The sequence below is a fragment of the Argentina anserina genome, chromosome 1 (genome assembly GCF_933775445.1).
Source record: "Argentina anserina chromosome 1, drPotAnse1.1, whole genome shotgun sequence".
In the NCBI taxonomy this organism is placed as follows: domain Eukaryota; kingdom Viridiplantae; phylum Streptophyta; class Magnoliopsida; order Rosales; family Rosaceae; genus Argentina; species Argentina anserina.
In genome coordinates, this window is record NC_065872.1 from 17,525,962 (window position 1) to 17,597,620 (window position 71,659).

Here is a 71,659-nt window from a genome sequence, read left to right on the forward strand (position 1 = left end):
TTTTTCGAAAGATGATTTCCAACCTATAAAGTCTTACAAGAGATCTTCAGTGTGGTTGGGTCTCAAAATAGTTGGCCAATGTTTTTAAATTCTTTGCATTGGAGTGTTGGTGATGGTAAGATGATATCTTTTTGGCAAGATATATGGTTGGGTGAGCCTCTTGCTACTAGTGTTGGAATAAATGGCTCTATTCCACTTCATGCTAAGGTGAATGATGTTATTGTTGATTCTCATTGGGTTCTCCCATCAAATTTTATTTATTCATTCTCTCAAGCAGCAGAAAAAATTGAGCGCATTGCTCTGCCTGATGCAAACACATCTGACTCTCTTTTATGGCTGCACTCCTCCTCAAGAATTCTGATAGCAAAAGAAGCTTTTGTTTTCTTCTCAAATCATGGTGAGCATAAAGACTGGGGTAAAGTGATCTGGAGTAAAGTAATTCAACTCCGCAAAACTCTTATTGTTTGGAAGGCTCTTCATGGGTATTTACTAACTGATGATGTTTTACAACGGCGAGGTTTTTCACTTCCATCTCATTGCTCCTTTTGTGGAAGTCATGCGAAATCGGGTACATATCTTCTTTTGCATTGTTCAGAAATTGTGGCTTTATGGAAATGAGTTTGCCTTCTATTTTCTCATTCATTCTCGCCTTGGGGTACCCATGATGAAGTGTTTAATGGTGCTGGTATTTCAGCGTTCCCAAAACCTAAACGTAGACTTTGGTTTCTAGTCTCCTGTAATCTAATTTGGTTTATTTGGATCATTAGGAATCTGGTGCGTTTCGAATGTAAGATTTTTAATGTGTTGGAAGCCCAACGTCATCTTTTAGAAATATTCAGAGAGTCTGCTCTGCATTCTTTTCATCCTTACAAGAAGCATCACGATATGTCTATTGTTCTATTCTTGGTATCTCACAACTATCTGTCAATGTTACCAGCTTCATCTCGTTCTTTAATTAAGGGTTTCTTGGTTGAGAGTTTGCTATTTGCTAAGAGTTTTTTATACCTATGGTTTTGCATGGGTGGGTGTACACATGACAGATACAAATCCTCTTTGTTATAGTTTATCAAACATATGAGGTCAAGTTATTTTGTCTCTCTCCTTTGTTAGTTTAAAAAAAAAAAAATATATATATATATATATATATATATATATATATTCATGGCCCGATTTTGGGCCTCTTGATACAAACTAAAACAATGTGGTTTGTAACAGTTGTAAGATTATGCAATATGCAACATCTCTTGTTCCCATTTATTTGCTTATTCAACAATTCTCAATGAATCGGATGCAGATATTCACAATTGTAACTTTTAAATCGGAGTACATACGCACATAAGAATGTCGATAAAAGTTGCAACATGTAAGTTCTGAAACAAAGGTCATTTGAGGTGAAAAGCTTTATATAGCCCCATCATTTTCGTCATGTTATCTATGAAGTTTTGGCGATGGATCTCCTCCACGCACCAGGTGACTAGACGGATACCTTTCTCTGGCAAAGGAGGATTCCCTACAATGGCAGCCGGCATGATTGCAGAGGCTTGTATAGGGATGACATGATCTGGTGACCCCCAACCGAAATCGACCTTGTTGAATCCAAGTTTGCCCCATTCGGATATAAACAACGTTTCATAACTCAGAGCTGGCGTAAACGGGTCCTCATCAATCTGATAACACTCTTTAATGTAGCTGGAAAACTCATCTGGAAGTTTAGCCTTGGCTTCTTGGATGATTTCCACCACATCAGCGAGTGACGAATGTGCCAGTCTTTCACAAGAAGCTGTTACCTTGACGGGGAAGAAACAGTTGCCGTAGAAGCCTTCTGGCAATGGAGGGTCTAAAAGGTGACGGCAATTAGCAAAGAAAACCAGCTTGACTTGTTTGTTTTGCTTCCAGTAGTCCGATACCATCACAGCCCTTGTTCGGCAAAGCCATAAAGCGGCAGCCACAACTTCGAAAGCAGAGCAACTCCGTCCGCCGGTAGATTCCTGAATATGTCGCTTCAAGTGATTGATTTGGTCAATGTATATGTCAATGTTAGCATGCTGTAGCTGGTAGTTTGGCATTATAGTAGTAGTGGTGGTAGTGTTTAGGTTTAGCTGTTGTTGGGGTAGAGATTCTGTGAAGAATTCGAATTCTCTTTTTGCAAAGTCTCTTCTCCATACTACTGGCATAGTGCTTGGGTGCTTGTGGCCTCTTGCCATCTCGCCAACAGCATTGAGAAATTGTGCAGATCCTAAGCCGTCACAGATGCTGTGGCTGAACTTGATCCCAACTACGAATCCGCCACATTCAAATTCAGTCACCTGTTAGTAGTGATCGTATTCTATGTAAGGTTGATCATAAAATCATCTCAAGGACGGAAGAATATTTACTCTAACTAATTGCGTTGTGTCCGAGAGATTGCTTGGACTTGCATGTTGATTAGTAATGAAAACATGCATGCATGTAAAAGGAATTTACACACATGCAATACGATTTACCTTAGGCATGCAGAATTTCGACATGAAGCCTATCAGGATTAAAGACACTTTGGATAGGAATATGAGAGCATGTATGACTTCTTAGTTATTTTCTTATTGCAATGAGAAATATGATTCACGTACCTGCATTTGTATAAGGAGTTCAAGTTCTTCAGCTCCTGGAAATTGAGTGGGAAGAAGATCATCGTATTTGTTGGAGAGGGAGGCAACAGTATCATCAAAGTAATTGACAGCATCAAGTCGGCAATTAGCACATGCCTCAACAAACCACACACCTTGTCCACTGCATTCAACTTGAAGCTGACCTCCACCAACGCTACTAGACTCTTTCAGTCGTCCTGCAAGAGGGTAATATAGAACCAATGCTTTCGACAAACCTTCTTTTAAAACTTTGGCTACTTGATGATATTCGCCATGTCTATAAACATGCAGTGTTTGAGCATTGCTTCTTAGGACCGGCAAGCTGTCGATTTTCGATAAATCAAGGGTGGTGATCGGAGTCTGTTCGCATGGTCTAACTAGGCTTTGGCTTGATCGGATAACAGAGAAAGCCATGCGGTGCATGCAATGTTGTAGTGAAAGGTTAAGAAGCTAAGAATTATTTAGAGAGATGACAAACTATACATTCAGTTACAAGGTCATACACTCATGCATATATATTATGGGTGGAGTCTAGCTATGAGATCGATTGCCTTTACTTCAAACTAATCCTTGTTCGATCGCTTTGAAGTCTAATTACATGGCTGTCAGGTACTCTAATTTATTATATAATATACACTACGTGCAGTGGAAGACATTTTATAGCACAATTTTTAGGAGTAGATTAGTGGAGTTATATATCTTAAATGAAATTCGATTATTTTTTTTAGCAATAAGGTGAAAGTCATACATCATCTTAGAAGTATGAGAAATATAATCTGGAGACATGAGTTATTGGCTACTTATCATACAAGTCAAATGAACAAATATGAACAATTGAAGATTCTTTAATAGAGCTGCATAATGTTCAATACATCACCAGGCCAAAAAGATAGTCACATGACTATGTGACCATGAAGATATCATGTCAGATAAGTGAATTATACTTGCATATATAATGTTCGTACTTTGTCGGGAAAATACTTGTGGTGTTTGTACGTAGTAGAACTTGTGTAACTGTGCTAATCGAGGTGTTCATCAATGGTGAGAGAAACAAGTGGTACTTGAGTGGTATATGTATGTATGTATGTTAAGACTTAAGACACTTCCACAAACCCTTTCTGTTTCCGGCGGTATTCAGTTCCTTAATATTTCTATATGTTTTTATTAAGATGTCAATACTTTTGTAAAAAGAATAATTTGACCGACAACGTCTCGTATGATAAGCCACTTCAAATTCACTCAAACTAAAATTTTATTATTTTTTTGTTTGCTAAAATACAGATTTCTATCAAAATGTAGGTATGCGCATTTCTATATTAGGGCACTGGAACAAAAGTCTTATATGATTAGCCACTTCAAACTGATTCAAACTGATTCAAACTGAAGAGAACTTCTTTCTCGAAACAAAGATCCCTGAAGTTGCAAATACTAATTGCAAAGATCCATTCCAACAATTTATCAGTTAGTGTCACCCAAAATTCAAGACCGGATCTGAACAAAATTCAAGGCTCCAACGACGAGTAGAGAGGAGAGGCGAAGGCATTGTAGATGAGGCTATAGAGATCTTTGCCGGGGGTGTTGTAGAATGAGGAGTAAGAGAGATAGGAGGCAAATCAGAGAAATGTATGAAGGTAATTTAGATTAGGCCTCATCATTTAGCTGGCAGATCTGAAAAGTCCGTGGAGGCCCGTAAATCCGATGAGCTTTTACCCGGTCCGGCCCGCGAAAAAAACTGCTTCCATGGGTAGAGGACCAGGCTTAGTTTAGAGGTGTGAAACCCGGTCCGGCCCATGGGCCCGGCCCGCCAAAACCCGCAAGGGCCGGCCCGTAAAAGCCCGCCAAATAAAAAAATATTATAGATACATATTCTATTAATTTTATAATAAAACTATGGCATTATGAAGCAACTATATGAAAGAAATTTCTTGGATTGATCGACACCAACCGATATGATCGGTGTATATATTTAGTGACCATGTAAAAATTTCATCCAATTCGGACCTCGTCTGACCATCGAAATTTCCGGTAAACCGAAAACAACACTAATATGCTCTAAGGGATGACATATTAGAAAGATACGAACGCCAAAAGCCGTTTACATATTTAAAATTACTTAATTTTTGTCACCAATCGTGCGTGGTCGCACCGAGGAAACCCATTTGGTGAAGCACAGGTCAATGGGGGATTTTAATATGTCAAAACGCATCTTTTTTAAGTAACCGTAGGTACGGACGGTCAAACCATGTTCAAAATGGACAAAATTTTTACGAGTTACCTAAATATATATATACCGATCATATATGCTGGTGTCGATCAACCATATTTCGAATTAGAGTTGTCGATTGCCGAAGTGTCTACTAATGTATCATAACTTTTATATTATGTTTATAATAAAACCATCGCATTATGAAGCGATATGATGGAAACTTCCTGGAATCGATTGACACCATCTGATGTGATCGGTATATATATTTAGTGATCATATAAAAATTTCATCCAATTCGGACCTCGTTTGACCGTCAGAATTTTCGATAAACCAAAAACACCACTAATATGCCATAAGGGAAGACCCATTACTAAGATGCGAACACCGAAATCCGTTCGCATATCTGAAATCAATTAATTTTTATAACCGGTCGTTCGTTGTTGCACCACGAAAACCCATTTGGCAAAACCCCGGTCAATGAGGATTTTAATATGTCAAAACGCCTCTTATTTAGTTGACCGTAGGTACGAACGGTCAAATCATATCCAAAACGGACAAAATTTTTACTGGTTCCCGAAATATATATACCGATCACATCTACTAGTATCGATCGGCCATATTTTGAAACTAGAATTTATTTGTGACTTTTTTTTAGAATGTTTTCTAATAATTCTTTTATTATTCTAAATCCTTAAATAAGAGTGTTATGTTTTTTTTAATACAAGTCTGCAAGGCTCGTTCCGCAAAAGCTCGTAAGACCCACTTTAGGTGGGCGGACTTGGATCTTCATATTTATGAAAATACCCGACCTGGCCCGGCCCGTCATTTATTTTAAATTTATTAAGGCTCAATTCGGCCCGTTGAAAAGCCCTAATTCTGACAGTCGATCAATAATTCATTTAACCTTATGTCCTATTGACTCCTATGTTTTGTTGAGATCAAATGTTAGGAGTTATAACTTCTCCAAATCTGCAGTTGGGAGAAGCGCTTCGAAGCAGAAATGATTTTTACTTAGTGTACCAAATACCCCGAAACAATTTCAATAGCGCTCGTATGTATATATGTATGTATGTATGATGACATTACATTCTATTGGGTAATCACAACATCTATTCATATTCTCTCTTAGTCTCTTTTAGGGGTGGCACTTAAGACCGAAAAACCGAAAACCGAACCGAAACCGAAAAAAACCGAACCAAACACAAACCGAACCGAACACAAGAAAAATCGAACCGAACCGAATTAATCGGTTTGGTTTCAGTTTGGGCACATAAGAAACCGAACCGAACCGAAAAACCGAATTATTTATAAAATAATGTCGTTTTACGTTTATCTTACCGAATATTTGTTTTGACTAATGTGATTTTAGGTTTATATTATATATAATTATATGTTTCTCTTTTGTAGTGTTATATATGTATATATAATCATCTATGTTTATATGTATGCCCATATATGTATGTTTCAAATAAGTTTGCTAAAACAAACACATATATATATACAAGCGGATGTGTAATTACTAAATCCGCCTCAATATGAAGCAACTATATGAAGGAAACTTCTCAAGATCGATCGACACCAGTCGATATGATTGATATGTATATATAGTCACCTTGTAAAAATTTCATCCAATTCGGACCTCGTTTAACCGTCGGAATTTCCGGTAAACCGAAAACAACACTAATATACCCTAAGGGAGGACCCATTACCAAGATGCGAATGAGAAACGTTGTTTACATATTTGAAGTCACATAATTTTTGTCATCGATCGTGCGTGGTCGAAACAAGGAAACTCATTTGGCAAAGTCTCGGTCAATTGGGGTTTTATTATGTGAAAACGCATGTTTTTTGGTTGACTGTTGGTACGGACGGTCAAACCATGTTCAAAACGGACGAAATTTTTACAGGTTCCCTAAATATATATACCGATCACATCTACTAGTGTCGATCGACCATATTTCAAACTGGAGTTGTCGATCGCAGAAGTGTCCACTAATGTACCATAACCTTTATATTAGGGTTATAATAAAACTATCACATTATGAAGCGACTATATGAAGGAAACTTATCGGAATTGATCGACACCATCTGATGTGATCAGTATATATATTTAGTGACCATTTTAAAATTTCATCCAATTCGGACCTCGTTTGACCGTCGGAATTTCCGGTAAACCAAAAACAACACTAATATACCCTAAGGGAGGACCCATTACCAAGATGCGAATGAGAAAAGTTGTTACATATTTGAAGTCACATAATTTTTTTCATCGATCGTGCGTGGTCGAAACAAGGAAACTCATTTGGCAAAGTCCCGGTCAATGAGGGTTTTATTATGTGAAAACGCATGTTTTTTGGTTGACCGTTGGTACGGACGGTTAAACCATGTTCAAAACGGACGAAATTTTTACGGGTTCCCTAAATATATATACCGATCACATCTACTGGTGTCGATCGACCATATTTCAAACTGGAGTTGTCAATCGCCGAAGTGTCCATTAATGTACCATAACCTTTATATTAGGGTTATAATAAAACTATCACATTATGAAGCGACTATATGAAGGAAACTTATCGGAATTGATCGACACCATCCGATGTGATCAGTATATATATTTAGTGACCATTTTAAAATTTCATCCAATTCGGACCTCGTTTGACCGTCGGAATTTTCGGTAAACCAAAAACAACACTAATATACCCTAAGGGAGGACCCATTACCAAGATGCAAATGAGAAAAGTTGTTTACATATTTGAAATCACAGAATTTTTGTCATCGATCGTGCGTGGTCGAAACAAGGAAACTCATTTGGCAAAGCCCCGATCAATGGGGTTTTATTATGTGAAAACACATCTTTTTTGGTTAATCGTTAGTATGGACGATCAAACTATGTTCAAAATGGATGAAATTTTTACATGGTCCGTAAATATATATGTTTATCACATCTATTGGTGTCGATTGACAATATTTTGAAACTATAATTTTTAAAAAATAAAAATAAAAAAATTAAAAAAAAAACCGAAAAAAACCGAACCGAACCGTTCGGTTTTTAGTTTACCTTATTGAAAAACCGAACAGTGAACCGAACTAAACCGAACTGAAGTTCAATTTCAGTTTAATTTACGATTTGACCCCAAAACCGAACCGTTTAAACCGAATGTCACTCCTATTCTCTTTTGTGAAAAGCTACTCAATACTCATCTTCTCAATAAGAACTTGTGACTAGGTCTTAGCTTGTGTGACCCACAAAATTACGACTGGATTTTTCAATGGCTGTATTATTTGGGAAATTCTGGCAAAATTATCCCCCTAAAAATGGGTGAAATACAGTGATCGGTGACGGCCGGCAGTTGGAAACTTTGACAAAAGTACTTGTCTAAACCCCAAAAGCTCAAGCACACCCCACCACGCCCTCCCTGCAGCATCAAACTGCCATTTTCTATCACTCCCGTCCAACCCAAATAATCTAAAAAACCTCTCTTTACTTTCTCCCATGGAAAACGAACCCTTTCTCTCCTCCCTGCAACAACAACCCCCACTCGAACCCATCATTGAGCTCCACCATGATTTCTCTTTCAACAACCTTCCCCCTCCCCTCACCGACCCAATCACCCTCCTCTTCCAACAAAACGAAATACACCAAGACCCACAACCCTCCTCCTCCTCTTCCTCCGGACCCAGAAACGCCCCGACCCGAAAACCCAGCATTCTGACCCGATGCAAGACCGCCCCGGCCATGGCAGTCATGCGGGACCTCAAACCCAAGACGGCCCAGGTCCCGAAACCTCAGTCCGAGACCAGCTCCATCATCAAGCAAGCTGCTTTGTTACTCGTCATGTACCTCTCTCTCGGCGTTGTGATATACTCTTTCAACAGGGACAAGTTCTCCGGAACTGAGACTCACCCGGTTGTGGATGCTCTCTACTTTTGTATAGTCACTATGTGCACTATCGGGTATGGCGACATTGCTCCGCAAACGCCGCTGACCAAGGTGTTCTCGTGTGTCTTTGTGTTGGTGGGTTTTGGGTTTATCGACATCTTGCTTAGTGGGGTGGTTAACTATGTGCTCGACTTGCAAGAGAATATAATCTTGACGGGGATTCAAATGAGTCATCATCATGGCCACGGCGGCAGAAGCCACCGTGGGTTTTCGGACTACATTGTCGATGTGGCCAAGGGGAGGATGAGGATCAGGCTCAAGGTGGGTCTGGCGCTTGGTGTGGTGGTCATGTGCATTGGCGTTGGGGCTTTGGTTCTGTGTTTTATGGAGGATTTGGATTGGATTGATTCTGTTTACTTGTCTGTTATGTCGGTTACGACCGTTGGGTATGGGGACAAGGCCTTCAAGACGCTGCCGGGGCGGCTGTTCGCGGCGGTTTGGCTTTTGTTTTCGACGCTGGCAGTGGCCAGAGCGTTTTTGTATTTGGCGGAGGCGAGGGTGGATAAGAGACATAGGAAAATTGTGAATTGGGTTTTGCATAGGGAGATCACTGTCCAGGATTTGCTTGCTGCTGACATCAACAACCATGGCTTCATTAGGTGATTTCTCAATTCATTATTCTATGTCGTTTTTCTAATTGTTATGTTTCAATGATATGAGAAGTAATAGATTAATGTGTTGGTATGGTTGGGTAATCAAGCATATCATGTGAAATATATAGGAGCTTGTAAACAGAACCATCTAATATGCTGCAAAATCACTTTGTGTTAGACTTCTAGCTAGGTTAAATTGAGTGGCAATTGAATACTCAACCTGATCATATTAGTAGCCATTGCAGTTTGTTATTCTGATATGAATCCTAAGTCATAATGAAGCCGTAAGGATCTAATGTGTTAGACTTATGATGGACGAAAATTAGTCATGAACATTACGACAATAGTTATAAATGCTTCATAGGCTGTTGTAGTCTTTGGATGCATGTGTTGATCAGGTGAAGGGAAGATTCTTCATTGTTTAAGTGCTTCTTCATTGTTTAAGTGCTTGAAACATAAAAATGAAATTAGGAATATGGCTACTAGTTCTGAGCTAAAATGCTGTTGTAAATGCGTTAGCTAAAGTTAAACTGCAGGAATCAGGAAAACTGCATAATTAAGTATGCAACTTTCAGTCGGTGATCTTAGGATCAGAAATGTTTTCACATTGATGAAATTTCGGCTCCATTGTTCAGTTTGACTGCAAATATTGTGGAATTGCCAACCTTATTTTGTCAAATGCTTTCTCAGCAAATCAGAGTACATTGTGTACAAGCTCAAAGAGATGGGAAAGATAGATGAGAAAGATATAATGCAAATCTGTGATCAGTTCAGTAAGCTTGACACAAACCACTCTGGGAAGATAACACTGCCCGATTTGTTGGAGACGCGCTTCTAACTAGAAAAAAATGTAGGCTGGTTTATGTGAAGGCCAGGAGTACAGATGCATTCTGGCGAAAGAATGGAGATGTCGATGAGGAAAGCCTGTATATTTGTATTTTTGACAAATCTTTGGATGAATGAATAACCTGGTGCCATGCCTTGCTAAAGATGAATTGCTGTATATATAGACATTATTCAATTCCGAAGGAGGAACACTATTCATGAAGAACCTGGCTACCGGCTGAGTTGGATTTTCGCCGGGTCTTCATCCTGTTTCCCTTTTTAAAACTGTAACATATGAAATGAAAAGGGGATAAAAACTTATGTGCATTCTTTAATTTGATGGGCATTATTCTCATGAAGGCTTTGAATTGCCTTATACGGTGTTCAGTATATCTCACTGCCATTATTTCAATACTAAATTTGTCAAACAGACTTTTTGTGAAGTTGGAGCAAGTTGGAGTTGCTTCAAAATCTGCTCTGTAGCACCCTGTATCGTGGATTCCAGCATGTATGGCTAGTCATGGATTCCGGCTGTGCTTCCTTTGTGTTGTTCTTTCATTTGTGTTCTGTTTTCTTTGTAGTGTCAATGATGAATTCTCTTGTGAGGGCTAACAAGTCTTGGTTCTTTCTTTCCCTCCCTGTTCGGAGTAAATGATCCAAATCCAACCTTACTCCTCAATCCTTTGAATCCTTCATTTTCTAATGAAGTTCCTTTTAAAAAAAAGACTTATTGTTTTTTAATTTGCTAAATGCCAAACAAAAAACAAAATGGATATATCTGCTGTTCTAGAGAGAGGTATTATAATGAAGTTGGCGGGGAATAAAGAAGATTATTGCTCAACAACAAGAACAGACAACTGCTATCAACCTCCACTAGCTAATCTTGTTCGGTTGAAGTTGTGAAAAAAGAAAAAAAAATCTAATAAACCTTCCCAAGTATCGTTCAATTATAAATGTTAATAGTAAAACCATTATATAGAAGCACATGCATGCATGATATTCATTATTACAAAGGACAAATTAAGGAGATCGAGTTAGTAGAAAACAGAAACATAGCAAACATGATTGGAAAAATTCTGCTCTAGTTGTTTGATTGGTTTCTATCTTTAGCTTGAAGGCTTTAACCCTTATGAGTAGCCGAGTAAGAGTGGGTCGATCACAATTATTCAGGAATGACCAAGTCTTGTGATTGGATTCTTAAAATTTTCTGGTACTTTTCGACATCTCGCGTGACAAATATGTTGTATTTTTTTTCATAAATGTTTGAGTTTCTGAAATCTGAATGGTGATTTTATGTTTAATAATTTTTTGTTGATAATGAGTTTCTGAAAGTTGAATCATTAGTGAGACATTTTGCATGGGACGGTAACCCCTCCCAAATTTGCTGAATGAATAAATAATAGGGTTAGAGTAGCTAGCATTGGGGGAACGACTACTCTCATGCATGGTTGCAATCAAACTCGCAAGTTGTAACAGACTATAGCTTTCACCCATTTATTGTATAGATCAAAAGAAGTCAGTAGAGACATGAATGAGGAAGAGAGATGATGATGAGGGAGAGAAAAGGAGTAGATGTATTTCCTAATATATCATAAGCAGTAGCTTGCAGAGTTGCATTCACCACCTAAACCTTACCTGTTTCCTGCTCTAATGATGAATATGAATGATTGGTCAAATTCAAATATAGTAATAATAGGATACATCCTATGTCTTGATAAGGTTTTCTGGGGTGAGCACTGGTCTTACATGTTCCGGTCTTAATTGTCAAGACCAAACTTTGTTGCCATGCATGTTTTTAAGAATCGGTTACCGCTCCAAATGAGATCTAGCTACGAATAAATAATTGAAGTTTCTGTTAAATTTGTTAAGGAGTAACTTTGACAAATTTAAGGAAATTTTTATATAATCACTCCCAATGTGTTCTCTCGTGTATACGCTCAGACTTAGTTGAGATCGAGCGGAGCAGGCAACCAAACACTGATGAGAGTCCAGAGTCATGATTGAAAATTTCAGAGGTTTTTGTTTGTGAGAACGAAGATGATCACAGCACGTGTAACTAAATACTAATATTCTGATGAGATTTATCAACAAATGGTCGAGAACTCGAAATAATTATGTTGTCAAGTTATATGGTTTCAAATACTGGAAATACTGACCACTAGTTCATGACAACTTGCCTTTTTCATCTGAACGTATCTATCATAATTCTGTATTCTGTAACATACGATGAATAAATGAATGAAGATAAACAATTAATAATGATGTTGATGATCATATAGCGGCAAGGAATAGGAATTGTCTTTGGCTCAATGAGACTGCTTAAAGTTTGTGTTAATTAAACTTACGAAGTAGAACATATATCTTTTATTTACCCAAAAACAATAGGGCATGAATTTTTTACTGTGAGTTGAGAGTAGTAGGTGAGGGAATCACGGTAGTAGAATGTGTAGTGGAGAATGTAGTGGAGATCACTTTATATGTGTATATATAGATGATTATAATGTAATAATATAAATAAACAAGTCTAATTTCCTCTTAGCATCAGAGCCTATTTTTTCTTTGTTATTGCTCTGCTTTTTTTGGGTTTTTTTCTCCCGACACAGTCGACGTCGCCGACATCGCCGCCGCTGTCTTCTCCCGCTTCCAACCGGCTCCGGCTCTACACGTCGACGTCACCGTAGCTTTCCGACGTTTTTTCACGTCGTTTCCACCCCTGCACGATCGCTGCTGCCCTCCGAGTCGTCGACGGTGTTCGTCCGGCTCCGATGTGTTCGTCTGTCGACCAGACGACGTCACCGCTTCCGCTCCTGTCCGGTTTTTCCCGTCGACATCGCTGCTTCCCTCCGCCGGCCCTCACGCGATCTCGACGTCGCCGTTTCTGCTCCGACGTTGCCGCTGCCGTTCCTGCTCTCCTCAGCTGTCTCCGCTGCTGCCTGACGTCACCGCCGCTCCATCAACGTCGCCGCTGCTCTCCGACGCTGCCGTCACCGTCGCCATCCTCTCCAACGTCGCCGCTGCTCTCCGGTTTCGTCACCGTCGCCATCACCATCTCATCCTCTTCCTTTCGGCGATTCAAACCGACCCATTTCCACACCCACACAGCCCGGCCCACATCCGCACAAGCCCGGCCCAGTTCCACACAACCCGGCCCACATCCACACAGCCCGGCCCAAATACCTGACCCGGTTCGCCAACCCGACCCGGTTCTCCAACCCGACCCGCATCTCCGATCCGACCCGGTTCGTCTGCCCGACCCGGTTTTCCGACCCGACTCGGTCCTCCTGCAGTTTCTTCTGTCAGTGCAGGTGCACCGACAGTGCAAGTGCACCGACAACCGATTCTTGTCATTTTTTTTCTTCTCATATTTCGATTTCATGGGTTCTGGAGATGAAGGAGAGGGTTCTATGGTTCCTAAATTTGAAGTATCTGTCAAGAGTTCTGATAGCGGTTCTTTTGGGGGCGTTAAACTCAATAGGACCAATTTCCGTAAATGGAAGCGAATTATGGCAGCTCATCTTCGAGGCATGCACAAAATGGGCCATGTTACCGGAATCACTAAAGCTCCAAGTACTGATGACATTATTGCCTATACTAAGTGGGACGACGATGATGGTCTTGTCATGTCAGTTTTGTGGAAAGCTATGAATGACGAGATCGTTGATTTGGTGGAGGCATGTAATACTGCACATGCGATCTGGGAGACATTGGAAGGTTTATATACTAATGACTCTGATTTCATTCAGGTTCATGAGTTAATGTGCACAGCTTTGGCAATACAGCAGGATGGACAACCAGTGTCGCACTATTTCACAAAACTAAAAAATATTTGGGCTGAAATTGATGTAAAACGTCCTTGCATGATCAAGAATCACGAGGATATTGTTTGGTACCAAAAGGAGAATGAGCTTGAACGAGTTCACCATTTCTTGAAAGGTCTTGATGCGAAGCATAACAGTGCGAAAGGCGAATTGCTCCGAAAGACCGACCCTCCTAGTCTCCTCAACGCTTTCACATATATCCGTAAGGATGAATCACAATAGGAGAGTCTTCTTCCCACACCCGTCACAGTTTCCAGCCTTACTATTCATGCTCGATCCCCAGCATCACCCCTTCCGCAAGCCACTTCAGCTCCTCTTCATCAGCAAGGACCACCACCAGGCTTCGGGAATTTGCCCCGCCCTTCTTGCTCTTATTGTCATGATACTAACCATGCTCGTCCGACCTGTTGGAAATTGTATCCACACCTCAGGCCCAAGAGGCCTAATTATCGTCCCAAAGCGAAAGCAGCTATTCAGTTAGTCCGGGAACCTGATATCTATGGTGTGGTTGGGCATGATCATCATACAGCGGGAAGCGCTCTACCTACCGCATCCATAGCTCGTCGTGGTAAAATTGGTATGGCTTTGTTAGTTTTGATACATGGATTATTGATTCTGGTGCATCTGATCATATGACTTATGACAAATCTTATTTTACGGTATTGTCTACTCCACCTGTACCCTATGTTACTAATGCTAATGGTGAGGCATTTCCCGTCTTAAGGAAAGGGTCAGTTCATATTACTCCCACCATAGAGCTTCACAATGTGCTATATGTACCCGCTTTATCTCATCATTTGCTCTTTGTTCCCCAATTAAACACTGACGCTAAGTGCTCTGTGACATTTTTTCCCATGTATGTGATATTTCAGGATCTTTTCACCAGGGAGTTGGTTGGTCGGGGGTATCTGAGGGGCCGGTTGTTTCATCTGGATCAGACGTATGCCGGAGCAAAACCAGGAGCACAATCTCGGACCGCTTTAATCTCCACTTCTGACAAGCTAAGTGAAGTTTGGTTATGGCATCGTCGCTTAGGGCATCCATCTTTTCGTGTTATGAAACAATATATGCCTACTTTGTTTATTCGTGTCGATGATTCCATTTTACGTTGTGAGACGTGTGTTTTGGGAAAAAGTCATAGATCTACGTATTCCCCTAGTACTTCTCCCAAACGTATTCTTCCTTTTGAATTAATTCATTCTGATGTTTGGGGACCCTCCAAAGCTCCTACTGTATCTGGGATGCGGTATTATGTTTCATTTATTGATGATTGTACTCGTCTTTCATGGATTGTTCTTCTCAAAACTAAAAATGAGGTTTTTTCAGCTTTTCAAGCCTTTCATTCCACTGTTAAAACACAATACAATGCCACTATTAGGGTTCTTCATTCTGATAATGGGGGGGGGAATATGTGAATCATGTCTTTCAGGAGTTCTTTCACACACACGGGATTGTTCATCAAACAACGTGTCCTTACACACCTGAGCAAAATGGGGTTTCTGAAAGGAAAAATCGTCATTTACTTGATATGGCTCGGTGTATTCTTTTTAGTGCACATATGCCTACATATCTTTGGGGTGATGCTGTCATCACTTCTGCCCACCTCATTAATCGTCTTCCCACTCGTGTTCTTCACGGGAAGGTTCCATATGAGGTGCTTGCTTCTCATGTCTCATTACCCTCTTTTCATAATCTTCCTGCCCGTGTTTTCGGTTGTGTTGCTTTTGTCCATCTTCAACATCATCAGCGGTCTAAGTTGGATGCCCGGGCAGTTAAATGTGTGTTTGTTGGGTATGGAGGCCATCAGAAAGGATATCGATGCTATCATCCACCTACCAGGAAGTACTATGTCACTATGGATGTTACTTTCTTTGAAGATATGAGCTATTTTACCTCTTCTGATACTGCTCTTCAGGGGGAGAATTCTTATTTTAAAGAGTTGTATCATGAAGAGGGGGAGCCTAGTGAGCCAGTGACAGGTTCCGTTGAGATTACCAATGTGTCAGCCCCACAGGAACTACCAGAAGATGACAACACAACTACCCCTCATGTCTCCCGTATTACCTCTGACCAATGCTCTCCTGGTATAGAAGATCCTCCTGGTACAGAACCTCACTCATCTGAGGTTAGTCATTCTATTGGGGCTAATACTAGTGAGGATAATAGTAGACAATATGTATTGCCAAATAGGTCTACTCGGGGTCAGCCAACAAAAAAATATGAACCTACCCTTCAGGCTAAAGCTAAGTATCCTGTAGCAAATTTTATGTCTACCAAAAGATTGTCTAAGTCATATGAATCATTTGTGAATCAAATATCTACTGTATCAGTACCTAACAAAGTGCAGGATGCATTGAGAGATTCAAAATGGAGAAAAGCAATGGAAGAAGAGATGGAAGCATTGCAAAAGAACAATACTTGGGAGCTTGTATCTACACCACATGGCAAGAAGACTGTGGGATGTCGCTGGGTGTTTACAGTAAAACATAATCCAGATGGGACAGTGAGCCGATATAAAACATGCCTAGTAGCAAAGGGATTCACTCAGACATATGGCATAGACTATGATGAGACATTCGCACCTGTTGCAAAAATAAACACTATTCGGGTATTACTCTCTTTTGCTGCTAGCTTAAACTGGCCACTTAGACAGTTTGATGTTAAGAATGCATTCATTCATGGAGAACTTACAGAGGAAGTATACATGGATCTTCCGCTCGGATATATGACCACTTCTCCGAGTGACGTTGTGTGCAGATTGAGAAAATCTTTGTATGGTCTTAAACAATCACCTCGTGCTTGGTTTGGAAGATTCTCACAATTTATGAGCAAAATTGGCTACACACAGAGTAATTCAGACAACACATTATTTCTCAAACATCAACAAGAGAAGGTAACATCCCTAATTATATATGTTGATGATATGGTAGTTACTGGGAATGATACTGTTGAGGTGGATAGATTACAAAAACAGCTAGCCACAGAGTTTGAGATGAAGGACTTAGGTACACTCAAGTACTTCTTGGGCATTGAGGTAGCCCGGGGAAATGATGATATTTATCTGTGTCAGAGGAAGTACATCCTTGATCTACTAACAGAAACAGGTATGTTGGATTGCAGTCCCATTAATACTCCTATTGAGCAGAACCATCGGTTAGCAGAGTATCCAGATCAAGTGCCGACTGACAAAACTCGTTACCAGAGGCTAGTTAGACGTCTGATTTATTTATCACATACTAGACCAAACGTTGCATATGCAGTAAGTGTAGTGAGTCAGTTCATGCATAATCCCAGTGAGGACCACATGGATGCTGTTGTAAGAATTTTGAGATACTTGAAGTCAGCTCCAGGAAGAGGAGTAATATTTTCTAATCACAAAAATATTTTTGAAGTTTGTGGCTTCACAGATGCAGACTGGGCTGAAAATATTACAGATCGGAGATCCACATCAGGGTACTTTACCTTTGTTGGGGGTAATCTTGTTACATGGAAGAGTAAGAAACAAAAGGTGGTAGCTCGATCTAGTGCTGAAGCAAAGTACATAGGTATGGCTCAGGGAGTATGCGAATTGTTATGGCTTAGAAACTTGCTACAAGATTTGGGTATTAAACCTAAAAGTGATATGCAGCTGTACTGTGACAACAAGGCAGCTATTCATATTTCACAGAATCCTGTACAACATGATCGTACAAAACATGTGGAGGTTGATCGTCATTTTATAAATGAGAAGCTAGACGCGAAGATCATCAGTTTTCCTTTTGTTCCTACAGAAGAGCAACTTGCCGATATGCTCACAAAAGGAGTATCTAAGAAAGCTTTTTATGATTCACTTGGCAAGTTGGGCATGGTTGATATGTATGCACCAACTTGAGGGGGAGTGTGAGTGGAGAGTAGTATGTGAGGGAATCACGGTAGTGGAATGTGTAGTGGAGAATGTAGTGGAGATCACTTTATATGTGTATATATAGATGATTATAATGTAATAATATGAATAAGCAAGTCTAATTTCCTCTTTTACTATTTGTGCTTGAAGTTTTTTTAAACTGTTAAAAGTGAATTTACGCTTTAGATATGGTTATGCGAGTGTTCTATTTGAATGATATCGAATATATTACTTTTTAACAATTAGTAATGAGAGTCTAGTGACATTAATTCTTCTCACTAGATTACATGTTATTTTTTCTATAAAATGGATGAAATTTGTAGCGACTGCTTTAAGAGAGACTAAAAATCACCATTAACCAAACAAGAGCAAGCCATTTTTTCCTACTCGAACTTATAGCAATTTTTAAGGTGTAACTATAATCTCTTTTCTTATAATTCAATTTAAATATACTTTTGTGTCTTTTCCTTTATGTAATCTGTAATATAGGGGGGGGGGGGTTTAATCATAAGAGCTACTACATATAGAGCTATCGTAGAGAGAGAGAGAGAGAGATATATATATATATATATATATATATATATATATATATATATACGGAGCTTTTCAGGTGTGGAGGTTCGTACCTTAAGCTAAGATACGGATTTTCATTTTTTATCAACTATTCGATCGAGTTTTCACATCTTCACCGTCCAACATCTAGTTTATAATGTATAGATCATCTCCACAAAATTTCAGCCGATTTCATGATCGTTAAGGTATCAAACTAATCAAAACCAATGGACGTATTGAATTTGCCGAACCTGAACCGTTCATATTTTGAGTAGAAAATCGAAGTTATGAGTACCTTAACGGTGATGGAATCGGGTGAAATTTTGTGGAGATGATCTATACGTTATAGCCTAGATATTGGACGGTGGAGATGTGAAAACTCGATCGAAAAGTTGGTTAAAAATGAAAATCCGTACCTTAAGCTAAAATAAGGGCCTCCTTACCTGAAAAGTCTCATATATATATATATATATATATATAATCTCTATCCAGAGTGAAGCTTAACTCTGAAATTACAGAGTGAAGTTCCAATTTTGACCACTTTTCGGTCAAAATTTTTCACCATAAGCGATTCAATATTTAGGTATGTTATTCAAGATCATCTCCACAAAGTTTCATCCAATTTGATAATGGTTTGAGCTTTCAAAATTGAGATTTACACGAACGGTTCACGTTGAACAATTTTAATTCATTCATTCATTTAATCTAATTTCAATACCTTAGCGATGTCCGAATTAGATGAAATTATGTAAAGATGATCTTGAATAGCATACCTAAATATTGAATCGCTTATGGTGAAAAAATTTGACCGAAAAGTGTGCCAAAATTGGAACTTCACTCTGTAAATCCAGATTGAACCTTCACTCTGGATAGGGACTGTATATATATATATATATTGAAATTAGATTAAATCAATGAATGAATTAAAACTGTTCAACGTGAACCGTTCGTGTAAATCTCAATTTTGAAAGCTCAAATCATTGTCAAATTGGATGAAACTTTATAGAGATGATCTTGAATAGCATAACTAAATATTGAATCGCTTATGGTGAAAAAATTTGACCGAAAAGTGTGCCAAAATTGGAACTTCACTCTGAAACTTCAGAGTGAACCTTCACTCTGGATAGGGACTATATATATATATATATATATTAAGAGATAGGTAGTTGTGGGCATTTTGGTGAGGTATACTTAGAGCTTCAAATAGTTAAAAAGAGAATCGGAGGTTATGTCCAAAAAAAAAATTGAGGTTTCATTAGTAATTAAGGTATATATTTCAATTTTTGAGTTGTAACCAGAATCCTCTTTATATTTCAATTTCATTATACTTTTGTGTCTTTTTCTCTTAGTTCATAAAGTCAAATAAGGTGTGCATAGCCAATTTGGGGGGGGGGGGGGGGGGGGGGGGGTTATAGGGCTATCGTAGATATATAGAGGTGTAACTAGAATATTTAAATAAATGAGGTATACTTAGAACTTCAAATATTAATCGGAGGTTATGTCCACATTTTTTTTGGAGGTTTAATTAGTAATTAAGGTTATATAGAAATTTTTGAGATGTAACTAGAATCCCCTTCTTATAATTCAATTTCATTATACTTTTTGTGTCTTTTTCTCTTAGTTGACAATACATGATAGAGGGGTGCATAGCCAATTTAGACTAGAACCTCCCTTCTGTATTTTGTAATATAGGGGGGTGAACTGCTGGTGCAGAGAGAGATTTGGGGGGGGGGGGGGGGGGGGGTAATTGGTGCATAACATATGGAGCTGCTACCGTAGATATATAGATAAAGAGAGGGGTAGTTGGGGTCATTTTGGTGAGAAATATGAGGTATACTTAGAACTTCAAATAGTTAAAAAGAGAATTCGAGGTTTGATAACTAGAATCCTTCTTATAATTCAATTTCATTATCTTTTTGTGTCTTTTCGTCTTAGTTGATAAAGTCAAATAAAAATATAAAAAATGATAGAGGTGTGCATAGCAAATTTGGAGGTGCAACTAAAATCTCTCTTTTATATTATGTAATATACAATATACAATGAAGAAATGAATGAGGATACACAACTAATAATGATGTTGATGATGTTGATCATATAGCGGTTGTGAAGCAAGGAAGAGGAATTGTATAGAGCTATCGTAGATATATAGAGGTGTAACTAGAATATTTAAATAAATGAGGTATACTTAGAACTTCAAATATTTAAATAGAGAATCGGAGGTTATGTCCAAATTTTTTTTTTGAGGTTTAATTAGTAATTAAGGTTATATATAAATTTTTGAGATGTAACTAGAATCCCCTTCTTATAATTCAATTTCATTATACTTTTGTGTCTTTTTCTCTTAGTTGACAATAAATGATAGAGGTGTGCATAGCCAATTTAGACTAGAACCTCCCTTCTGTATTTTGTAACATAGGGGGGTCAACTGCTGGTGCAGAGAGATGGGGGGGGGGGGGGGGGGGGGTGTTAACTGGAGCATAACATATAGAGCTGCTACCGTAGATATATAGATAAAGAGAGAGGTAGAACTTCAAATAGTTAAAAAGAGAATTTGAGGTTTGATAACTAGAATCCTTTTTATAATTCAATTTCATTATCTTTTTGTGTCTTTTCGTCTTAGTTGATAAAGTCAAATAAAAATATAAAAAAATGATAGAGGTGTGCATAAATTTGGAGGTGCAACTAAATCCTCCCTTTTATATTATGTAATATACAATGAATAAATGAATGAGGATACACAACTGATGTTGATCATATAGCCGTTGTGAAGCAAGGAAAAGGAATCGTCTTCTGACCCAATGAGACTGCTAAAAGTTTGTGTTAATGAAACTTATGAAGTAGAACATGAATCTTTCATTTGAAAAGAAAAATATGAAATTTTCACTATATGTTCTTGAAGTTGAATTTAAACTGTTAAAATGAATCTACGCCTTAGATATGGCTATGCGAGTGTTTTGTTTGAAAGATATCGAATATATTACTTTAAAAAAAATAGTAGTGAGTTTAGTGACATTAATTCTCCCGACTAGATTACATGTCATTTTTTCTTGGATGAAATTTGTAGCGACTACCTTAAGAGAGACTAAAAATTACCCTTCACCAAAGAAGAACAAGTCATGTTTATAACTGGAACTTAGCTTACTGATCGATTGTTAACTAAGTTTACATGCTATAATATAGTTTGCATGGTACAAGTTACAAGTGAAAGATCCCATTGTTAATTATGAAAAAGCTCAGTTGTATGTTCAATAACTAGTGACGTTACGAAATCATGTGATATGTCATACCTTCGTTAAAAATAAAACAGGAAATACCTCATCCTTTACTCTAAAATGACTGAAATAATAAATGGGCATTCAAAAGAGAAGTAACCAAGTACCAAAACCAATCACAAACTATTTGTAACAAATTCAAGTAGGAAACCTAGGAAGACAATGAGAAAGTTGCAAGAGGATCGTGAACGAGGTAATAATATAGCTCATTACATAGAAAAATGTTGCCTTTTTGTACTAGAAATCTGGAAAAGCCACTTGAAATTACACATAAAAACAAGTTCAAGTCGCTCTCTTCAGTTTTATTCTCGACGCAAACACATATTCCAAGCTTAAACGCTCTTTTCTCTGTAAAGATCAAACGCACTAATCCCAGTTTGGCTGTTAGGGGCGCCCTTTTGACCCTAAACCAAGCAGACAGAGCCCCACTCGTGACCAACGACTATACCAGAACCAGTGAGTAATAGAGCTGAACCGAATCCAGCTAAATAATCCCTAGTGGCTTCTGGTTGGAGGGATCACACCTGTCACACGTAAGAATAAAGAAAAAGCAAGAGTCTTTGTTTGGAGTTTTAGAGATGATGAGAGTGGAAGAATTTGTAAAGGAAAAAGACAGATTTCTTTTAGAGAAAAACACGGTTTCCCCATTTGAAATGGAACAGAATGAGTTGAAAAGATTTGATCTTTTTTCAGTTACTGTTGAGAAGATCTGGTCTTTTAGTTTCTGGGTAAATACATTTGAGTAAAGTAACGTAAATTCTGAGTTAGAAACGAGAAGAATACAGTTCCTATGTAGAGGGAAAGCGATTGAGATGAAAAACTGCTCTACTTCATGTTTAAGAGCTTTGACAGTAACAGGTTACTGTAAAATGTTCCCAAAAAACAGAATAGAGTAAATCCAGAATGGAGGATTTAAGATTTAAATAAAATGGAGAATAAGATGGGGCCCAGAATGCAGGGCTTATTGGTGTATATATAGGCCTCAACCAGTGCTCTGTATCACAGAAGAAGCAGAGAAGAAGAGTCATGAACAAGAAGCAAAGTGTGTCACTGTTACTGTTGTGGGCACATTTGCTTTTGTTCAGTGTAGTTTATGGAGCTAAATCAAGCAATGAGTACATTTCTGCAGTGGGAGACCCGGGAATGAAAAGAGATGAGCTGAGAGTGGCCTTGGAAGCTTGGAACTTCTGCAATGAAGTTGGTAAAGAGGCACCTGAAATGGGTAGCCCAAGAGCTGCAGATTGCTTTGATATCAGAGGTAATCCTACGTCCCCAAAACCAAACTGGGTTCTGCTTTTATATTCTGTTCATTGCAGTGGGTGTTTCTATTAAGTTCTGTTTATTGCTTTATACCACTTCAATTAGTGGCCATTGTTGTTAATATACCATGTGCTTGATGAATGTCATCATGTATTGCTGACCTTTTTCTTTGCACTATTATTACAGTCTGTGATGATTGTTGGGCTTGTTGTAATGTAGCAGATGGTTCTCTAGTGCATAAGGTGAATGCTAGTGATAACAGACTGGGAGTGGGTATGCCTTTTCCTGGGTTGAGCAAACATGACCAATACAATGTAGATATCTACGCAGCGAGGAAGGAGGAATTTCTGGGGTCTTTGTGCCAAGTTTCAGATGATCCGAGACCGTGGCAATTTTGGATGATCATGTTAAAGAATGGAAATTTTGACACAAAGTCTAGTTTGTGTCCTTCGAATGGGAAAAAGGTTGGTCCTTTTTCGGAACCGGGAAGGTTTCCTTGCTTTGGAACTGGGTGTATGAACCAGCCCACTGTGGATCACCACGAGACTCAGCTTTTGGGTGATGGCACATTGATTGGAGGTTTCAAGGGGACCTATGATTTGGGGTCGGATATTGGGGCTGGACTTGATGGTATCTCTTTCTATGAGGTGGTTTGGCAGAAGAAGCAAGGGGAAGGGAGTTGGATGTTCCATCATAAGCTTAAGACTTCAAAGAAGTACCCATGGCTGATGCTCTACCTCAGAGCTGATGCAACAAAAGGATTTTCTGGGGGCTATCACTATGATACAAGGGGAATGCTCAAAACTGTAAGTAGACATTTTGGGTTATGTTCTATATTTAAATTTCAAGTTGATATCTGATTTGCTTTCTAGTTAGCCAAAAACTGATGTAATTTTTTTGATTAGAAGTTAGTCGTATTGAAATATGCTTTTCTTTGTTTTGAGTATGAACAAATTTTGTTTGACAAGTGACTTAGGAACAAAGGGAGGCCGTAAATGGACGGCTGAATCATCATGTTATGCATTTCCATAATGTTAAAAGTTTAAATTGGATTTTGTTTTGGAGGGTGTATGATATAGTTCAAGTTCTTGAATAAATAATCTGCTAATCTGTCGCTGTCGTTTTTCCTTAGGTAGATTACTTGTTCATTTTCTGAATAAGATCTCATACCAAACCTTTGTAGAGTTGTTATTAACTTTTAATTTTCTGGACTGTTAAACCAATGAGATGTGATGCTCTCATCTAGTGGAGGTCACACCTCTTAAGGCTATTAAATCAGATATGGTTCAAGCCATGTTTTAGAAGTTTGGTATCTTCATTTTGACATCAATTACGCACCAAGAGGTCGTAAAAGGCCTTAATCCTTGGGTAGATTACTTGTTCCTTCGATTTGATATCTGCCTGTTTTCTTGCTCTGTGTTTAAGAATAGCTTCTAACTAACTAAAGGTTCAACATCTTACTATTTTTCTCTTGTTTTCATTTCAGCTTCCAGCGGGGCCAAATTTTAAGGTGAGGCTGACTTTGGATATCAAAAAAGGGGGAGGACCTAAGAGCCAGTTTTATCTAATTGACATTGGTAGCTGTTGGAAGAACAATGGCGAACCTTGCGATGGAGATGTCACTACTGATGTAACAAGATACACCGAGATGATCATAAACCCCGACACCCCTGCTTGGTGCAGCCCTACAGCTCAGGGAAATTGCCCACCATACCACATTACTCCAGATGACAGAAAAATCTACAAAAATGACACGGCGAACTTCCCATATGGTGCATATCACTACTATTGTGCTCCAGGGAACGCAAAATTTATGGATAAAGATGTGAAGGGGTGCGATCCTTACAGTAATCCTCAGGCGCAAGAGATAGTCCAGTTGCTTCCTCACCCGATTTGGGGCGAGTATGGCTATCCGACCAAAAAAGGCCAGGGTTGGATTGGCGACCCTAGAACATGGGAGCTTGATGTTGGTGGACTATCAAGCAGAATGTACTACTATCAGGTAATTTACATACAATTAACTAACTAATACTAGGAAATGCAACCAAGTAATAGTTTGATCAATGCGGTTGATTTTCCCTTTTTGTTTCGGGTTAATGTAGGATCCAGGCACGACTCCGGCTAGAAGGATATGGACATCACTCGATGTCGGTACAGAAATTTTTGTTAGTGACAAAGATGAAGTAGCAGAGTGGATTCTAAGCGACTTCGATGCCATCTTTACACCACCCCAAAAGTAGATCAAAACTCTTATGCTGTTTCCCCATATTTTTTTAGATTAGTCTTAGTGTAGAAGAAAATGAAAGAGAAACCGATCATTTAACTAATTGTGAAAAGCCAGTTCTCAATCTCATAAAGGGATAATATGTTTATTGTTAGATTTCATTCGTCTTCTTCCAAATCAAGCTTTGATTTTCTCTGATGGGGATACTTTGAAAACAGAATGTGAACCGAACTAGTACTAGTACGTTTGGTGAAGCTACCAATAGAAAAGGGGTGCCAGCAATGCGCATGATTGGTCGAATAACTCTTACCACAGAAGCTGCCTTCTCCATTTGAAGCAAGAATCACCAATCACAGTGCTTTACAACCCATGAAGAACTACGACATGTTAGACGAAAGTGATCGATCTTATTCTTCAATGACAAAACTAGGTCGGGAGCCAGTACTTGGCTACTAGGTACTTGTAAAACGACATCATCTCGATTCTGAAAAAGGAGGGGGGTGGAGGAAAAGGACACCGCCATGTGGGGTGGTGGGGGTGGTGGTTTGGAGGGTGGGCATGGAACCTAATTCAAAGCCTAAACAAGACTTGTGAGTCACGGATCTGACAAGCTTCTGTTCTTGTTGGGTTTACTTATTTGAGCTTCCCTTTTAAATATTATGGGGATCAACTTTTGATGGAAATTTCAGTAATTTCAATGAAGATTCACTACAAAAAATATCAACAAAAGCCACATATGAATGTGGCTTCTTTGTGGCCTTTACCCATGTGGCCTTTGTCTAACACCCACAAAACCATTATATTTACAAAGCCACATTTGTAGAAGGTTTTATAGGTGTTAGGCAAAGGCCACATGGGTAAAGGCCACAAAGAAGCCACATTCATATGTGGCTTTTGTTGATTTTTTTTTTGTAGTGATTTGGGGTGAAAATTGAAAGGTCGATGAGCTTTTTGGTTTCGCTTACAAGTTGAACATCACATGATATGTACAATCAAAGTATGTGTAATCGAGTAGATGGTCGACCGTCTAGGCATGCACTAGTGGTAACTAGTCACCTCAAAATAAAATGTTTTTGGAGTCCTAAACCAAAACCTAGGTTTCGTGCAACCATATGCAGCGTCGGGCTTGTCCCTGGCCGGCCATTGGGCATCATTCGACGCATGCTTGTGGTAGATTGTACAAAGTCTTAGCTTGGTGGTGAGAACTTCAACTCTTAGATTGGAGAGGAAGTTATTCTGTTGGTTTTTGGCTTATAGTGATCGGTAGTTGTCTACGGGGTGGCTCGAAGGTCAACATCAGAAGGGTTTTTTTTCGAGGCTGAAGGTGTCTGGGTATTGGATTGCAGATAGAATTTGCGACGATGATTCAATTGGATCTTTTTTTTACCTTTGATCAACTAGAGACTATTAACAAATCGGAGCAACCAGGAGTTTCAGTTCCACTAGTAGCGCGGTCTCTTAGAGGCGGCTGCGTCAAGTCCCACTACTAACTTCACCATGGCCCCAAAGCTAAGTTTGCCACTGGATTGAGGTGGCAGAGGAAACCATGCGGTCGAAGCTGCTTGAATCTACAGTGGGAGAGGGAGGAATGAGAAATAAATTTGTCGACCACCCTCTATTTGCATATCATTCTAAACTCATGTCATGTATCCAATTTCTTAATTATTATCTAATTATGAGTTGAGAAAAGACACATGACATGAGCTTAGAAAAGCGCTCACAAAGTGGACAAATGAAAGGTGGTCGGCAAATTTGCTTCCGGGAGAAATAGGGGTTTGGACCTTAGCCTTACGGCTAGGCTAAATTATACCAATTTTATTTTTCCTTCATATTGGTTTGGTCTGGCATTGAGAGATTTGAGGCCCCATGCGGGTAAAAAAAAGGGGCTCTTGTACAATTTTTTTTATTAAAAAAAAAACCTTTTTCATTGGCAAAATTAAAATGAAAAATAAGGGATTATATAAAGATCTGAACACCGAAGCCGTCAAATTCAGAATATCAGAATAATTGTGAAAGATCACTATTAAGTCTATCCATTTATAGAGGTAGCATAGAAATAAATTTTGATTTATGAGAACATCAATCGGTAACCGAACTCTTTGATTCTTGCTATTAGTCTTTTTCATAATGAAAGGAGAAGATTAACAATTTAAGAGATAATAAGACGGCGGAAGCATGAAAAAAGTGAGGTTTTTCTAAAAACAATACAATTGTTAAAGCCAAAGAAAAAGAAAAGGAGATTAATCGATAAAGCTGGCTTTATAGGCCTATGAATGTGAGTTTAGCATTTAAACCAATCTACAGATACAATAGTGTTTCTTCACTCATTTTATACACACACTAAGTAATACATTGCAAAATTGCCTCACTGCTTTTTTTTGCCTGCTTATTGAATTGAATCTATGATTACCTTTCCAGTGGCTTAGCCAGTTTCGAGGTGAGAGAAGGCCTCGACCAGTTTGGAGAAAGGAAAGGGCCATTTGGGGTCTATCACTGGCTTCACCTTCCCACTTTCTAAATATGGGTTTAGTTTCTTCAGGACAGCTCCATTGGATGTCACTACAAATCTGAAGCCTGGAGGTGTTACTGGGCCCAGTGCAGGAGCATTGCTTGACCTCCCTCAGGGCCGGCCATGTTGGCCGCATGGGGAAAGGCCCTCCTCAAAACCTAACTTTCGATAATTTTGTTCATCATACGCAATTGATTCTTACGCCTTGAATTGATTTGTAGTGTGTCTGCTTGTTTGCACCTTTTTTTTTTCCAGGTTTTTGTTTGTTAACTAAGGGCTTTGAGCTCTGTTTGTTTGCTTATAATTTAATATGCATTTGAGGTGGTTTTGTCACCTCATATGTTTGATTCTTGTGTCCATGATGACATTATTGCGAAATGAATTTAGTTTTAACTAAATGATAGTAAAATTAACCATAAAAAAGTATAATTTCAGTTACCTTCACTTCTTCATAAAGTTCATATAGGATCATGGCTCCGCAGAGGTGGTGTGCAATGTCACCGGGTTTGAAGTAGGGGTGCACAAACTGACCCGAAAACCGAAAAAAACCGGACCCGAACCCAAACCGAATCCGAATAAACCGAAACCCGAATCAAACCGAACCGAAAATAAAAAAACCGAACCGAACTGATTCTATTTGGGTTGGGTTTTGGGTTCAGTCCCTTAGAAACCGAACCGACCCGAACAACCCGAAGTCAATGGTCAACGTTACAAAACGACATCATTTTGTCATATTTATAATTTTACATTATTATTATTTTTTTAATAAAAAAATAGTGTGGTCGGCCTCACAGCCGCACATAATTTCTAAACTATTTAACCTAATGTATAAGAGGCGCATTATTTAGCCGTCTTGCTTCCTTCATAATGCGATAGTTTTATTTTAAACCTAATATAAATGTTATGATACATTAGTTGACACTTAGGAAATCGACAACTCAAATTCAAAATATGATCAATCGACACCATCAAATATGATTGGTATATATATTTAGGGACCCCGTAAAAATTTCGTCCGTTTTGGACATGGTTTGACCGTTCGTACCTACGGTTAACTAAAAAAGAGGCGTTTTCACATATTGAAACCCTATTGACCGGGGCTTTGCCAAATATATTTCTTTAGTGCGACCGCGCATGATAGGTAACAAAAATTAGGTGATTTCAGATATGCAAACGGCTTTCGGCGTTCGCATATTTGTAATAGGTCCTCCCTTATGGCATAATAGTGGTGTTTTCGATTTACCAAAAATTCTGACGGTTAAATGAGGTCCGAATTGGATAAAATTTTTATAGGGTCACTAAATATATATACCGATCACATCGGCTAGTGTCGATCGATCCCTAGAAGTTTCCTTCATATAGTCGCTTCATAATGCGATAGTTTTATTTTAAACCTAATATAAAGGTTATGATACACTAGTTGACACTTATGTGATCGTCAACTCTAATTCGAAATATGGTCGATCGACACCAGCAGATGTGATTGGTATATATATTTAGGGACCCCGTAAAAATTTCGTCCATTTTGGACATGGTTTGACCGTTCGTACCTACGGTTAACTAAAAAAGAGGCGTTTTCACATATTGAAACCCCATTGACCGGGGTTTTGCCAAATATATTTCTTTAGTGCGACCGCGCATGATAAGTAACAAAAATTAGGTGATTTCAGATATGCAAACGGCTTTTGGCGTTCGTATATTTGTAATAGGTCCTCCCTTATGGCATAATAGTGATGTTTTCGATTTACTAAAACTTTCGACGGTTAAATGAGGTCCGAATTGGATGAAATTTTTATAGGGTCACTAAATATATATAACGATCATATTGGCTGGTGTCGATTGATCCCTAGAAGTTTCCTTCATATAGTCGCTTCATAATGCGATAGTTTTATTTTAAACCTAATATAAAGGTTATGATACATTAGTTGACACTTAGGTGATCGTCAACTCTAATTCGAAATATGGTCGATCGACACCAGCAGATGTGATTGGTATATATATTTAGGGACCCCGTAAAAATTTCGTCCATTTTGGACATGGTTTGACCGTTCGTACCTACGGTTAACTAAAAAAGAGGCGTTTTCACATATTGAAACCCCATTGACCGGGGTTTTGCCAAATATATTTCTTTAGTGCGACCGCGCATGATAAGTAACAAAAATTAGGTGATTTCAGATATGCAAACGGCTTTTGGCGTTCGTATATTTGTAATAGGTCCTCCCTTATGGCATAATAGTGATGTTTTCGATTTACTAAAACTTTCGACGGTTAAATGAGGTCCGAATTGGATGAAATTTTTATAGGGTCACTAAATATATATAACGATCATATTGGCTGGTGTCGATTGATCCCTAGAAGTTTCCTTCATATAGTCGCTTCATAATGCGATAGTTTTATTTTAAACCTAATATAAAGGTTATGATACATTAGTTGACACTTAGGTGATCGTCAACTCTAATTCGAAATATGGTCGATCGACACCAGCAGATGTGATTGGTATATATATTTAGGGACCCCGTAAAAATTTCGTCCATTTTGGACATGGTTTGACCGTTCGTACTTATGGTCAACCAAAAAAGAGGCGTTTTCACATAATAAAACCTCATTGAACGGGGCTTTGTCAAATAGATTTCTTCAGTGCGACCGCGCATGATAAGTAACAAAAATTAGGTGATTTCAGATATGCAAACGGCTTTCGGCGTTCGCATATTTGTAATAGGTCATCCCTTATGGCATAATAGTGATGTTTTCGATTTACCAAAAATTCCGACGGTTAAATGAAGTCCGAATTGAATGAAATTTTTATAGGGTCACTAAATATATATAACGATCATATTGGCTGGTGTCGATCGATCCCTAGAAGTTTCCTTCATATAGTCGCTTCATAATGCGATAGTTTTAATTTAAACCTAATATAAAAGTTATGATACATTAGTTGACACTTAGGTGATCGTCAACTCTAATTCGAAATATGGTTGATCGACACCAGCAGATGTGATTGGTATATATATTTAGGGACCCCGTAAAAATTTCGTCCATTTTGGACATGGTTTGACCGTTCGTACCTACGGTCAACCAAAAAAGAGGCGTTTTCACATAATAAAATCTCATTGACCGGGGCTTTGCCAAATAGATTTCTTCAGTGCGACCGCGCAAGATAGGTAACAAAAATTAGGTGACTTCAGATATGCAAACGGATTTCGGCGTTCGCATCTTTGTAATGGATTCTCCTTTAGGACAAATTAGTGGTGTTTTCAGTTTACCGGAAATTCTGACGGTCAAACTAGGTCCGAATATGATGAAATTTGTTTCATGGTCACTAAATATATATACTGATCACATCGTATGGTGTCGATCGATCCCTAAAAGTTTCCTTCATATAGTCGCTTCATAATGCGATAGTTTTATTATAAATCTAATATAAAGGTATGATACATTAGTGGACACTTCAGCAATCGATAACTCCAGTTCAAAATATGGTCGATCGACACGCAGATGTGATCAGTATATATATTTAGGGAACCCGTAAAAATTTCGTCCGATTTGGATATTGATTGATCGTCCATACTGATGGTAAAAAAAAAAGGCTTTTTGACATATTAAAATCCTCATTGACCGGGGCTTTGCCAAATGGATTTTTTTGGTGCGACCGCACACAATCGGTGACAAAAATTAGGTGATTTCATATATGCAAACGACTTTTAGTGTTCGCATATTGGTAATGGGTCTTCCCTTATGACATATTAGTGTTGTTTTCGGGTAAAAACCCATCGGGCTTGCGGGCCTCGACGAGCTTTTCAGATCCACGGGCTAAATGATGAGGCATAAGTCAATTAGGTATGAAATAATCATTAGACTATTAGTTTTTCATCTTTATGTTAAATTTTGTACTTTTAAAATTAATATATAATATTACGTATTTTACATATGGGTAAAACTGAAAAAAAAACCGAACCGAACCGAACCGTACGGGTTGGGTTGGGTTGTGGGTCACAGTCTCTAAAATAGAAAAATCGAACCGAACCGAACCGAACCGAATTTAAAATTTGGGTTGGATTATGGGTTTTGTCCAAAACCGAACCGAATGGACCCGTGTCCACCCCTAGTTTGAAGCATGCGCGCCCTAGTAAGCGGGTTGCTGCACAAGCACTAAATATTTACATCATCAATGTTGAAAGCCCATCTTATAAACTCGTTACTGATTACGGTTATATCCATACAGGGACGCCTGATGGTTACTAAAGAACCGACCAATTCAAATGGATATATATAGTTCTTGAATACGTACAATGATGTGTACGGGAGGTGGGATAGAGGGCGTAATAGTTGATGATGCTTGTTCACAAGAGATCAATATTTCTGATAATGTCAAATGCTGCTTCATTGAAGAGTGTCAACGTAGAGCTGTTTAGGTTTAATGGAATGTTATAATCTAATTTGAGTAGGACTCACTAGTGGATTGGGCGTAATGCTCTCTCTTAATGATATTTGGAGCCACAACGTCAAAATCCTCTGAAATAAAATCATACATATGAAACTTTGTTAGAAAACACAATAAGAAAAACAAGAATGTAAGGTATAAAGCTTGCCTCATGACATAAGAATTTTCACACCGTCCTGAATCAACTACGATGTAACGTTCAGTCCTATAATGGATGTTGATACTTTGTGCTTAGTTGTTTGTCGAAGGTTGTGTTACGTATAATTGTAGATATGAAAATGTTTTTGCGCCACAATATGACGTCAGATTCAGCGCCACAATCATATGTGACATGCCACATAATTTTACCACAATCATATACATATGTGTGTGCATAAACATATTTTCAAAATATAATAATTTCATCTGTGAAAAATATAGATGTGTGTGCGAAAAATATTTTAAAATAAAACTATTTCGTCTTAAATAATTTTGTTAGAGATTTTTCATATTGTTTTGACAAAAAGATGAAATTTTCTTGGATATTTTTTTATTACCATTGTAACATGCATTATTAATCTTAGATCTTAATTAATATATACACGGACAAAAATAATTTGTTACCTTACTTGTCCATAAAATCTAATAAAATTGTCATAAGATTATTTCATCACTTGTAAGGTAACTTTTTGAACAAATATTATAAAATAATTTTTGAATAAATGTAATAAGGCAACTAAATCATCTAGAGTTTAATTTCTATTTACTAAATATGGTATCCGAATTATGTCCATGAAAATATTTTCTTTTTTTTATTAAACCAAAATATTTCTTAATTTAATAATCATAATGAATAAATATTAAACAATGATTTGATTGTATTGTTATTAAAAATGACATTTTATGACTATTTTAATTACTGACGTGACAAGGTTATGTGACATACCACATAGGATTGTGACGCTGAATCTGGCGCCATATTATGGCGCCCTAGTAGTGCTCTCGTAGATATTAAGGTTTTTAGGAATATTTTCAATTTTGTCGGGCCTTTCATGAGGTGGACTATTGTGTATTGTACGTTTACCTCTACAATTTTTATGAATTGACACCCCTATTTTCAATGAAAAAGAAAGATAAGTGATTAATAAAAGTAATACGTAGCCGGTAAGTTTGAAAATAAAAAGTTAGAAAACTATGTCATGCATATTAGTATTAACTATCCTAAAACAGAAGTGACATTTGTGCCTCTGATTGGATATTATTTACGCATCAGCCATTAATTCGAAAAAATACCGATTTTATCCAAGTTTGGGTGTTATAGAAAGGGGCAAATCTGCCAGTTTAGCCGTTTAGGTGCTGCATAAGGTATAATGTGATTAATGTCTTTCACATGTCATATTCGGGTGTTGCATGTTATTATACGTGGCAATCTCCGGTTCTTCGATGTATAAGTGCCGAAAACTTAAAATTACCTTATTGAGACCGAACTCAAGACACAGTTGCAAGCTCCAGATCGGCGAGGGAGAAACAAATTAGATTTAAGCCCAAATTCCAAAACTCAATGGAGAGAACCTTCTTGGCACAGCCAGCTGGTCTATTTCGTTTACCTAACTCAAACACCACATCATAAGAACCAGGAAGATATCGCTTAGTGGAGGTGGATTTCATTTGTGTTTCCTACTTGTTTGCTTCCACGATAGCTTTTTTAGAACAGTAGTACCAATTAGATACTGATCAATCCTCTTGCACAATTTATACAGTAATATATTAATATAAGTTGCAGCAACATAAAATAAATTGAAATCTTAAAAACAATTCTTATGCTAAAATATTATAATCAAACAAATACTGATATAGAAAAAAAAATCAAATTGAATATGAAGGATGTATTGAAACTGACTTGTTTGGTTTTGATAGAGGCTTGCAGTAACAATCTCCTAAGACAAAAATTCGCCCGTATTAGTGCTTGTACTGATCTCTATGTTTATCTTGCAAGATACAACTATCAAGTTCTTGTTTATGCACCAACAAGAACTCCTTGCAAACTCATTTGGGCAAGTCCCCAAGTACCCCCAAGGCCCAAGGCCCATCTTTAACATATATATAAAAGTTCATACGGGTCCATGCCCATTTAACAAGTATTTCATACAAATACTTATAAATGATATTACTAGAAGTTTTTCCTTAGATTTGGGAGTGAAACTCCCACAATATCCAACAAGCTTCACCCTCTTTTGCCATGTAATCTGTGAGCCAACTATATAAGAGCTCCAGATCGACGAAGCCTCCCTTTCTTTCTATCTTCTTCCTTCTGCGATCTCTACTTTAATTGTATATCATCAATGAAATTTTGTATCTTTGATTGGGTTAGAGCGAGGAATATCAAAATTGATTAAGTTGGCGATGGGTACAGTTTTGAGTCAAAATTTTGTTATTTGGATTTGAACAAATTTGGTTGAAGTAAGGATCCAAACCTCATACCTGGATTTCGTTTATATTTTCGTGTCCTCAGTTAATATCATTCTTTCTTATGCAACAATTGTGTAACTAAGATTGAGAGATTGGCTAATATGTTATTCGTTCATTATTGTTGTTTGGGCCTAAAATAATACTCCGGATTATCTAGACTACTTAGGCTCGTTGACCGGATATTTGGGGAAAGTATATCACAAAGCAAGATTATCTGCCGTATTGGAATAGATTTAGGGGACTATCGCCGTATAGAATCGGAGTTGATTAGGGAAGGTGAATCTAAATCAACTAGGAGATTCTCAAGACTTGATTCGCAAGAAAGAACAAGTTGTGTTCTCTATATAAAGGGGTTGAAGGCACAGAATAACACACGTAACGTCAAACAAACTATCGCGCAACCGCATAGTCAAAATCTCCCAACGGAGTAAAAGTCCGATTAACTTCGGCAAAAGTCCGATTAACTTCGGCAACCAAGTCTCCCATCGGAGCGGAGCTACCCAGATGCACGTCTCGCGCTGCATGTAGCAACAAGTCCGATTAACTTCGGCAATTCAAGTCAAGTCCATCGAGTCGCTAGCCTAACTTCTAGCAAACCCAAAGCCTGCACTAGTCAGCAAATTTCATTCGCGAGAGAGTCCTGCTATTAACGACACAATATAAGCTCTGCTTTTCCCCAAGCGGTCAAAAGTAAGATCGGCCATCTACTTGAGGTGGAGTGAAAGGTACCTAGCAACTCCGGTTGTGTATAGGTCATTCGAACTTCAGCGGTTTATCAGCAACTGCGGAGCAATCGTCTGAGAGGAAGACAATAAGTGGAGCGCGATCATTGTCAAACAAAACAACAGTTGTACCTAACTCAAAGGTACTGGCACGCCAGCAACAACAGAGAACGAAGGGCTGAACCGTCCAGGGTTCGGCGCCGGGGCATGCTGATTGTTCTCTGAGTAGGATTCGTTTTCCCAGCTCGAACATTTGGCACGCCCAGTGGGACGGTGTCAAAGATAGCAAGCCAGAATCCTTACTCGCGAGGATTTCCCTCTTGTTCGAAACCAAAGCATTCGCAGTGTGTCCCTCATAACACAGCGGCTTGCAGAGCTTTAACAGCGGTCGAGGCATTACTAAAGTTTGGAGTGATGGCGACACCAGAAGATATGCAACTAGCTTTTAAAGAGTTGACGACGGTAGTTAAATCGTTGGAGGAGTCCTTCGGCGATCGAATGACTGCAGTAGAGAGAACGTTGGATAATGTGTCACAACTACAGTCGGCACAGGGTCAGTGTCTGGCTGAGACCAATGACAGGATGAAGAAGTTGGTTTTGGGTGTCAATGAACACGCGAAGGATGCTTACTTGGAGTTCGCGGGGCAGGATGAGCGATTTAAGCAAATCGAGGGAGCGTTGGGGATCCATGAAAGCCAGAACCATGATAAGCCAAATGCCACCAGAAGGGCTAGGTCCAACAAGAAAGATGTAGCCGGTATCAACAACGGTGTTGAAGCGGACGAGGCCAGAGGTGATGAGGCTGACAAATCAGATGCTGAGCTTGTTGGACTTACAAGGAGGAAGAAGGTGAAGGCCAAGAAAGGAAAGTTCACGCTTGGAGGTCCCAGACGGTCGAACACTTCCGAGGTTGAAACTTTACAAAAAACATTGGCGCTTCTTCAACCAGGTGGAAGACAGGGGCGTCAGCACCAGTTCCGTCGCGAGCGACGAGAAGAGCGTCGAGAGGAGTCGGAACAAGACGTAGAAGAGGGTCAGGGCCTTACCAAAGAGCAAGTCCAGAAGATGATCCAGGAAAGTGTGAGGACCATTCATGGCCATGCTGCCGCGAACATATCGTATACAAGTCTGTTCCCGGAATGGGTGGCAGCATGCCCTTGGCCATCAGGTTATTGACCAATCAAGTTCCAGACTTTCTCAAGAGAGGGGTCTGAGAATGCAGCTGAGCATATATCGCGTTTCCACAGCGACTGTGGGCCGTACGCGTCTGATTCAGTCTTCAAGTTGAGGACTTTCGGTTCATCGCTGTCATGGCCGGCGTTGTCTTGGTTCTCCAAGTTAGCGCCAAGGTCCATTTCGGACTGGTCCATGCTTGAAACGATGATTAAAACGACTTTTGGGAGTGTTAAGCCTGAAGTGGATTTGTCATCCTTGACTTCCATGTATCAACAGCCAATGGAGTCGGCAGTAGAGTTCCTAAAGAGGTTCAAGGTTCAGCAAGAAAAGTGCAGAACGCCGCTCGCGGAACAGGATGCTATTCGCATCGCCATAAAGGGTTTGGAGACTCGTCAACGGGCCAAACATCATGATGCCTACTTTTCTAGTATGGCAGACTTAATGAACAAGGTAGGTTCTTACCAAGTGTTCCTCAGGGAGATAGAGGACAGTGCCACAGTTCCGAAAGGTTCACCTGTATCTTATCACCCTGGAACGTTGAAACCACGATATGCGGTTCCATCTGGAACTAAGAGGGTTTCCACTATCTACTCGCACGTAGATCATTTCTACACACCATATCCATACGAAGAGCAGTGGGTCGAGGAAGTAGATGACGAGGTAGCTGCCGTAGAGATAGCTGGAAGACATGCATTGAAGTCTAAGGCCTAGAAGATGTCCAGGGATCCTGTCAAGATTTCTACAGTAGCATTCACCAAGCCCGAGTATGACTCGTACACCTACAACGCTCACAAGGCTCCAGAAATTCTGGATGAATTGTTCGCGAGTGGAAGAGTGAAGCATGACACTGCGATGCCTACCGCAGTGCAGATCGAAGGGAAGAAGTACTGCAAGTTTCATAACTTGTTCAATCACCACACAACTGATTGTGTTAAGCTCAAGGACCAGTTGCAGACCTGGATTAACAAAGGAATGCTTGGGGTGGACACTGAGAGGGCTGCAGCTTGGGTCGATGTTGATCCCTTCCCTACAGTGTCAGTGGTAGAAGTCACACCATTGACAACGCCACTGAAGATTCATCACCCTTCTAGGTTTGCTGAGTATACTTATGATGCGTCATTGGCTCATGAGATCTTGGACAAGCTTATTGCTGAGGGTGAAACCATTGTACCATGGACTGAGTTCCCATCCATGGACGAAGTTAAAGGTAAACAATATTGTAAGTTTCATAACGTTCGGACTCATGATACTCGTATTTGCACATAGCTCAAGGACCAGGTACATCAGTGGTTAGATGAGGGAGTGTTGTCCTTCGCTTCAGACCCTGATCTGGGTGGGGAGGCAACAACGAAAAGAGTATCCGCGGAGCAGGAGGTTGTGATAGCCAAGCAATCTGGCACGGGGAAACAAAAGAGCGTTGTCCAACACAAGGACCAAAATGTTGCGAAGGCCAAAACTTATGTTCTTTGCAATCGGTGCAAGAAGGAGTGTTCCATAAACTGTGATAAGGCTGACAAACGCGGAGAGTCGCGAAGGCACCGGAGGCCGCGCTCGCCGATAAATCTTTCCGAGAAAAAGGACTCCAAGAAAGCTAGAGTTCAGATAGACACTTATGCACAAGTGTTGAAAAGGCCACACTCAGGTCTAGACAGGGTCGCGAACGTTCTTGGAGAACAGCAAATTGGGACAACTGGACCAGAAGCTCAGGCTTCGCGCGAGGTCCTACAACGGCCGTACATACCACCTGCTCCAAGGTTGCTAAAGCCCGATGTCTGGTACGTTCAAGAGCACGGAAGATCTAAGGAGGCTACGAAAACTCAGAAGAGGAACGTTCAGAAAAGATGGGGAAAGGCCAAGCAAATGCTAGAGGCATATAACCGAGGGGAGCTCTCTCGCGATCAGCTAGAGCAGCCACCTTGGTTATTGCGAGAGACAGTTGAAAAGCTTAGTTTCAGGCCATATGTGCACATTCGCCGGAATGATCACCACAAGAGGGAGCCATACCCCAGGGAAAGCGTTCATAATCGAATTGAACGGCCAGTAGAAACTGCTCCTACACGAAGAGTTTCAATCCATGATAGGTTGTCTTACGCGTCTACTGACAGCAGAGCAACAAATAAACAACGCATACAGGGTTTTTCTATTCAGCAGAAACAACAGCGAACTAGTGTTGCTTAATCTACGCAATCTAAATGGATACCTAAAAGATCTGTGAGTAGCCGAGGCCATCAGGAACCAGTCCCAGAGGGAGTTAAACCACAGTTTGAATGGAAACTGAAGGTTAGAGAACCAACACTAGTGGTTCTAATAGCACAAGAGTCAACACTAGCGGGTGCAGAAGAGGTCCAGGCTACGACAGTAGTTATTCCTCCTCAGGTTCCTCAGGAACAATCGCTAACGGAGTATCTCAGGAATAAGTTCCCCTCGCGAACGTCAACTGGGTCCATGCCGGATGATGATATGGAGGAGCCCGGCGGTAAGGAGCACGGGTTAGAGTTTTCCGATCCAGAGGAGGAGCTGGAACAAGGGTATGATGACGAGATAGTCGCTACTCCAGACTGCAACATGTTTGATCTCTCTCATGGGGATGCCTTGGAGGGAGGAACACCAAAGCTAGACAGAGTGCGTAGTTGCAACATGGTGTTCACCTTGTCGTCGACGTACGCTCTTCCACGGCCAATGCCATCTCATCTATTCATTGGAGGTGAGACTCAGGCCCAAGAGGTGAGTACAGTCGCATAGTTGTCATCTACCGAAGTGCCAACTGTTGAGAGGGACTCAAGGAAAGAGGGAGCTGATAAATCTCACACGATGACAAAGCTCCAAAGCTTCTTTATGATGTTCACAAAGCCTACCGCGACCATGACTCAGCACATTAAACCCTTATACATATCAGCTGAGATGGAGGGTAAAAGAGTGAACAAAACCCTCGTCGACGGCGGTGCAGCAGTTAGTATCATTACCGTGAAAACAGTCGAAGCACTTGGCATCGCGAAGGAAAAGGTTCCCAGTAGCAATCTCAAGGTCAGGAGTTTTGCTGGCAACTTAACTAAGACCTTGGGAGTGTTGATCCTCAAAGTCAAAATAGGACATGCGGAACTGTTCCAGACATTCTTCGTCACGGATTGCACCGCTCCATACAGCATCATACTGGGTAGGGATTCGATACATCGAGCTTACTACATCCCTTATACTCTACACCAAGAGATGTTGATGTGGGATCCCGCAACTGACAAGGCAGAATTAGTAAAAGTAGATGATCGACCATACTCGGTCGCGTCCTGTATTCCGGATGCAGAGTATTATTCTGGTGACATGAGGCCTTTGGGAGTTGCTGGGATAGATACTAAGGGTCGTCCAGTGGGGGTGACTTCTACAGAATTGACACGATGGGGTCTAATACAGGTCAAGACAGACATAAGTAGACATGGCTTCATCGTGAAAACCAAAAATCCTCATCCATGAGTGCATCGCTGGCCAAGGAGCAAGAGCAGGCCTATGTGTCTTTTCTCCAACATTTATCTATTTACAGAGAGGAACAGGAGGCCTGGGGGGCAGTGGACTAGTTGAATGCATTGAGGATGATTTGACTGAAATTCCGACAGAAGAGGAGTTCATTCATCCAGCACCAGCAACTTTGGATGATACTTCACCTAAAGTAAAGGATCAAGTGGAAAAGATCAATCTTGGGACTACAGACGAGCCCATGGAGGTTGGAATAAGTAAGCACCTGGATGAGGAACTGAGACAACGTTTGGTGGAGTTGTTGTAGGAGTTCCGCGATTGCTTTGCTGAGAAATTCGAGGACATGCCGGGCCTGTCACCAGATTTGGTCTGCCATCGTTTGCCCATCATGGACGGATACAAGCCGGTATAACAAAGTCCGCGACGAATGAGTGCAGTCACAGCAGCAGCAGTCAAGAAAGAGGTTCAGAACATGTTCCAAGCCGGTATTATCCGACCGGCCAAATATTCTCAGTGGTTGTCAAACATAGTACCGGTACGGAAGAAAAATGGTAAGATTCCCGTGTGTGTGGACTACCGGAACCTGAATACCGCGACACCAAAGGATGTTTATCCGATGCCCATGGCAGATATGTTGGTCGATACGGTCGCCGGGCATGAATTATTATCTTTTATGGACGGTACTTCTGGGTATCATCAGATTCCTGTTTATGAACCGGATAGGCACAAAACAGCATTCCGCTGCCCGGGGTTCACTGGAGTGTTTAAGTATAACAATATGCCGTTTGGTTTGACCAACGCGGGGGCTACATACCAGCGAGCAATGAACCTGATTTTTCATGATGTGCTGGGGGGCATTCTCGAAGTCTATATCGATGACGTGGTGGTCAAGTCTAAGAAGAAGGAAGATCACATCGAGAATTTGCGGACAGTGTTCACCAGGATGAGAAAGCACAAGCTCAGGATGAACCCAGCTAAATGCGTCTTTGGGGTTCGAGCATGAGACTTCTTGGGTTTCATAGTGCATGAACGAGGTATTGAGGTCGTGGAAGATAAGGCTAAAGCTGTTTTAGACACGCCGGCACCAAGGAACAAGAAGGAACTTCAGAGTTTGCTTGGAAAAATAAACTTCCTTCGACGCTTCATTTCTAATTCCGCTGGCAAAACCGCAGTCTTCTCTCCTTTGCTAAAGCTTAAGGCGGATCAAGAGTTTTAGTGGGGGCCTGCGCAACAGGCAGCTTTTGAAAAAAATCAAGGAATACCTTGCCCATCCACCTGTTCTTAGATCCCCACGGCCGTGAATACCTTTGAAGTTATACATCTCAGCATCTCCTTACTGCATCGCAGGACTCCTAGCACAGGATGGGGATGGACATGGGGGCAAGAAGGTTGAACATGCAGTTTATTACTTGAGTCGAACCTTGTTAGACGCTGAAACTAGATACTCGCCGATTGAGAGGTTATGTCTAGCTCTGTACTTCGCAGGTACTAAGCTTCGCCATTACATGCTATCCTTTACTATGGTGGTGGTGGCACAAACTGATTTAGTGAAGTATATGCTTACCAGATCTATGCTTAGGGGTCGGATTGGTAAGTGGATTTTGGTGTTATCAGAGTTTTCTTTACAGTATACACCCTTAAAGGCGCTCACAGGGCAGGCAGTGTCCGACTTCTTGTTGCATCATCCTATTGTGGAGGATATTGACGACCAGAATGTGGTTGTTTCCTTCGTTCACACTCAGCCTTGGGTTTTATACTTTGATGGTAGCAGCACCGATCATTTGTCCGGGGCGGGTGTTGCATTAGTTAATCCCTCTGGCGTCAGACATTGTTACTCTTTTCAGCTGGAGTGGAAGTGCACTAACAATCAGGCAGAATATGAGGCCATCATCATTGGCTTAGAGTTGTTGCTTGATCTGGAGGTCACCGAGGTAGAGGTATTAGGTGATTCTCTCCTAGTCATTAACCAGCTCAAGGGGGTTTACAAATGCAACAACTTTACATTACTCCTTTTTTGGGAACGAGCATCAGAATTGTTAGACAAATTTGTCGATGTGGTGCTTGATTATATTCCTTGCGAACGAAAATTCGCTGCCAATGAATTAGCACAGCTGGCTACGGGCATTCGCCTGGCAGATGGTGTTCGCGAAAGAATTTTGAAGGTTCAGAGACGCACATTACCTTCCTTTATGACAAGGAAGGAGGTTAACGATGAATGGTTTGTGGCTGTTGTCGACACTATTGATGAGGATTGGCGGCAGCCAATCATTTAGTACCTTACTGATCCTTCTGCACCGGTGGACAAGAGGGTTAGATATTTCGCTACTAACTACGTCCTTCGAGGCGATCAGCTATTGCGCAGGGTAGAAGATGGTTTGTACCTACGATGCATATATGGAGCTGAGGCTAAGAGGTGTTTGCGAGAGGTTCACTGTGGCAATTGTGGTTCTCACCAAGCTGGTCCAAAGATGCGATGGCTCATTCGCCGATATGGTTTTTATTGGCCTACCATGCTCAAGGACTGCATAAGCTTCGCACAGGGTTGCATCGAATGTCAAATGCATGGACCAGTCCAGCATGTACCTGACGTGCCTCTGCAACCAATCATTAAACCTTGGCAGGGTCGCGGGTGGGCTTTAGACTTTATTGGGGAGATTCATCCCAATTCGTCCTTATAGCACAAGCACATTCTCTTGGCTACAGATTTCTTCACCAAATAGGTCGAGGCCATACCAGTCAAGACGACATCTTCAGAGGTGATCACAGACTTCATCTTCAAATATATTATCACCAGGTATGGTATCCCAGAATGTTTGGTTGCAGACAGGAGGGTAGGTTTCATGGCTGAGAGGACCCAGAAGTTCTTAACTGGCTATGGGATAAAGTTTCTGCATTCCAGTCCCTATTATGCTCAAGCGAATGGCCAGGCAGAAGCTAGCAACCGCGTCATTTTGTCTATACTCAAGCGAATGTTGGATGCAAATCCGCGATCGTGGCACCTAGAGTTGGATCACACATTGTGGGCTTACAGAACTTCCAAGCGTACTCCAACTGGTACTACCCCCTATGCATTGATGTATGGCCATGATGCGGTCCTTCCTATGGAAATTAATGTTCGGTCGCTGCGGATTCACGAACAGCACCAGCTGATTGGGGAAGATTATGTTCAAGCTATGTTTCAAGAACATGAGGACTTGGACTTTCGCCGGATGGAAGCTCTTGATAGCCTTATTGCTGAAAAGAAAAAGATCACACGACTTTATGACAAACGCACGCGAGGACGCAGCTTTGGAGTTGGGGACTTAGTTTGGAAAGTTTGTTTGCCTTTTGGTGAGCGAGTTGATGGTCGCGGTAAATGGTCTGCTAAATGGGAAGGTCCTTATGTGATTGATCGAGTAATGGGCAAAGGCGCCTACTATCTTCGCGATACTGACGGGAATGCTCATCGATATCCCATGAATGGTCGCCATCTTAAGATGTACTTTCCTAGTGTTTGGGAATATGAAGATCCACCGACTGCGGTGCAAGCAATATAGCGAGGGTTCGCCTAGTGTTTTCTTGGACTACATTCTTCCAACCAAGTAAACAGTGGGGCAACACCATGGATACTCAGAGCAATCGCGAATTCAGGCGTTCTTATCCGTGGGGTCGCGAACACAATATTTTTTTTTCGAAACTATCGAGTTTCTGAAACTTTTTGAGTTTCTTTCTAGTACTCCGGCATTTTGTATACTACATTAGACCAATATTTGTGGTCTAGCATAGGTTATAACTTTGGTTATGTGGCAATGAAACTTAAGAAACCTAAGGGGTTTCGAAGGAGGAAATGGAATCGACATGGTTGGAGGCTGCGGGACAAAGTGTGGTGAGCTCTTTCCTTAGGGTTTCATTTTATAGCAGAAGGAACTTGGATTCAAGGGTTGAGATTAAAGATATGGATTTGGAGATCATACTCGGGAATAATTGCAGCAATAATGGTCAACCTAAAACGGCTTGTGCGTTTTTCAGTATTGATTGCTCCGGTTTACGAGGGTTTGCATGCGAACTTACACGGTGATGAATTGAGTTGGGCTCAGGTTGTGGGCCGGTAGTTGGGTTGTGAACGAATAGAAGAAGAAAGGCGAGTAGGAGAAGCAGATAGAGATAAGTTACAACTCTTACTATTGAAATGCACAAATTGTTCAAGTTACAGTTTATGTCCAACAAGGCGAATATCTAAGAGAAGCTTTCCATAATCGTTGGCTTTGTCACATATCAGATTGTTGAGCCTCCTTTCTTCAGCCTCAGAGGCCGCCAGTTGCCTTTTGCGCTCTTGTATTTGGGGCACAACACTTCTTATCTCCTCCTCCACAGCCTTGAACTCTCTAGCTTGTTCAGCTTCGAGCTCCGCTAGTTGTTGCCGCAGTGCACTAATTTGTTACGCGCGGATGGTCTTAGCATGGTGAAGTTTGGTCCTAAGTTGAGCAGGGCTTTGCATGATAAATTGTCTGGCGTCAGCATTGTGTTGGGATAGACTCTGAGCTTGACTCCTCAGGGTGTGGCATTCTGCCATAAGGCCCAGAATGGTGTTCAGTGCTTGTCCAGCATTCGCGACTAGGCTAGGATCAGGTGAGTGAAGCTTCAGGTAGCGAAGGGCGTCTTTCACCTTAGCCAGACAAACTGGATCAGTTAGGTCTTCAGAGGATAGTTCCGCGAGTTGTGCCCGGGCCTGGACAAGTTCTTGATACTCTATAGACATTAAGGGGCTGGCCGGACCTAGCATGTCATCCAGAAGATCTTCCACAGAAGGACTAGGATAATTCTCGGTTGGATCAACAGCGGGTGTAGGTACAGAGGTTCCAACAGTTGGCACAATTGGCAGGCTGGAAGTAGTCGCGATTGCTACAACCTACAGAGAATAAAGAACAATTAATAAAACAACTAAGTGTTTACAAAGAAAGGTAGAAATGTATAAACTAGGAAGTGGTTAAAGGTATTACCCCATCAGAATGAGGAGAGGGTGCCTCGCTTCCTAGAGGAGGTAGCGGTGCGTCATCAGGGCCCGCTGGGTCCGCAGTCTTGAAGGAATGCTCCACATCTTCATCTGCTTGGTTGGAGCTGGTCACATCTTCTTCATCTCCCACCTCATTCTCCAGAATTTGAGTTGAAGAAGAATGGGAGAGCACCGCTGTAGGGACAATTGACATTTGCAACTCCAAGGGCTGAGCATTCGCCACCGTAATAGGGGGAGTAGTTTGAGTAGTTTCTTGGTTCACAGCCACAGTTGGCGAGATAGCAGTCGCAACCTCTGGGGTAGGTGATTGAGCGTCAACATGAACCTGTGTTAGAGACCATGAAGGATATCATTGACCCACATGTAATCAATATAAGTTAAAGAACTACATCTTAGCAGACAATAAAGTGTTGCTCTGGGGGGCAGCAACGTGTTTGACTACTTATGGCAGGGTTTTCCATCACGGGGGCTACAATGTGAGGGGTAGACAGAGGTGTAGAAGTGGGGTTCTCGCGAACCTACAAATCAGATAAGAATCCGCATAGTGGTTCATGAATACAGAGCCAATTGGAACAAGTAGTGTGTTCTTTTTACCTCGATGGCTGTCTCTGGATTCCTGGTCCCAGTCACTGGCTCAAGGCTGACCTGGTTAGTAATCGCGAGCGGGACAGAGGTGCTTGAGCCAGCTATTCTTCTTCTCTGAGTCAACTAAAGGTCATAAATATTGTTAGAACGTTTAACATCTTTTGAAGAAAATCAAATCAGGGCGAGGCCTTACTGATTCAAGTCTATGGTGTCAGGATCATTCTCGTCGTCACCACGGCTAGAGTTTGTTCTTCCTCGTTTGCGGCCTTGGGAGGAGGAAGCACCAGCTCTGTTCTCAAAAACCTACAACATGAACCAGTTAGTGGTTTTTAATCAGTGTTGAAACAAGAACTGTAGCAGTTCGAAGAGGCGTTAGGATTTTACCCTTGAAGGAACGATTCTGACAGCATTTGGAATAGCTGCCCGCAGCAAGTCCTCATCCCCAGGAACCTCAGGGTCCTCCTGCAAATATCTCATGAGCCCTGTCTGGAAGATGTATTGGAAAATGACCCGCGAACGTTGTTCCCACTGGCCAAAATTGATTCTCTCCCACCATTGAGGGTAGGCCTCATCGACACGAAAGCAGCGAAGGATACTCCCACTTGCTAGTACAGGAAGGGGAGTGGGTTGCAACTGAGACGGGGGCTGGTGGCCAGGATTGGTGTTAGTGATGGGGACCATAGGACGTCGCCATGAGGAAAACAAGTTCAAACTCTCGATAGGAGGGAAGGGAACCATTTGAATCATTCCTAACTGCCTCGCGAATAGATGGGGGCATAGAGTTCTACTCCGTTGCAGGGATGCCGGGGTAGATCCGCCATTGATACAGCCTGCTCAAATAAATACCGACTCTCTCCATCATAGCGTCTGAGGGTTAAGAAGCCGTCTCGGATGGCTTTAGGGTGAGTACGGTCTAGCAGCAGTTGTGCGGAGTCAAGAGCTGAGGCGTCTAGGGTATAGAAATACTCAAAGCATGCTGCGTAGCGAAGAGAGAAGTTAGGCTCCAAACCAACAAATGCATTCCCCAATACTTCTGTTAGGCGGAAGTCCCTTGCATTTTCATTTCGTAGCTGCACAAAATAGACCTGAATCCAGAGGTCTAGAATCCACATAGGCCCTGACAGGTAGATTTCTGCCAAGACTATTTGCGCTAAACTCACAATGTGGCTATTGTACAGAAGGGTCGCGAGCTACAGGTGGTGTTCAGTCATCTTCTTGGAATTAGAACAGAACAGGAACTTGGTTAACCAAAATTCTAAGAAGGCAATGCCAGCATTGGCAGTAGGATTGCGATCAAAACTGGAGACCCAGGATCCGTACGATTGGTAGATACCAACGTCGCGAGCGGCGGTAACCGGACACTCAACATCAAAATAGTCATGATCTCTATAGGGCATGGTACTAACTGGAAGACCTATGATAGCATATATGTCTAGCAAAGATATACCCATTTGACCAAATTGAAAGTCGAAGGTATTACTTGCGGAATTCTAGAAGCAGGCAGCAGTCATGAGGGCACATCGGTTGCCTCCAACCTGAGCCAGTTTGAAGGAGAGGTCGATGCTTTCCAAGATTCCTGCCACATGCCAGATGTCGCAATCAAGCAGGCGACGACCTGCATACCATAGCTGCATGGCTTCAGAAACTTTGGGCCATGCTCCGACAAGGGCATGGTGGTGGTTATGCACTTGCCATCCTATGAAGGTGACTGGGGTGTTCCTGAAAGCAAGCGGAGGAGTTCGCGAACGATGGTGGTACTCAGTGTTGATACGCTCCGGGATTCCGGCAAGAGAGGGGCCCAAGTACACCGTGCTGTCGTCAATCACTCCAATGGTGGTGCGATTGGTGGGTTCGTTGTTTGGATAATCGCGAAGAGGTCTTGCACCCGCCTGGGCATCACGTTGGTTGGGTTTTGGGGCCATTGTTGTCAGAGAGTGAGAACTTCAAAAGAGGGTTTTCTGGATTTTCTGATGATAAAGCAATCAAGTTGGATGAATTTGTTGGGTTCGTGAACGCTATTTATATAGGAACTGAAAGGGTTTCTGAAATCGAAACTGATGGGTTCAGGGAAGAGTCGCGTTTGCTCAATTGGAACTGCTTTGATTTTCGAAACAGTAAGTGATTTCGCGTACTTCAGCTCGAAAGGTTGTAGTGGTTTGAGGAGAACGCGCGCCTCAGTTGGTGACGGGGGAACGTAAAGCGTTTCAGATTATTTTTAAAAGATAACCGTTTGGGGTTTTCTTCTAGCCCTTTTCAATTTCACGGGGTCTTCAATTTCAAGGCCTGGTGGGCAATGTTTGGGCCTAAAATAATACTCTGGTATTATCTAGACTACTTAGGCTCGTGGACCGGATATTTGGGGAAAGTATATCACAAAGCAAGATTATCTGCCATATTGGAATAGATTTAGGAGACTATCGCCGTATAGAATCGGAGTTGATTAGGGAAGGTGAATCTAAATCAACTAGGAGATTTTCAAGACTTGATTCGCAAGAAAGAACAAGTTGTGTTCTCTATATAAAGGGGTTGAAGGCACAGAATAACACACGCAACGTCAAACAAACTATCACGCAACCGCTTAGTCAAAATCTCCCAACGGAGTAAAAGTCCGATTAACTTCGGCAACCAAGTCTCCCATCGGAGCGGAGTTACCCAGATGCACGCCTCGCGTTGCATGTAGCAACAAGTCCGATTAACTTCGGCAATTCGAGTCAAGTCCATCGAGTCGCTAGCCTAGCTTCTAGCAAACCCAAAACCTGCACTAGTCAGCAGATTTCATTCGCGAGAGAGTCCTGCTATTAACGACACAGTATAAGCTCTGCTTTTCCCCAAGCGGTCAAAAGTAAGATCGGCCATCTACTTGAGGTGGAGTGAAAAGTACCTAGCAACTCCGGTTGTGTATAGGTCATTCGAACTTCAGCGGTTTATCAGCAACTGTAGAGCAATCGTCTGAGAGGAAGACAGTACGTGGAGCACGATCATTGTCAAATAAAACAACAGTTGTACCTAACTCAAAGGTACTGGCACGCCAGCAACAACAGAGAACGAAGGGCTGAACCGTCCAGGGTTCGGCGCCGGGACATGCTGATTGTTCTCTGAAGAGGATCCGTTTTCCCAGCTCGAACAATTGCATGCTTTTGATTTGATTTGTGAATTGTGTCTATTCAATTCTCTTCTGCTAATGCTCTAAATTAAATTATATGTCTTTTTTTTCTGTCGGCAATTATGTGATTGCTAAGCTATGGTTTGGAAAAGGGTTGATTCGTTGCTCAAGCGTCATTTTATTAAAATAAACTTACAAAGTATAACGTGCACATCTTTTTGGTATCGATGATATGAGCACTTTGTGCGACGTTCTTAATATGTTTTTACCTCCAATTGTACTTTGCTTAGCTCTTATTGTTATAGTATTGAGTCATTTAGTCGAGTTAGGAGTCTATGGTGGCGTTGGTTGCATTTTAGTACTAAAACATGTTAAAAACACACAGAAATTGTCGAGAGTCCTATTTAGAGTATGATTCATTGTGTAAGTAGGAAACCTAGTCAAATTAAGAGTCTTCATTAATCGGTATTTCTATAACATTTGTGATAATTTTTTAGAATCCTATCTGTATTAGAAGTCCTTTTTAGACTATGAAACGTACTATTTAGAAAAGTCATACTTGAACTGAAACGCTTATTCCGTAACTTTCCTAATCGTACTTTTTTACTCCGTAACTTACTTGTCTTTATTCTTCCCTTTTATTATTTTCAGATTTTAAAGATAGAGGAAAATAGAGGAAAAAAAAATAGAGAAAAAAAAGCAGAGGAAAATAAAGAAATAAGGAGACACCTAAAAAGTAGAAAAAAATGAATTTATCAAAGGAGATTGCACCCACCAATGACAAAAATAAGTGAATGAAAAATGAAGAGAATAAAAAGAGATAATGCAAGAGAGAAATAAGGAGACACCTAAAAATGAGAAAAAGAATGAATTTATCAAAGGAGATTGCACCCACTAATGACAAAAATAAGTGAAAGAAAAAGAGAGAAAGAAAAATGAAGAGAATAAAAAGAGATAATGCAAGAGAGAAAGAATGAGACCCCTAAATAGAAAAAAAAGAAGGAATTTATTAAAGGATATTGCACCCACCAATGACAAAAATAAGTGAAAGAAATTGAGAAGAAAAAGTCAAAGCTATAATATTCAAGGAGCCAAAACTCTTCTATAAATAACACATCATTCACACAAAAAAATCATCAGTTCTCATTAGCATTCAAGAACCAAAATTTTACAAAAACACCACTATAAATTTCTCTCACAAATTAGCCAAGCCGTCCACCCTAAAACCATCATCATCTCCACCGAGTTTCACCTATTGCAGCCGTATTTTTAAGGTTCCTACAACGTGTGATTCTCGCAACTCATCTCTATAGCTTCATTTATTTGTGTTAATCTACAATTCTTTGTCTATGAAGATTGTAAGTTGTTGTTTATGTGGAAGTATTACTTTTGTATTTGTTTTAAAATTTTCAGATTGTATTTAATATGTTTTTGAGACTATGCTGAATTTATGTTCTTATAATTATTAAAGTTTGTATTTTTATTGTTGTGTTTTACTCTTCTTTTACTTGCTCTTAAATAATTTTCAGATATGTGCATACGAATTTAGTGCTTGAATGCAGTCCCTAAGATTATATTTGACTGCTATCTTCATCATCCATATTGACACAAATCGAATCATGCCCTAAGTAGGTTCAGTTTGTGTTAATTAAAGTGGAAAATTCTGGAAATTTACATCTACCCCATGGTGAGTGACGCCACTGTGAAACATGTCTCCAGCAAAGATTTAGTGCTTAAATGTAATCTTGTTTGATTTCTATCCTAAGTGTTGTTAAATTTGATTGCATGCAATTTATGTGAGGCCCTAAGTCAATTGAAATCTTGCATGATTAGATGTTCCCCTAAGGCTCTAATTGTATTGGTGTCTAAAAGTATGTAATCAAATGAATTAAAATGCATGATAGAACCAAACTTGTAATTATGTGGTGCATTGGTGAATTTGGTTTAGTTTAGTAAAGAGAAGTCGATCATGTAAATAGTAATTTAGGTTTTATTTTAGTAGTTAATAATCAATCTCAAACCCCTCATTATTTGTTAACACTAAAAGTTTAAAGTTCCATTCAATTCCCCGGACTGAACGATCACTGCTTATTCTATACTAACGATGACATTTTATAGGGTTAATTGTGTGACGTTTGCGCGTCCCATCAATCGATTGGGAATATTTGAGTTTCTTTAATTTAATTAGGTTTTTTTTCTTTTTTTCCAATTTAGTAACTAGATGGGAATTGCGTTTAGTAGAGATTAAAAAAACTGGGTAGAGGAAGAAGTGTGAGATTTAGAAGTAAGAATATTTACAAAATGAGAGGATTGTTCATTTATGCGTTATTGCCCCCCCCCCCCCCCCCAGATATTGATTTGGGTGCTATATATTACATTATAGATATTTCCATTTGGGAGATATTTTGAAGTTTTGATAATGTGTATGTTCTATGTTGACCTAGATGGTACATACAAAAAAATATTGAGAAATGTTCTTCTATCTGTGTAGTATATGAGGAAAAACGACAGAGAATGCAAATGTTTGCTGCATCAAGAATTAGGAGAAACAAGTTAAGCAATAGAATAGAAGACATCAATGTTACTTCAAGTGCGTTTCATTATTTAACTTTGTTGTGTGTGTATTATCTGCATGGTAGCATATATTGTCTACAACATGTAATGTGTATTCACAAGTTAAGAACGAGAAGAGTAATTGAACCCGTTTACTAATTGCCTGCCCTTTGTATTTTCACATAGATTTTAATAAACATGGCATGGGCAGTTTAATGTACTTGGGGAAGGCAAATACCAGTCATATAAATGGATATATGCCGTAAGCAAATACTTTTGCAACAATAGAAAGTTCGGTGATGTATTCGGTGATATACAAGGGAGTTCAGTGTATAAAACATTATACCGTCATCATTACAATAAACATGCAAGTTCTGAAATATTAGGTGAGGACCATTGGTCTTGAATACTTTTTTGCAGCAATAAAAGGTCCATTAACATTATAATGTTGCAGGAATGATGTCTGGCTAAACTCCAACTTGAGAAATAATATAAGTCGATCGCCTGGGTCAATTTGGAAGTAAATTAAGTGGGAAGACGGAATGGGAGTATCATAGTGTTTGAGGCATTTTGATAGGGCATTGTGTAAGCGCATGAGTGATATCGAATAGGTGTATCTTGACCAAAAGCAGCCAGTTGGAATTAGGACAGGTGACGAATAAAAAGATAATAAGAGGAAATGAATCTGCTTACTGAAGAAAATCAGATTTTCCAACTTGACAGAAGTAAAGAAATTAAATAATTAGTTTACAAAAAAAGAAACATTATGAAGAAAATCATATTTGCCAATTTGACAGAGGTAAAGATGGAAAACAAACACTATAAAGCGATAAAAAAGAAGAGAGAAAGATGATTGTGTCAAAAAAGTTGGAGTTGGAGTTGGAGTTAGAGTTGGAATTGGGGTTGGGGCTTATATCGGAATCCAACCCACCATAGGAAAATATTGATAACCTAATTTTCGAATACACACGATGGAACATAGAATGATAAAAAAACAAAGAGAGATTGAGAGATTGAGTGAGTTTCAAGGGGAGGTTAGAACGAGTGTTCACCGAGCCAGAGGCGAAGGAAGTTTTGAGGCGACTCAAAATAGATGGGGTGACGGTTGTTGAAGACGTCGTCCCAGGGGCCATTTGTGTCATTGATAACTTCCTCCAAAAATATGACAAGCGGTTTTGGGGAATTATGATCTTAGACATCAACATTGTAATCCGAAGAGAGCTCCTAAAACTGAGGGATCTGATCGACATCGGCTTGGTTAGACGAGTTGTTAGGTTGGAGAAGAAAAAGGAGGAGAAGGAGGAGGAGAAGTCGGACTATGAGTCTTCGGTGGACGAAGAAATGGGTGAAGACGGGTAGGGGATCGGAGTTGGAAGATAAAGAAGATTCAATATTGGAATGGGAAGATAATCCGAAATATACTTTTAAGTGGCCGTGACCGGTGGTGTCTGATGAGGATGAGGAGGAACCAGATGAATTCAGTGATCCGAGAGCATTCTGCATTGAGTATCTCAAAAATCTATGCAGCGAATTGGGGTTAAGTTTGAAAGAAAGAGATGAGGATGAGATTCTGGATGTGACAATTCTCCACCTTCGTAGATGCATTTTGCCTAGGGATGGACTCCAATGGATCATGGAAATTCTGGCGGATCATATTGAGAGGAACACCACCCTCGACCAGTTGAAGACGGTGGAGGATGCCCTCAAGAGAAGCGTTTTTGATGAAGACTGGAAAATTCAAAGTCAAGGAGGATACGGCTGATGCCGAAAGGCCAAGCTAACCACTTCACCAGACACCAAGTAATGCCCAAATGCTTTCCTCCCCAGCTGACCAAATTTGTTGTTAGGCTGATCATTTGTTTTAATCTGGTTGAAACAATGTAGTATCTATTGGATTTTGGTTCCTGTGTCTTAGGACTTCGTTTAACATGGATTTTGCTTTCTATAGACTTGTGGTAGTATAATTGTCATGGTCCCTTGGTCCAGAGGGTTGACTAAATGAACAAATTTGAAATAAAAGAATGAATTTGACATAATAACAGTAATTTTATTAATAGATAAGAGGCTTTATATATAGACATTACATCAAAAATTTCATTAAATCAGTAATATTATATTATTCCTTAACTAGATAAGCTATACTAATTATGACAAGATACACAATGAAGATTACAAAGATGATCCTCCTATAACACTCACACTTGTATCACGATCCTAATGTGATATAGTGCAATATTGTTGTCTCGATAAAATTTTTGCCAAGTAAAACAAAAACCTCCTAGGTAAAAATAAAAAATTTGGTCAAAGGAGAAAAAAACACAATGCACTAACTACAAATGGTCAATGCATGTGACGTAGACTTCCCCTAATGTCTACAAAACCGCTCTCCCTGATCATTAACTCAATCCTGGAGTTCTGAAAGACGACGCAAACCAATGCGTCTCACATGCTTCACAAATGTAGAATTTAGAAGAGACTTAGTGAACAAATATGCCACATTATCTTCAGAATGAATTTGATTAACTTGGATATTCAACATCTCTTGTTGTTGGTGATTATAAAAGAACTTTGGCGAAATATGTTTTATGTTACCTTTAATGTAACCTAACTTCATCTGCTCAATGCAAACCGCATTATCTTTGTAGATACAAGTAGGTTCAAATGTAGTAGATATTAATCCACTATCATCTCGAATATGAGTAATGATTGCCCAAAGCCAAATACACTCTTTGACGTCTTCATGTAATGCAATAATCTCAGAATGATTCAAGGAAGTAGCAACAAGGTTTTGCTTAGTTGATCTCCAAGAAATCACTGTATTTCCCATAGTAAAAACATAACTAGTATGGGAATGTCCTTTGTGTGGATCCAAAAGGTATCCAGCATCAGCAAATCCTACCAACTCAACATTATAAGTTGTAGGAAATGAGGAATTGTCGTTCAAGTGCTGAGAAGTAGCACCGGCAGTGACATCGGCGGCAACAGCTACGGTGGCGGCAGAGTCGTGTCCGGCTTTCTAGGAGGCTATGGCGGTAACACGGTCATTAACCAGTCTGACATCGCCATCAATTCTTGCCGAAATAGCACTTTTCTTGTTGGAATACTGATAATACAACCCCATATCAATGGAAGCCTTCAAATACCTAAAAATGTTCTTAATACCATTCCAATGATGAATGGTTGGTGTAGAACTAAATCTGGCCAATAAGTTCACTGAGAATGCAATATTTGGACGAGTACATTGAGCTAGATAAAGCAAAGCTCCTATAACACTCAAATATGGATATTCAGGACCAAGGATCTCTTCATCGTCCTATTTAGGACGAAATGTATCTTTCTTAGTATCCAGACTTCTTACGATCATGGGAGTACTAGAAGGGTGCATAACTTTGTCCATACAGAAGTGCATGAGCATCTTTCGAACATATGTAGACTGGTGTACAATGATTCCACCAACTCTATGCTCAATTTCCAAACCTCAGCAAAACCGAGTATTTCCCATATCTTTCATCTCAAATTCTGCTTTCAAGTAGCTTATCATCTCTCGAATCACATTTAGAGATCCAATGATATTCATGTCATCAATGTAGACAGCTATTATAGTAAAACCAGAATTATTGTGTTTGATATATAGGTAAGGGCACAATTCATTGTCCTTGTATCATTTCCCAATCAAGTACTCGTTCAAACGTGTATACCACATTCTACCGGATTGTTTCAACCCATAAAATGAGCGTTGTAACCTAATAGAATAGACATTGTGTGGTATACTTGACTTGGGTAGTTGAAGTCCATCAGGAACCTTCATGTATATTTCAGTATCTAGATCCCCATAAAGCTACGCGGTCACCACGTCTAACAGTTGCATGTCTAGTTTTTCAGAAACCGTTAGACTTATCAGATATCAGAAGGTGATGATATAAACTCCAGGACGCTGGCAGAATCCTTGAGCAAAGACCCATTTATATCCAACAGGCTTAACGTTCAACTGTATTTCTATCTGGATTGTTTCCTTCCATTTCGGCCAATATGCTCTTCTTTGAAATTCTTCAACTGAGTGCGGTTCTATGTCGTCGTTATCAATAATTTCCTGAGTGACAGAATAAACAAACACATCATCAATCCGCATGGAATTCCTATCCATGACTTCTTGAGCATTTAACTCACTCAATGAGATTTCATTGCTCTCTGACATCAACAAATAGTCTAAAGCGTCCCCCAGATCATTTAATGTTAATTCATGGACATAGCTATAATCAAAGACAATCTCAAAGCTCACTTTGTCCAAGTCTATGATGAGTGGATCAGTTTGTGTCTTAAATTTATCCATTTTTCTTGGCTGTGAGTATGTGGAACCTTTTGGTCTCCCCCTCTTCTTGGGAGGATCTGAAACTGTCATTGTAGGCTCGGCCGAGCCATGCCCAAGTATGGCGGTATCTTACCCGGATTTTGGGACTTCCAACCTCGCTGGACATTTTGTAGCAGGTATACTCGATCTCGTCACTTTTGTAATATTCATAAAGGCGTCAGACATCGAATCTACCACCATATGTAACTGCAAAATACGTTGCACTTCAATCTCAGGATGAGATGTGTGGGGATCATAATAAGACATAGTGGGGGCATACCACGTCAGTTCTCGACGTTTATTTTGAACAAGTATGTTTTTTATCTCCCCCTAAACGTGGAAAGTGTGTCTCATCAAAGTGACAATCTCCAAATCTAGTAGTAAAGATATCTCGTGTCTGAGGGTCAATATTACGGATAATCGTTGGAGAATTATATCCAACATATATTGTCATTCATCTCTGTGGACCCATTTTCTTACGCAATGGAGACGTAATAGATACATAAACCGTGCAACCAAACATACGTAAATGTAAAATTTCAGGCTCATATCCAGTTACCAACTGGTATGCACTAACAGGTTGCTTGGCAGTAGGTCTGAAATGAATAAGTAATGCTTCATGCAAGATTGCATAACCCGAGGCAGTTATACGCAAGTTACTATGCAGAACTAAAGCCCGAGCTATAAGCTGTAACTGCTTAATCATCGCTTCTGCTAATCCATTTTGAGAATGGGCATGAGGTACAAAATATTCTACATCTATCCCGATTGACATGCAATAATAATCAAATGTCTTCGAAATGAATTCTCCTGAATTATCTAGTATAATATACTTAATTGGATGGTCAGGATGTGCAGCATTACGTGTGGACAATAGCTCGATGTGTAACCAGCGCGTCAACGCATCCACCATAAAGTATCTAAATGGTCCACACTCTGGTGTTATTGGTCCACATATATCACCTTGGATCCTCTGTAAGAATGGTAAGTTATGTGTATTATCAACTGCAACGGAAGGCTTGGCCTGCATCTTTGCATACACACAAGGTTTACAAAATAATTTATGGGCATTAGATAACGTTGTAAAAGCATTGCATAGCTCCATGGGCTCCGTCATGGCCTTAGGGGACCATGGAACTGCCTTGGCAAGCCAAGAGGCTGAGCTATGGCCGGACACAAGTGCCACAGCCATGGCACCATCATCTATGGGGTGTGGGATTTCCATATAATTTATGGCTTTGAAAAATGGATGACCGTGTGAAATTTTGAGTATACGAATCATCATATCACATCCGGATGACCTAGACAATTATGCCATAGCTTGTAAGCATCAGAATCACATAAAGAGTGGCTAACTACTTTAGATTCAATGGCACGTAGTGTGGTAAACCTCTCTCAAGTGCGGCGATTATGTCTGTATCCAAAGGTAACACAGAGATATTCAGTTCCATTCACAACTTTGGTGTTCAAGTGATAATTGTTGGCACAAATATCCTTAAAACTGAGCAAGGTTCGGTTCCCCTCTGGTGCATAAAGTGCATCTTTGACTGTTATGGGAGTAACATTAGGTAGCAAGAATTGCGCTATACCACGCCCATGGATCAATTGATCAGTCCTAATAAGACAAGTCACAAAGCATTTGTAAAGCACAAATTTTGTAAAAAGTTGCTGATCATGCAAAAATGTGTGGGTTGTTCCACAATCTGGTAAACACTCGATTTCGTCGGCTGACATCTACAAGTAAATTGTAAAAATAATAATTAATCTTTGAAAAAGACAAGGCGAACATTCTCTAATAAAAGAGAAAAAATATGAATACTAACGGTCAAAACAAGTTGTGATCCCTTAAACGTGCATAAATGCATCATAGATATTTAGAAAAATCACATGATAAACTTGGTTGTGTGCCAAAGACTAAGCACATTGCCATTTGTTTAAAAATTATGATCGGCAAAAGACAATGAAATAATGTTGCCATTGAGAATGGTAGGGGGTGCGGAGGGGCCGTGCAGGGGCTGCCTAGGAGGAGCCCTTCAAGGGTTGCCGAGGAGGAGCCTTGCAGGGGACTGCATGGGCTCGGCAGGGGGCTGTAGTGGAGGTCTTGGCAGCGGGGCTGCAGGGGGGTCTCAGCAGGGCTGCTGCAAGGGAGGCCTGCAGTGCCAAGCCAAGGCAGTGGCAGGGGGGCTGCTATGCCATCGTGGAGAACTGCAGGGAGCCTGCATGGCCGGTAGCAAGGCTGCAGTGGTCCGGCAGGGCTGCAGGGGCGGCTCTGGTGACATTTTTGACAGGGATCCGACCAAGGAAGAGAGAAAAAAATTTCTCTTCTTTTCTTTTCATTTAAACGTCTAAGTAGAGGTAAACCGGGCGGCTGACGAAACTTCTCGGCAAATCTGCCAAGGCCGTACACGCAAACATGTTATAGCTTCGTCACTCCCCCTAAGTTTTCATCTGCTAGTTCAATTCAAACTATTAATTTTCAATTATCACCAGAACTTTAAATTGGTGGAATTTAAGTCTATGAATTTTTCTGTTTATATTGCGAGGATAAATTTCAAACCATTCATGCATTAAGGAAATCAAAATAACGCTTGTACTCATTCTTGTAACAAAACGCCAAAAGCGAAATTTTATTAATATGCCAAATCACATGTACATCAACATTGTTCTGAAAAAAAAACACTTACTTGATAAAGTCTTATTATGGTAACGCTGCCATTACAAATCAAACTTAAAGTCTAAAACAAAGTAAGCAAAGTAACGACAATCAATTGACATGGATCTAATCGAAATCAGGATTGGAATGAGCCTCATAACCGGCTCTCTCTTTCTCCTTTTTCTGAAAGTCGTCTACTTTGAGTGTGATGGTAGCATTAGCATCTCCACATCTTCATTATAGTTAGCTTCCCTTGACAGGTATTGCTTACATCTCTTGTGAGCTCAAACAATCTCCGGAGGAGCACGACATTGCTTATGAAAGTGCTTATTTGAACCTCACTTGTAGCATGGAGGGTTCTGATTATGAACCTTTGCCGAGTTCTCAGATTTGGAGGAGTTGGAGGTACCACGGCCTCTAGGGGCAGAGGGGCTGGCGGCAATGTTGTCTCTAGTCCAAGTCATGTTGCGACGAGGCCCTCTATTTTCTTCTTTTTGATACGGTGCAGATCGGTCCGTTGATTTCTCTTTTCAACTCTTTTCCTTACTTGCTTATTAGCTTATGAACCCTTTTTGTTTTGCATGTCTTAGATTGTGAGAATGATCTCATGGTGACATTCCTTCTTCTTGAGAAGGTTCATCAAATTTGCAAAACTCTTAATTTTTTTGGCCTCGTAATCAAGGCGATATTGGTGAGTTATTTCACTTGCAGATTCTGGGAAAGTTTCGAGGGTTTTCTTGATCATGTCAGCATCTGTCATCTCCTTGTCGCATACGCCCAAGTCTGTTTGGAGGTTTAACATTGCCTGATGGTAATCATGAACCTTGCCAAAATCCAGTAGACGTATAGATCTCCATTCTGCCACAAGAATGGGTTGTCGTGCATCATGCACATTGTTAAACCGTTCCTTGAGATTACCCAAAAGAAATTTTCGATCTATGTATTTTAGACACTGTTTGTTAAGCACCTTGTCCATATGGCGCCTGAGATACATCAGGGCCTGGGCTTTTACATATTCGGACGCTTCCTCCTGATCATCCTTTGAAGGTTTGATAGCGGCAGTAAATTGAAATCTAACGAACGTGATTTCCACGTCGGACACCCATTGATAGTACTCAATGTCATGAGAATCTAGGATGTCAAACTTTGTTCGTATGTTTTCAGGCAACTATAAGAAACATATTAAAGATGTTAGTTTTGAGTTAACAAAACAAATTTGATTAAATATGGGTCTAATTGATGCAAATTTGCGGCTAATACTGCCACGATCGAAATTTTCTTTTATTGTTTTTTTTCATATATAGCTACACACAACGGCTATGGATGGTAATAGCGGCATTCACAACCACTCCTAAAACTCGGTATCAGGGGAATGATATCCCTGTGTACCACCCAAGAAGCAAAAAAATCAGATTGACAAGCAAAAGGAGTTTGAAAGTCCCTGATACAAGATAAAAATCTTACCAAAGTAAATTTCATTGAAAACAGTAACTTTAATTTATAAATTTACCTTGAATTTGTAAGTCTTGAATCTTGTTCTTCTTGTTCTTCTCTTCTTTCCCTCTTCATGGCATCAACCTTGAAGGCTTGTCTTCAAATCTTGGTGCGGCTGTAGAGGAGGCTAGAACACCGAGGAGCAGTGGTCGGAGGGGGGTCGGAATAGGAGGTCGGCTGCAAATTTGCGAAGGTGCGGCTGGCAAGAAAAAAAAATCTAGGGTTTGAGGATTTTTTTTTCGGGTTCCAGGCTTAGGATTTGAAGGCTAGAGCTATGTGCTTGATAACATGAAATTGAAAAATGAATTCTACAGAATAATAATAATTTTATTGATAGATAAAAAGCCTTATATATAGGTATTATATTAAATATCCTATATAAATCAGGGATAAGATATTATTCATTAACTAGGTAAGCTATACTAATTAAGACAAGATACACTAGGAAGATTACGGAGATGATCCTTCTACAACAAAATTGAAGTTATTGGATGATTGGCTATTATTCTTATTAAATCATGTCAAGCTAATACATTTACGATTATTGTATATATTTGTATATGGAAATACCATCATATATCACCAACTCATAAGTTAGAGATCATGAGTTCTAACTTACATAGAAGACTAGACGCAATTCATATTTGTATACCGGCCTGGAAGTATCCATTTGGTTACTGTCATAATTCTTGAACTCATAAACTAGAGATCATGAGTTCAACTTAAGTCGAAGACTAGTCGTTGTAAACAGTAAACTTGTAATACAGATATCACTTTACCGAAACTTATTCTATACACGGGTGATCTACACCGTAGAATTTGACATCTGGCAAGTTGTAGATCAACCGGGGCCGACGTGCAATAGCCGTCTTGGTGAGGCGAGTCGAGGTGAGCAATTGTTCTATCTCCACATAAGCAAGCTTTTCTGGTTTGTTCTTCCCTTCGTCCTTCACTCCGCCAACATGGTTGGGAAGTTCCTATAGGTAGGAGAGTGCTTTGGAGATCTCTAAATGACGACAATGAAGTCGTAGACATAGAAAATGGAGGGTGAGGTCAAATTCGTAGAGCATCGCCTTCTCCATCTCGGCGGTGAGTGGCGGCGCTACGAAAAGGCCAGTGACTTGAGGGATTGATTTGGGTTTTGGTGAATGATTTTGGGGATGGAGATTCGGAGAGGGAAGAACTTGGGTCTTTGAAATGGATGGAGGAGGAGGAGATGATAAATTGATCATGGATCATGAGAAGGAAGAAGATGAGATGATGAATGAGAAAAGGTGGGTCATATTCAGTAATCAACTGGCAATAATCTCAAAAGCACCAAAAGCGCATGGGTGGACTTTCAACCCGTGTATAAACACGGACCGTGCACGAAATAGGCTCTCTCACTACAGATTACACCAAACAAAGGTTTAATGCTGAACAAACAAGTTTGGGCCTGAAGGGTGCCGAATGTGACCATACTTAAAAGACATATTTAGAGAGCTATCATTATTTTTATTTTATTTTTGTTACACTGAATTTTTCTGTATTAGTATGTTGATCCTAATTAAGCTCCAGTAGCTTTCCAGAAATTTTTACTTACTGACGTAAACTGGTTTAATATTGTTTGGACTGGTACCCTCTCAGAATATAAATATGAACTGGTACTGTCTTTTTTTTTCCCTACATTCCTGATCTTGTCCTAGTATTCTCCAATGATGCCCCCTTCTATGTGCTTGAGTCACAATTTTTATTGAATTTATATAATAATGAATTTTATATATATGCGATAGAACATGGAAAATTTGGTCTTAAATTCAAATCCAACAGCAAGCAGAGTCAAAGATGTCAAATACTACGTAACCAAAAAAAAAAAGATGTCAAACACTAATGAATTTTCTTTCAGCATAGAAATTATAAGAACTCCATATACGTTTATTTCTCTATGAGAAATGTATAGCCATTATTGACAGAAAATGTGGAGGTTGTTGGTGGTACAGCGGTACAGCGGTACTACCAGTACAATCAGTGATGTAGTACATTTCAACCAGTCATCTTCTTCATTCTTCACCAAAAATTCTCCCAAAATTCCAATTAATTAGTAGTACACATATGGAAGACGCAGTACAATGTAGTTCTTGGTCCTGGAAATGAATTTGGATGTAGTACATGGTTGTACTTTGTTACTGCACTTGGCTAATCTGGTATAAATACAAAGATGAGCAAGAAACAGATGATACCCACTATTGTGTTATTAGATCAATCAGGCTTGACATAAGCAAAGCATATAGGCAAATTAGCTAGCAGTTGATCGATCAGCGAGTACTATTTTTCGGAGAAAGATGATTCCGACAGATCAGGTAGAGTTTCATCTTAGCTAGAGGTGAGAAATGAGATAGGATTGAAAAAGAGTAATAAATAAGACAGGAACGAGGTAGAGCATGGATGGAGTTCCCCAACAAAAAGGTTTAGCTGTTGTGTCTCCACTCATGCACTGCCTCTTCCCTGGCTTTGGCTCCTCTGGATCTTTTCATCCTCTTTTACTCACCCCATTAGTTTTTTTTTTCACTTAATGTTATTCTTGAATTACTGAGGTCCTCTATATATATAAACTCGAAAATGTTCTCTTGCTAGGTAGTCTGTCATGATAATTGAAAACCGAAAACCGGAAAAAAACCGAACCATAACCGAACCATAACCGAAAAAAACCGAAGAAAAAAAAAACCGCACCAAACCGCAAAAAAACCGCACCAAACCGAAAGATTTGGTGTGGTTTTGGTTTGGGACGTTTGAAAACCGAAACCGAACCAAAAAACCGAATATATATATATTATAAAGAAATTATATTATTTATAGATATTTTTAATATACATAATTAAATATGTTATCGATCGAGACCCAAACTTTATCAAAATTCGGTGAATTTTTTACCATATCTGTATTTATATATGCTGATCACATCCGACGGTCGAAATTTCATAATTTGAATTTTAGATATTGGAACCACAACATGTCTACTAATGTGGTATAACTTGTTTAGTGGTCTTTTTGCAAATGTATGCAGTTGTGAAGCAACTATATCTTATAAATAGAATTTTGCAAATTTGTCCGCATGATGTGTTACGTATAGTGAAATATGGTTATAGTAAAAAAATCACATATTTTCGATAACGTTTGTGTCCCGATCGAGGCGGTCAACCCTTTTTACGCTTATTATCCCCTATGGGTAGCCTTATCCCTGGAACGTAAAATTTTTGAAAATTTTACACGAGCTGCTACATCACATATATGTGAGAGTGTGTGCATGAAAAAATCCACCAAAACTAGTCAAGAAGGAGGGGGTAAGAACAAATTCACTTAATTAGATGAAATTAAGTTAATGTTGACCACATCGATCGAGACCCAAACTTTATCAAAATTCGGTGAATTTTTTACCATATATGTATTTATATATGCTGATCACATCCGACGGTCGAAATTTCATAATTTGAATTTTAGATATTGGAACCACAACATGTCTACTAATGTGGTATAACTTGTTTAGTGGTCTTATTGCAAATGTATGCAGTTGTGAATCAACTATATCTTATAAATAGAATTTTGCAAATTTGTCCGCATGATGCGTTACGTATAGTGAAATATGGTTATGGTAAAAAAATCACATATTTTCGATAACGTTTGTGTCCCGATCGAGGCGGTCAACCTTTTTTACGCCTATTATCACCTATGGGTAGACTTATCCATGGAACGTAAAATTTTTGAAAATTTTACACGAGCTGCTACATCACATATATGTGAGAGTGTGTGCTTGAAAAAATCCACCAAAACTAGTCAAGAAGGAGGGGGTAAGAACAAATTCACTTAATTAGATGAAATTAAGTTAATGTTGACCACATCGATCGAGACCCAAACTTTATCAAAATTCGGTGAATTTTTTACCATATATGTATTTATATATGCTGATCACATCCGACGGTCGAAATTTCATAATTTGAATTTTAGATATTGGAACCACAACATGTCTACTAATGTGGTATAACTTGTTTAGTGGTCTTATTGCAAATGTATGCAGTTGTGAAGCAACTATATCTTATAAATAGAATTTTGCAAATTTGTCCGCATGATACGTTACGTATAGTGAAATATGGTTATGGTAAAAAAATCACATATTTTCGATAACGTTTGTGTCCCGATCGAGGCGGTCAACCCTTTTTACGCTTATTATCACCTATGGGTAGCCTTATCCCTGGAACGTAAATTTTTTGAAAATTTTACACGAGCTGCTACATCACATATATGTGAGAGTGTGTGCATGAAAAAATCCACCAAAACTAGTTAAGAAGGAGGGGGTAAGAACAAATTCACTTAATTAGATGAAATTAAGTTAATGTTGACCACATCGATCGAGACCCAAATATTATCAACATTAGATGAATTTTTTACCATATCCTTATTTAAATATGCTGATCACATCTGACGGTCAAAATTTAATATTTTGAATTTTAGATATTGGAACGACAACATGCCTACTAATGTGGTATAACTTGTTTAGTGGCTTTTTGCAATTGTATGCATTTGTGAAGCAACTATATCTTGTAAATAGAATTTTGCAAATCTGTCCGCATGTTCTTTTTATTTCGTTAAGAATCAAGTAGATAGACAAGTAAAGAAACTCCGATTTTCTTTACAAAATAACCGAAAGAAAAACCGATATAAACCAGAGAAAAACCAAACCGAACCAAACCGAACACAATTGGTTTTTGAAAAAAAAAGTGAAAAATCAAACCGAACCAAACCGAATAAATAGAACGGTTTGGTGTTCGGTATCACCTATAAACCGAACCATTCAAACCGATTAACACCCCTACTCTTGCTAGGTAGTCTGTCATGATAATGATGATAAAATATAGCTGCGTTTGATTTTGGACATGATATATTACTGCCACTAATGAGTAATGAACTAGATTGCTGATGATGTATGGATTCTTGTTTTAAACTGAGGAATCAAATTTGAGATGACGCGACATCCACATGACTAATATAGACAGTCTTTTGCTGTTTTCATTGATTTTAGGATATTATAAATTTATCTGATGATTCTCAGATTTGACTATAATTATATTATTATAATTACATATGGAAGAAGTTGTGTAAGCAGTAATCTGTACGCTCCTAGTTTTCCACCGCCGTAAGTTATGAAATTAAACAATCAAGATCCATAAGCATGGACATTACTCTTAACAGGTTAATCAGCACAGTGATCTGGAAAAGTATATATCATTGATCAATCAGAAGGTTCAAAATTTCCAACCACGTTTCTCTTAAAAGGATGCTTCGGAATTGGTCAAGATTAATCATGGATTAGCAGAAGGTGCTTAAAAATTAAAATTAAAATTAGACACTGTAAAATTACCTTTCTGTCATTTGATCATTTCAAATACTCTTTTCTACATGCTTATGAACTCCACACCTATCAGGCTAAGCTCTTTTGTAATATATACTTTATCTCTAATTGGATTCAGAGAACAAATTATTAGAAATCTAGCGATATGTATGTTGACCGGAAGCAAATGTTACGTTCTACATTGAGGTCTGTTCTAAGAATTTGTATTTCTGCAGAATCTCATTCAAGGCAAAGCAGAACAAAGTTGTAAAATTCTGAACATACTCAAATAAATGAGATGATTAACAGCCAAGAGAGAATGAGTATATGAATCGGATAGCGAAAGGCACTTAGAATTGGTCCAGCTGACAACAACATGCATCTACTTACATGTGAACTACATGAATAAACGGTGATATTTATAAGCTGCTGACAGAGCTTTTTAATTCTTACATTTGCAATGACCAGCAGCTTTACTTCAATGTTTTGAGGCTAGAAGGAGATGACCTTGAAAGAGGAAGCTTCAATGGAAAATAACAATGGCCCTCCAATATACAGCTTAATTCAAGTTCACCTTAACCAGCAAACTGTTACAGAACATTTTATGAATATTAGAAAAATAATTTTAATTCTGTTCAGAAGTAATAAGTAATTTATGCAGCAGAAACTAGCCATTGATAGAAAAGAATTCTTTTCTGAGTTCTGAGTGTCCAAAATCACAATTGATGACCAAATAAAAGCAATCTTTTTTCCAATAAAGATTAAAGAGTAGTAAACTACCTAGTTCACGGCTACAGAAATACCAGCATGATTGATAAATCCTCATTCGTTTGTGTGGATCTGTGTGTGGGCGCGGCAGTTGAACTCAACTAATTTTTGAGAAAAAAATTTGGGAGATATAATCAAGAAGTCAATATATGATTATACAACATTCCACTTGCTAATTTACTTGTATAATACATGATTTTTGTCCTGTAACTTATAGAGCTCATGTAAGAAAATTCTGTGTTTTCTCTGACTGGAGGCTTTTACAAAACTTCCAGCTCAAGATTATGAAGCACACAGATTATGTACAATGAAAAAGCCGGATCAATGTTGCTTCTAAACTCTAGATTAACTATATTAGAGTGGGAAATGTGTGGGGGTAGGCTTGAAGCAGATTGAGTATTGCACTGCAAATGAGTTTAGGTGATGCCCTTAGAACACCAGAATTTAGTAATGGCTTTCATAATTCTCCCAGGATTGAAACATCTTTGGATATAATGAAAAGGCAAGTATTTGTGGATCTCTGGTAGCAAACTCAAGTATAGAGTGGAGTGTAAAGAAAGTGTGATATTGTGGTCAATACATGTTATCTGGATCATGAACATGGAAAGAATGCAACTTACCCCACAATTTAATTAACTTGTAATTTGATAACAAAACTACTAACCAATTTGATGAGCATAAGGAATTTACATACTTGTTAATTTCATCAGTCCAGCATAGGGATTGACTAGAGTCCACTTGAACATAATTGTGCCCCTGGTCCTCTCCAACTCCACCAAGTTTGTGATCCAAATTACCAGACTCTATGACTTTCAAATCCTCCAAAAGAACGACATAATGTTTGTGCACATCCTCTGCACTCTTCTTGCCTCCAACCAAAGCTGCAACTATTTCCCAGCGCTGGGGGTCTTGTTCATCAACCACAGCCAAAGCAAGCTCAAACAACTTGTTCTCCTCCCAACTCCACCCACACAACACCTTTGGAAAAACATTCATACTCACCTCCATCTCAGCTCGAATGATCAGAATATATACAACCTGCTCTGTGTAATCACTTTTTGGAAAAAATAAGGATACCCCCAGTAAAACATTCATACTCTAGAAGCCATTGAAGTAGAAGGAAGAATATATTGGGTAAGATTCTTTTGTTTTCTGAATCCTTGTAGTTTGCCTCATCAACTGTGTTCCTGACCAGGTATCTGTCATGGGCAACAAAGCCTTCTGATTCTATATTTGTTTCAGCTCCTGACCCAAATGAAGCATATATAAAAGAAGAGAAGAAGAGATTTAATCAATTTGGGAACAAAACTGGAAAGCAATGATCAAAAACAGACAAAAACCAAAACCTTCACTAACCATTAATTTCTTGCTAGACCAAAGAATCTCCAAATTATATGTTTTGTGGTTTCCAATTCTAGCATTGGATTCCAACTGGTGTTAGATCCCAACTACGGCATCACATTATATTCTAACGACTCAAATATTAAACAAACAAAGAAGGGATCAAATAATTGCTTACGTTTCTGCCTTGCAAGAAAAGAAAGAGACTTGTGTGATTGGGATTAAACCTCATCTTTCATTGTACATGACGTCCAAGCATTCCAAAATGGGGTCATTTTCAAGGACTTTTAAATGGGTAAGAAAACTGAATGACTATGGTAAGGGGAGATAATTTATCAAATTAAAGGATTGAATATGTTTGTTAGGTAAGCCAATGAAGAAAAGTGAAAATCTAGTGTGACCTACATTTAGGGTAATGTTAGATATGTTAACCTGTCCCCTTCAGTCCGGACAGATTAGGACCCAAAGGATTTGCATTTTCCACCATATCTTTCTGGGGTTGCCTCATCATTACATTTTAAATTATTCACTATTAAACAAAATTACTTAAAACATCTCTCTATGTATTCGAATATTCGATCGCAAAATTAGCCAAGTTGAAACAGAAGAAGAATATATCACAGCACAAAATTCTAACCCTGAGTCAATATATAGATGAACACTGCTAAGGGTTAAAAAAACATCCTGAGATAGTATTCATTACTTCATTCACCAACTTAGCCCCAGGGAAGATATGGATCGAAACTACCCTATCTCTTGTTTCATATGTTGTCCGGTCATGAGATAATAAATATATTTGTGGGTTGATACGAGTGTATAAAATTGTATAAGAATCTATATCAGCAGAGTCGTGCACTGGAGGCATATTAATTATATAGAATGAGAGGCAGGAATATTTATGTGGCAAAATGTTATTCCATATTGTATGGAGGCCAGGTCCGCGGGTCTGAAATGGGAAAGGAAGCATGTTTCTCTCGTTATGTAAGTGTGTTGGAGATGAGATATCTCACATCTAAAAAGTGATAAATAAAATAGAGATTATAAGTGGTTGGATAATAACTAATTGGACCGAGACCTTTTATGATTAAAACTCAACACCTATGAGGTGACTAAGTTGAGATAGTATCGGTACAGTTTGTTAACGGGTCACGCTTGTCGCTGTTTAACATGATATCATAGTGGGTCTCTCTCCAGTCGCATCTCCAATCTGTCGTGAGCCCGAATTGGGTGCTACGTTGTCATGAGCCCAAGATGGATGGTCACCAAGTGTCATTGGTTACTGGATTTTAGTTTATTTCGTCTCAGTATGTGGGATGTTAATCTGTCACGTGCAGACCTAAAAATTAGGTTGCACGTGAGGAGACGTGTTGGAGAGGAGAGATCACACATCTATGAAGTGACAAATAAAATAGAGATTATAAGTGAGTGGATAATACCAAATTGGACCGATGACTTTTGTGATTAAAACCCAACACATGTGAGGTGGCTAAATTGAGACAGTATCGGTACAGTTGGTCGACGGGCTACGCTGTTTAACGAAATGGAGTCTACCTCTTAGCATGTTTTGTTATAAAATTTGAGAAATGAATCATGATAATGTTATCTTAAATTTGTTTAGGATAAACATATTAACGAAATCCACTTGTGTTTGTGGGGACATGATGATTAGTGGTACAGTCATCATACCAAGTGCAGAAAGGTCAGTTTTAGTTGTTGTGTTTCAACGATCAAGGACTGTGTTATCATAGGTGCTTGGGATATTAGTTTACTAAGAAAGGGGTACGTAGCATGGAAAAAAGAAGAAGAATAAAGGGTTGATTAATTGTTGAATTAGTTTGCTTCTCTCTTCCTTCTCCGATCCTACAGTCCTACCCAAAGAAAAGTATTGGAATTGCATGCGTGACACGTACAGTAGAGAGGTTTACAAGCAATAAGCTTAATTTAAGACAAGAATTTTGGAGTTCAGCGAATCGAAATGAAGAAAAAGCTATTAGTATCACATGAAGCTCTAAAGGATACGAGAAACCTAATGCTAATCCGGGTTATCCTCTTTGATCCTCTTCACCATTGATTCTACATCGATACTCTTCTTGATTTATAGCTAGCATATTAATTAGAAACTATTCCTTCTCGACTTGATTCATACTTTTTAGTTTAAACTATTTCATCATCACTAATAATCCTATTGAATGACGACCAAATGATTATGGAATGGTTTAGGGTTTAATTTATTTATGCATACGTGCCAAATTAGTATATATAAATTAAATGTAATTGTTCTCATATATCATCGACCTCTACACATCTGTACATTCTTTTCGTACGTTCTCTCGAGTAGGGTTTTACAAAGCCTGTGCGAAGCTAGGTAAATAAGGAATAGTTGCCATCTTCAACCATGTGTCTGGTAATAGCATGGAATCAACAGTAAACTTTGCAGCCGTATTCCTATCCATCTCGCCGGTGAAGCCGCCCTTTGGCCACTTCACCCTGTTGGCTAAGTTGGCACCAGGTCCGCGGTTCTTGAACTCACCAAAGAAGGAGTGTTGGGTATTGAAGTCCTTACCGTCCCATGCAATAACCCCTTCAGGTCTGATGACGTCAGCTATGGTGCACTCGATGAATGCAGCCTTAGCGTGAGTCTTCCATGGCCTCCCCAAGTACGTTCGCACTTCGAACCTCGTCGGGAACAGTGCTTCTTCCGGTACGATTCTGCAGTTGTGGAGCACGGTGCCCCCACATTCGTGTGCGGTTTGTTGCCCAGGAGCTGTGATGAAGGCTTGGTTCTGGTGCTTTAGCGACGACTTCCTCACAATGATCAGAGAGTTTTGAATGACCACCCTAGCATCCCCGAAGATATAGTCGACATGTCCTGAAATGACGCAATTCCTAAAGAACTGACGTCCAATGTTCATGTATAAGGTGTCTTGATATCCACTGATTCTGCAGTTGTAGATACCAATCATGTCACCGGAAGTGCGAAGAGCCACGGCGGGTCTAGCTTCCGGACCGGCCGTGTTAGTAAATCCCATTGATCTCCCAATAAATCCGCTGGCGTACACTTGGAAGGTGCCACTGGTAGATATTTTATCACCGGTGGTCTCCTCTCCCTTATTACCGGTGACGATAGTGGCTCTAGGTCCATCACCATACATGTATATGTTGATCATGGTTTTGTTGATGATAACAGTCTCCTTGTACACTCCCTTCTTCACATATATAACGAAGCGTCCTTGGTTGCCCTTAGGGTACGCCCTCAGTGCCTCGTTAATGGTCCTGAATTGCCCGCTGCCATCTTGAGCTACAACAACATTAGCCTTAATCCTGCCATTGTCTTGCTTAGCCATAAGCTTGCGGTCTACGCGAGACATCCAACTTGGGTGCCCATTTCTGGGAACATCTTCCTCTATTGTTTCACCCATAAGCCGCCTGTTGTTGCTTCCTTTTTCGGTGATTGTATTCTCATTTAGTTTGACGCCAAACATGCTGACGATGTTTGAAATCTCTCCCATAATGGCAAGAGCGTTGTCCGTGATTGCGGTAACGTTATCTATTGGTCCTCTCATTGCTTCAGAAACCTTAGGGTCGTCATCGCCAATTACGTCCATGCATGTTCCGGCGTAACTAGTCACACTGCCGACCCAGATTCTGATCTCCAATGCGCGGTCTTTCATGGTTTGCAACTCGGCATCATCAACATACGAGACCAAATTCTGTAGCTCACCACGAGCTTCTTTCATTAGGTCCTTGCATTCCTCAATGGACCTCTTAACTCTGGTGCCGTTTTTTGCTTCAACCAAGAGAGACTCTGTCATGTTGAAGGCGTTCTGGGCCTGGTCGGAGATGGAGAGCAATGCAGCCTTCATGTAGTCTTTGAAACCTGCGCTGCTGTTTTGAGCCACCGGGCTAAGAGACTGCTGACATTCCGTCTGGTGGTCTGTATAATTACACATTCGGGTCACCAGCTTCATCTGCGACGATAGGCTCTCATGTCCGGACTTGTTCAAACTGCTGCGAATAACCACGGCAACCACTCCTATGGCCACCCCCACCACAAGTATGAGGGATATACCTGATATAAGTACTTTCCTTGCAATCATTTTTTATGATATTTTTTTTTTGGGGGTGGGGGTGGTGGGGGGTGCGGAAGTGTTTCAGCTACCAACGACGGCCTTCCAGCTTTTCTCTCTGATCGGTTTTTTCCCTACTAGGAGAGAAATTTCGTCTTACAGAGAGTGATTTATATAACTACCTTGGTTCTCTTTTTTATCTAACATCCACCTTGGATGAAAAGGTTATATAGTGCTTGACAATCTCCCAAATTAGAATGTTCAGGATGTTAAGTTTGCATGGTTGACCGCTGTTTGAGTTTAGATTCATATGGTGGCTGATCTGGACCAACTGAAGTACACCTCTAGATACATTCGAGAAACTTGGAGTCTCATCAATCGAGTCGATCATTTGTTACTATTTTTGGTATGTTGATCGATCATGATTCTCATAC

General features: G+C 39.7%; 7 protein-coding genes across 7 annotated transcripts; 3 read left to right on the forward strand and 4 right to left on the reverse strand.

Moving 5' to 3' along the window:
• Window positions 1-1,382: 1,382 nt before the first annotated feature.
• Window positions 1,383-3,047, reverse strand: LOC126803063 (acyl transferase 4). The gene is made up of 2 exons (XM_050530815.1): window positions 2,607-3,047; window positions 1,383-2,306 (listed from the first exon to the last, which is right to left on the reverse strand). The coding sequence occupies exons 1-2, from the start codon at window positions 3,045-3,047 to the stop codon at window positions 1,383-1,385; spliced, it is 1,365 nt and encodes a 454-aa protein (XP_050386772.1).
• Window positions 3,048-8,179: 5,132 nt separating this feature from the next.
• Window positions 8,180-10,570, forward strand: LOC126791097 (two-pore potassium channel 5). Its single transcript, XM_050517504.1, has 2 exons — window positions 8,180-9,369; window positions 10,054-10,570. The coding sequence occupies exons 1-2, from the start codon at window positions 8,324-8,326 to the stop codon at window positions 10,199-10,201; spliced, it is 1,194 nt and encodes a 397-aa protein (XP_050373461.1). The 5' UTR covers window positions 8,180-8,323; the 3' UTR covers window positions 10,202-10,570.
• Window positions 10,571-22,739: 12,169 nt separating this feature from the next.
• LOC126792575 (uncharacterized) lies at window positions 22,740-25,531 on the forward strand. Its single transcript, XM_050518985.1, has 4 exons — window positions 22,740-22,971; window positions 23,193-23,779; window positions 24,460-24,975; window positions 25,076-25,531. The coding sequence occupies exons 1-4, from the start codon at window positions 22,740-22,742 to the stop codon at window positions 25,211-25,213; spliced, it is 1,473 nt and encodes a 490-aa protein (XP_050374942.1). The 3' UTR covers window positions 25,214-25,531.
• Window positions 25,532-41,478: 15,947 nt separating this feature from the next.
• LOC126803080 (uncharacterized) lies at window positions 41,479-42,231 on the forward strand. Its single transcript, XM_050530834.1, has one exon. It carries the CDS (start codon window positions 41,479-41,481, stop codon window positions 42,229-42,231), a length of 753 nt encoding a protein of 250 aa, XP_050386791.1.
• A 16,548-nt stretch (window positions 42,232-58,779) lies between these two features.
• On the reverse strand, window positions 58,780-59,762 carry LOC126803097 (uncharacterized). Its single transcript, XM_050530853.1, has 3 exons — window positions 59,704-59,762; window positions 59,583-59,634; window positions 58,780-59,361 (listed from the first exon to the last, which is right to left on the reverse strand). Exons 1-3 carry the CDS (start codon window positions 59,760-59,762, stop codon window positions 58,780-58,782), a joined length of 693 nt encoding a protein of 230 aa, XP_050386810.1.
• Window positions 59,763-65,261: 5,499 nt separating this feature from the next.
• LOC126787376 (uncharacterized) lies at window positions 65,262-67,386 on the reverse strand. The gene is made up of 3 exons (XM_050513274.1): window positions 67,174-67,386; window positions 66,512-67,062; window positions 65,262-65,636 (listed from the first exon to the last, which is right to left on the reverse strand). The coding sequence occupies exons 2-3, from the start codon at window positions 66,910-66,912 to the stop codon at window positions 65,609-65,611; spliced, it is 429 nt and encodes a 142-aa protein (XP_050369231.1). The 5' UTR covers window positions 66,913-67,062; window positions 67,174-67,386; the 3' UTR covers window positions 65,262-65,608.
• A 2,114-nt stretch (window positions 67,387-69,500) lies between these two features.
• Window positions 69,501-71,255, reverse strand: LOC126803108 (pectinesterase-like). The gene has a single exon (XM_050530865.1). It carries the CDS (start codon window positions 71,253-71,255, stop codon window positions 69,501-69,503), a length of 1,755 nt encoding a protein of 584 aa, XP_050386822.1.
• Window positions 71,256-71,659: the final 404 nt, after the last annotated feature.

Bases quoted from the DNA above. Each gene is read 5' to 3' on its own strand.
- LOC126803063 (XM_050530815.1), bottom strand. From the start codon at position 3,047: ATGCACCGCATGGCTTTCTCTGTTATCCGATCAAGCCAAAGCCTAGTT. The intron at 2,307-2,606 runs GTACGTGAATCA...CACTACTAACAG, and splicing joins AACTCCTTATACAAATGCAG to GTGACTGAATTTGAATGTGG.
- LOC126791097 (XM_050517504.1), top strand. From the start codon at position 8,324: ATGGAAAACGAACCCTTTCTCTCCTCCCTGCAACAACAACCCCCACTC. The intron at 9,370-10,053 runs GTGATTTCTCAA...ATGCTTTCTCAG, and splicing joins AACAACCATGGCTTCATTAG to CAAATCAGAGTACATTGTGT.
- LOC126792575 (XM_050518985.1), top strand. From the start codon at position 22,740: ATGAACAAGAAGCAAAGTGTGTCACTGTTACTGTTGTGGGCACATTTG. The intron at 22,972-23,192 runs GTAATCCTACGT...GTTGTAATGTAG, and splicing joins AGATTGCTTTGATATCAGAG to CAGATGGTTCTCTAGTGCAT. The intron at 23,780-24,459 runs GTAAGTAGACAT...TTTTCATTTCAG, and splicing joins CAAGGGGAATGCTCAAAACT to CTTCCAGCGGGGCCAAATTT.
- LOC126803080 (XM_050530834.1), top strand. From the start codon at position 41,479: ATGGTGGTGGTGGCACAAACTGATTTAGTGAAGTATATGCTTACCAGA.
- LOC126803097 (XM_050530853.1), bottom strand. From the start codon at position 59,762: ATGAAGAGGGAAAGAAGAGAAGAACAAGAAGAACAAGATTCAAGACTT. The intron at 59,635-59,703 runs GTAAATTTATAA...ATCTTGTATCAG, and splicing joins TCAAGACTTACAAATTCAAG to GGACTTTCAAACTCCTTTTG. The intron at 59,362-59,582 runs GTACACAGGGAT...TGTTTCTTATAG, and splicing joins ATTTTTTTGCTTCTTGGGTG to TTGCCTGAAAACATACGAAC.
- LOC126787376 (XM_050513274.1), bottom strand. From the start codon at position 66,912: ATGAATGTTTTACTGGGGGTATCCTTATTTTTTCCAAAAAGTGATTAC. The intron at 65,637-66,511 runs GTATGTAAATTC...GTTCTGTAACAG, and splicing joins TGGACTGATGAAATTAACAA to TTTGCTGGTTAAGGTGAACT.
- LOC126803108 (XM_050530865.1), bottom strand. From the start codon at position 71,255: ATGATTGCAAGGAAAGTACTTATATCAGGTATATCCCTCATACTTGTG.